Raw genomic sequence first — 54158 nt, forward strand, 5'->3', positions numbered from 1 at the left:
TAAATCAGGTTAAAGCTCTACAAAAGACACAGACAACTTGTTTTTGAAACATATTTTAATTATTACTATTATTGATAGACCATTGTTGAACAGAGGTACAGGTATTGGTATTGCAACAGATTGTAATATTGTGGTGCAGCTGTGAGAACACTTTGGTAAACCACATGTGCCCCATGTGCTGGAGAATGTGAATTTCAACAGCACAACAAATTCATACCGATTTTGGTCAATATGGCGGCACATTACTGTATATGTGTGATGATGGGAATAAATACAGAAACGTACAGACACGTGTGACGACTGCAGGGAGATCATCTGCTAAAAAAAAAAAAGAAAATCTGAAATCGCTCTGCATATTTCTCGCCCTCCCCTGGTTTCTCCCTTTACTGGTTGCTTTTACAGAGGAAGTGACATCATTCCCAGTTTCTGACAAGAAGCCAAGATGGAGGTCTCATTTTCTTCTTGTCTGTGCAGATTCATCTAAGTGCCACAACGCCAAGTTGAAACAGTCTTCTTCAAATCAACTGTAGTTTCACCTCGACCTGATGATCTCCTCTAGATTATTTTTTCTTTGCTGACACACATGTATGATTGATTGTTTTTTTTGTTGTTTTTTTTTACAGTTCTCGTAGACTTACTACTAGTAAAGAAATATACTGTATTGTGAACTATCAAAATAAATAAAATTATGTTATTTACATAACATATAAACGATACTTCATCACTAAACTGTTTTTTTTTATATAAGAATAGGCTACTGTATGTCTGTCATGCTTTCATCTGAATAAATGAAGCCATGAATGAGGTTGTACAGAGCTGAAATAAATCCTTTTAACTGTACTGCTTTCCAAGAGTGCTGCTGGTTCTCCGGCATCCGTGCTGACTTTTCTCTCAGACCTGTTTGACTGCACCTAAACCGCAGTACTTTTGTGCAAATAGGCAGTCCTCATAAACTGTTAAATGTATACATTTACTACCTAAAACATTTCTCCAGACCCCGTACAAATGGTACAACAATTACACTTTTCTTTACTGCTGGGATATGTGGATGAAATATGCCTTTAGTGTTGGGAAAAAAAAATGTAAACAAGGCTTCAAATGTGTACATGAGCATCAGGAAATAACAAGGTTAATATGACATGAAAATGTGTGGACTGAGGAAATAATTAGTTTGAGTTTGCTACACGAGCACCCGGATGCTGCTGAATTTTGCGTATCGAGATGTGATGAATGAAGCAGGTAACAGAATTACAAGGAGCAATCCACTGCACCGTTGTCTTAATAGCAGTCTGTGTAAAATGTAAACTGTAACACTGCAATCCAACATTACAGGAAGGCAACGCCAATACTGTTTAGCACAGAATAATCTTTGATCTGTTTCTGTCACGTATCATTTTCAGTGAACACTGTTTTTTTTTTTTAAAACACATTTTTGTAAGAAAAAAGTCCTTTCTCTACGTTCCTCACCTCTCGTTTCCCATCATGACACTGCTTGTCAAAGTCTACGGTCGCCTACTTCACAATTTCTGCGCTCTACTTCTACACACTTTTCCATTATTTTTTATTCCACCAAGCTCTTAGGACAAGTCAACCACTTATCCTTTATGAAAAAAAAGGGAAATACATATCAAAAAATGCAGTGAATAAAGAATGGATAAATAAGGTTCAATAAAACATGAACATTGGTCCATATTCTCATATTGCCTTGTAGAGCTGCTCCACCAAAAGGAAGTTTCCATGTTGAGCCCGGATCATCACTGAAGGGTGAACAATGCGCTGTCGCCCTTTCTCGCTCCTTGAGCCCTGTAACATGTGCTCAGATGAGAGAATGTTAAAAAATAAATAAACAAAAGTCTTTCACCTCGTTCTGCCTTTTCCCTCTTCCTCATGATCCCCGTTTTTTTTGTTGCCTCTTTAGTCTTTCTCTGCCATCTTTTTTTGCCTCTGTCTACCCTTTGATCAATCTCTCCTCCAGGTTTTGGAAAGATGGATTCAGGGGAGATAAAAGTTCGCTCCATTTTTTTATTTTTATTTTTTTTTTGTTTTTCCCTCCACAGTTTTCCCCTAGTCACCCCCAGCCTTAGATGAGAGAGTGTGGGGAAGCTGACATCTCCTCCTCCTCCTCCTCCTCCTCCGTGTATAAAGGGAGGAGCTGGATGAGGATTTTCTTCTCCTCGCATTCCTCCTCTTCCTCCTCTGCACACCTCCTCCTCCTTCCCCCCTCCGCCTCCTCTCTAGAAGGGCGAGCTGGGGGAGCAGACGATGCTGGCCGAGCTGATGGAGATGTCATCAGAGTCAGATGGGAGGCTGGGGTTCGGGGAAGGGTCAGAGCAAGTGTCAGGGGTCAGAGAGGGAGGGGCCATGGGCAGGCCAGGGAGGCAACTGGGAGGCTCCGCCCGTAGAGTTTTAGTTGTCGATGTTGTTACTGTTGTCACCGTCGGCATCATCTGCAAAGGCAGCGGCTTCACATCCGGGTGGCGTCCTCGTCTGAAAACCTGCCCCTCCTTATCAAGAGGGGTGGCCTGAGTGAGGGAGGAACAGGAGAACACTGTGATTAGATCCTCTGCTGCAGCGATCCAGCAGCACAGTGCATGATCCAGTATGGAGGACCAGGAGAGCCTTGCATGGATCCATTCAGTTATTATCTGATATTTAATCAGACAGTTAGGAGAGGGATTTAAAAACGCAAAAAGAGTAAATTAATAAAGGGGTTTATTAGGTTTCTAATTCTCTTCTGTTGTTACTGCATTCACATTTCCGTTTCCATTGTCATTTTCATGGCAATGGGGGGTGTTTTTTATTTGTTTGTTTGTTTGTTTGGTTGATTGGTCAAAAGAAGAAATAGGCTGAAAGATTGTGTCTCTGTCCAAATTAAAGCCCCTTATTTAAGTATTAATCATCTATTTAATTTATATCAATTGCTTCATTTTGTTATTTATAATCTCTCTATAATGCTCGACTAATGCATGAAATTGTTGCATGCATTCATCTGTTATTAATTCTTTCAAGTCAATTATTAATTCCTCTTACCAAAGTCCAGTTACTGTAAATATCAACTGATCAATTTCTTTATAACGCGAAACCTTTATAACCATGCGTCTCTATAGGTCCTCCATAAATCAGTGGATAAAGTCAAACATCAGGGGGCAGTAGGAGCTGAGCAGCAAGTCCTGGTGTTAGTAGAGGCAGCCAGGTGGGGAACATCACATCAAGCAAAACAAAATAAAATCAGTGAAATTCATTGTGACAAGCAAAGGAACAGGGAACAGCGTTATTTCTTTGGAAAGGCAGCATTCACAAAGATATAGCGTAAACAAAAAGTGAGTGTTACTCAGTGAAAACCTCAGCAACATCAGTTTGTTTACTTTGTTTTATAGCACATGTGCAACGGAGACATTTAGGAGAAACATTCACAATGTTATTCACAGAAATCCAGGAGACACTGATATGCAGCGACACAACACAGACGGCGAGGCTTGAGCAATAGACAGACGACAGCGATGTAGGTACTGTATGAAATCTGCTTTGCGGCGAGCAAAGGGATGAAAGGAGAAAAGCGAAAGGCCGGGCACAAAGATCACAAGGCAGGGACAACAACATGAAGCTGTCAAAGCAGCACAGCAGCAGCCAGTCAGCAGGGCAGCACGCAGGGAGGGGGAGGGGGGGGCATCAATTTCAGAGACACTATTTTGGTTTGTTTTGATTTCTCGCTGGTTTGTGACCGTCTACCCAGTTGTGTCTCTATGGAAACCCGGCGTACCTTATCCAATACATGGCCGGGTGCTGGTAGAAATCCAACGACCCAGATCTCTGCATAGAAAAGCTGTCATCCAACTGAACACAAAGAGAAACCAGCACAATCAATCTAAACACCAGTTCAACAGAAATACCAAAAACACCAATACTTCACTCAGAGAGTTGTATCCGTCTTAAGAAGCAGAGGAAATGCACTGAAAACCAACTTGCAGAAAACTACACACCTCTGTAGAAACCATTTCAGCCTAGTGTAACAGCTTTAGATGAACCAAACAATCTGTAGGACAAGTTGGCTTATGGGTACAGTAGTTTCCAGTGGTAGTGACTTACAGAAATGACTGATACTCCTGCAGTGGTGTCGTTGACCTTCGGACTGGTGTTGAAGTGCTTCTTTATCTTCCCTGCTACTGACAACTGATGATCGTTCTCACATAGACCCTCGTCCTGTGTCGAGCAAGTGAGGAGGGGAAAAAGATTCAGCGTTTGTGGGAAAAATATTGCAACTGAGTAGATGTGAGGGTGTGCTCAATTTACACAAAACTTACAGTGACCCAAGGGTGCTCTAGCACCTGGAGGGCAGAGTATCTCTGATCCACCTCCACCTCCAGCATAGATCGAATCAGCTCCTGCAGCAGCAAGCAAACAATAGTGAGTTTTTACTCCCTCTATATAAAGTGACTTTCCTCCACTAGTGGCTCCATTCACGACACACACAAACAGATGATGTCCACAGAGGACGCAGATATTCACCTTGGCCGTCTCTGACACATTGTCCCAGTACGGTAGAGGAAATTCTAGTTGTCCCATTAGTATTTGATCAAAAAGCACTTCTTGATCGTCACTGCTCCTGCAAGCAAAGACACCACTCTGATTGACAGTGTTCACAGGGGTAAAGATGCAGTATTATTACCAACCTTTAGGGGGGGCTCATACACAAATCCCTGGGTGCCATATTATTTCAAGAATGACTTTAAAAGCAGCTAAAGTGAGAGTAGAATTTCACTTAGTGGACTCTTACCCTCGAAAGGGGGGGAAACCACACAGTAAGATATAGGTGATGACTCCAGCTGCCCAGATGTCCACCTTAAGGCCATACCTGCACAAAGACAGAGAAATGGATGAGATTTTTTAGCAATAATACAAAAGGTCATTGGGCATAAAAATGAATCATCACAATAAAGGAGTAGCTGGTGTCTATACAATCTGCAAACTCTGCAGCATGACGCTCTTACCCTGTTTCTGCGATGATTTCAGGTGCTACATATGTCGGGGTCCCGCAGACAGTGTAGAGAGGACCGTCCACCACGGTCGCCAAACCAAAGTCTCCCAGTTTGAGGCTTTTGCTGCCGTCTGCATGCTCATACACCTGAGCACATGGAAAATACACATGACAGATGCTGTTAAATGCGGGACCTTTGACGGCTGCAATGAGATGAGTATGATCCGGGCTGTGAGACCACCAACTCCTCTCTCTGCAGCTGCATAAACAGTACTTGTAAAACTTCATTCAAAGCTCTTCATTTTCAGTTTCTCCAGGCTGAATTTGTGGGGGGGGGTTGTTACTGTGTGAATGCTAATGTTTCTCTGTGTCTCCTGGATGTTCACTATATTAACGTGACACAGTGATAATATGTCAGTGTTTACAGCTTGTGCAAAAAAAAAAATCTACTAATATAGGTTTAAAAATTGACCATGAAGTTCAATAAACTGTAAACAACACAGTTTACAGAAGTAATACTTATTGTAAGACTTTCAATGACTGTGCCAGGTGTTCTAGTTATTTTGTCCACTTGTTATATGCTTCATGCTAAATCAGGACCTTTAACAATAAAGCCTCAACACTTCTTATTTCATTGGACCAGCTGGAATGCAGGGAAGGGGAGGCAGAGTAGCGGAAACACAAGAAAAGAAGCTGGGGCACCATCTCAGGTCAGTTAGGGGTGAATGTGGCAACAGAGGCCACTGAATTAGCTTTGGAGTGAAACGTCTCTAAAGCTACTGCAGGTGAGAAAGTCTCACAATCATTTTTTTTTTTAAGGTGTGAAGAAAAGCAGTTGGAGGATGAGAAGACAATGAGGAGGTCGAACAGAAGGGAGAAGGAGGGAGGGAACGCACAAATGCGGGAGGCTGGAGAAGGAGTGTGCTGGAGGTGTGAGGGCAGCAGGGATGAGTCATCTTTTTGCTCTGCTAATCAGAGTCCAGAGTGAGTGATATTACTTCACTGCTCATTCAGAAAGAAGATTACACTGCAGCAAGTTATATGACCCGCATGTACAGTGCAGACGCGTGCAGACCCACTCACCAGCAGGTTCTCTGGTTTGATGTCTCTGTGCACAATGTTGAGGCTGTGGAGGTATTTGATGGCGTTGGCCAGATTGTAGAGCATGCCACTGGCGTCTCTCTCTGTGTATCTGTTGGCAGAGGTGATGGCATCGAACAGATCTCCCCCCTGTGGACAAAATCATGATGGACGGATGGGCTGTCAGTAACAGGAACAATGTCACAATTGTGAGTTTCTCTGGCGCTGTCACACTGAGAACTTCCAACTGTTCACAGCTGCTTTTCTGCTGAAAAAAGAGTTTTCGGCTTAAAAGTTAGAAGACTTAGTTTTCGTCTGCTCAGCAGCTGGAAGGGTAAACCGGGTATCCTCATTCCTCACCTTAGTTGAAACATCTCCTCCCCTTGTCTTTAATATTTCACTTTCATTTGAATATTTTTCCCTTTAATTCAACCTTTCCTCCTTTCTCCCAGGCTTTTTCTTTTGTCTCAGTTTCATATTTTTCATTCTGTCTGATTCTTGCCCTCCTCTTGCCTCTCCCTCTCTCTCTCTCTCCGATCCTCTCGGTGTCTCTTTCCCTGAGTGGACTAACTGGAACAGAGGCTTAAAATAGGGATGAATATTTTCTCTCCCTGCACAGTCTCACAGACACACTGTCAAGCGTCCGACCTGCACAGCAACAGTTATTTAAATGTGAGACCTGACAAATCCCACCGGCTCAGCCACTAAGCAATGCATTTGCAGTTCTCTGCCTCCTCTCATGTGGCCAAAAGTATGCGGACACTCAGATATTACACCTAAATGTTGATTGTTGAACATCTGTCATCATTTCAAAAGCATGGTTATTAATGTTGGGTTCATACTTAGATTAAGGGGGGAAAAAAATATTTTAAAAGAAGGAAGAGAGGCGGGAACGGACGATCCGGAATTAAGGTTCATTTTCAGTTTTTTTCCCGACGGAGTGTTAAATCGGCGCACCGCTGTGTTCATGGGGAAAACAAATCACAGAAAGGTAAAACACCTGTGTGGGCTATTAGCATCTTGGCAGAGAAAGACGTCAACGTTCAGCTCGACTTAAAGACGCCACTGGTATGGATTAAATGAACATTATCAACCATTTAGTTTAGGTGTAGACGTGTTACATAATTTTGATAAATATTAAATGATTGATGTGTTATGTTGAGCAGCATGAATGGCATTGTTTGATATGATTGATTTATGACGACGCTGAAGTTAGCTTCCGATTCACCGCCTCAGTTTCTCAAACCAGACCGTGTTTTAAAGAGTCTGTAGACTCTCTGGAATAATATAGACCACATTTCTGACTGGAGTGGTTTTACATCTGGACTTGGTCTAATGTGGTCTAGATGTAGAACAAAAACAATGAAATGTCCTTTTTTTTTTTTTTTTACATTTTCACAAATAGAATAAAGATTTCACTAATTAGAAACTGTGTTTTAACCAGTCTTTAGCATCTCTGGAATAGCCTACTGTTTTAATGTTACTCTTACCTGATTATGACTCATGAGTTATGGGGAGGAAACAATTATTTCAGATTATTTAAGCATAACGCTGCAAACAAAAAACGTGAGTGTATGGTTTATTGTTAATGAAATCTAAACTTAGTGAATGTACTGTAAAAAAAAAAAAAAAAAAAATTTGTTAAGAGGTGAATATCAAATTTAAAGAGTGGATGTATTTTATTTTGAGAATAATGTATTTTGTGTACAATTTTTTCTTTAAAGGTATCAAAACAAACTGGACTGAGAATAAAAGGAAGACAAGTAAGGTGCGTTATCCTGTGCATCCTCTAAAGGTAAGCCATTTTCAAGTTTGTTTAGTGAGCCAATCCGAAGTGATGCTCAGAGCCTGTCTTCTGATTGGCTGACTGTTTTCTCAGTGATCAAATGAAAATATAGCAGATTTCAGGTAAACACGGTTGGCGGGGACTTGGGGCATGGCTGAGGGCAGTGACTGCTTTGATGTGACATCACAAAGTTACAGAAGTCCTGACAGCTCGTTTTAAGGCTCAGTTTCTGAATACAGGCTGTGTGCATTTCTCTGTGGACTGAGTGCTTTGATACTTTCACAGTATTAATAAAGAACCTAGACCTCACATAGAAATATCACTTTACACAATATGGGACCTTTAAAATGTAAACATTTCTTTATGGGTGTTGTTTTTTGAAAGAGGAAAGAGCCTTCCCAAAACTGTTGCCTTAAAGTTGGACACACACTATTGTCTGAAATATCATTGTGTGTTGTAGCATTTAGTTTTGCCTTAGTTGAAATTGAGTGACAAAGCCAAAAATAGTACCAGGCAAAAGAAGACAAAACTATGTGGACAACATACTTTTAGCTATATTTTGCACTATCTCCTTCTTGCGCGATGCACCCATCTCTCTCTCTCTCTCGCTCTCTCTCTCAGTCCTAGTCATTCTTGCAGTGACTCTTTCCACCTCATTCATGCAGAGCCTCCTCTCGATCCTCCTACTTTGGACACGCTCACACGTACACACATTTCTCCCACAGATTGCCTCTCATCTATATTCTGTAGTACTCCACACCACAACACGAACAGATGGATCACATTCCTGGCTCCTGAATTATGCACAAATATTTCTTGACTCAGAGAGCAAGAGAGAATGAAGAATGTGAACACATGAGCGCTCCGGGCCATAGACGGATTCTCTCGGATATCACAGTGTGTGACTGGTTGGAATTCATCGTTAGCTTCAACCGGCTGAAATGTTGCTGCTCTGTCTCTGTCGCGGATTCTGCCTCAATGCTCCTGTCTGTTGCTCTCAAACTGGAGATAATGATCACTGTCATATATATACAGAATAGTAGTAACCATTATCTGAGTTGGGCAAAACATCTCAGCCTGCCACTAACCAGAGCAGATGACTCACGACCAGATAAAAATAAAGAGTAAACAAACAACGACCACACACCTTGACTAGCTCCATGACCAGGTAGAGTTCATTGTAAGTGTCCACCTCCTCTATGAGCAGGACGATATTTGGATGTTTGACCCTACGGAGGATGGCCACCTCGTTCTGGATCATGTGCTCCTGGAACAGAAAATGAAAATGAATTTTACAGCCAAGAAAAACAAAATTAAAAGAATACCGTCTTAAAGAGCAACTTAATGAAGGTGAAGAGCAGTGTCTTTTTTTGCCCTCTCAGGTTGAAAGTTTCAAATCTGTCCAACCTCCGTCGGTGTAATGGGTGTGTCAGAAGTGTGTTGCATCTGTAACCACACCCAAATGTGATGTCACAGTGTACACACACACCCTGTAGTACACTTCTACATCACTGCAGGGGTGCTAAGTTACACTGCTGGAGGTTAAATATTCTCTTATGTCTTGATCCAGTAAAACTGGATTCAATTATTTAAGATATTGATCGGACTGAGCTTTAATGTTTTTCTTAGGTCTTAGTTTTTCTTTGCTGTTTGCTAGTTTTATTGACAGCATCTTTGTGTTCATATACTTCAGCAGTTTTTAACACAACTAATTTATGTGCACTTACTTACTTTTTACATGAGTAACATTTAGGTAAAGCAACTTGTGTGTTGTATCCCTGTACAGCACCCTCTTGCTTTAGGAGTCATAGTTTGTAGAGGTTCATTTACCTTGCCTCTGCATTTGCCCTTGTTGATGATCTTCAGCGCGTACTCCCGTCCTGTGGAGTGCTCCACACATTCTCGGACCACTGCAAAGTTGCCATCGCCCAACATGCGTCCCACCTTGTAGCGGTCCGATATGTAGGACGGCACAGCTGGAACCTCGTCGACTAGAACCTCAGCTGCAAGGAGGGAGCACGAGGTTTAGAGCAGCCGAAGGATCATTTACACTTGTTCAGCTCAGTGTTTCCAGACTGTTGAGACTTCATAGTATACACACAGGTAAGTACAGAGGACATTAAGCGTCTAGTTAATGGCTATAGCATAGGTTGTGGTAACTGTAATGGCTAATAGTTAGTGGATGCCTATGGGACAACACAGTAAAGTGGCTTTTAACAATGTTTTATGTTCATTTTGTATCATGCTATACAAATAAAGTTTATTATTATATTATTACAGTAGTTAGCACTGTGGCCTCACAGCAAGATGGAATAAGTGGCATAGCTGATGGATGGATGGATGGATGGATAGGTAGTTGATGTGTAATTGAATCTAAATGTGGGATTAATAATATTACAAATAGGTAAAGCTGTTGTAAAGGAACTTGTATAAGGGAATGATGAAAAACATAAAGATAGCAGAAGTTGTTAAAAAATATAGTTTATTAAAAGTAAATGTAAACTTATTGGCACAATCGGCTATAAATCATTTAGTTTCAAAGCCAGTGAGCTCTTGTTACACCCCACAGTTGACATTATGTCACACTGAGGCCCTGCAGAGTGCTCTGCAAAGGGTAATCAAACTGGCAAATGGAAAAGTAAATGCGGAACCAATTGGTAAATCAGAATGCGAATATATGCAATGAATGATGAGTTAAATATTAATTCATGCATCGATTTATAAGACTTGAGGAGGTCCCCTGGGTCCTCCAGTAGGTGAATAAAATAAAAAAGATAAAATGTCACCTGATTAACAACATTCTTGGTGTTTGTTTAGTTCAGTGGATTGAGTGACTGCTTTGTCTCTTGTCAACAACACATCTGACAAGACTGACCAGCATTGCATTGTTTGTAGTGTTAGAGATTCATGGAGTGAATCGGAGGGGTGAAGAAAGACACCAGAGAAGGGGAGAGGTGTGAGACGACGGCGTGCTGAGAACAGGATGTACAAATTAGAAGAACACAGAAATGCAATGAGAGAGAGAGAGAGAGAGCGAGCCGCCTCAAAGGTCATGAACACGATTCAGACATGCATGATATTTGCAAGTACATCGCCTTTGCCCGCTGATGGACCGATGGGATGTTTTTGTCATATAACGCTCCCTCACCTTCAGTTATGAGTCCATCCCCGTCCTCCACTGAGCTGGAAACTTTAGCGGAAGACAGAGAGGTGGAAGAACCCTGCGACCCCTGCAGAGAGGGACAGGAGGAGACAGAGCAGGACGTCAAGAGGAAGGTAATTATTTAAATTTTTGTTTCCCAAAATAGTTTGTAATCCACCTACACTCAACAAAATACAATTAAACAGTCCCTTCTGCTACAGTCCCAGCTGAAACAAATACTTACATCCAAAATTAGAATAAAGGGACATTGTGCAGCTCATCCTGAGAACATCCTCATGTCTGTCTTTGTGTTTGCATGTCCGTCTGTTGTATTGTGCTGCCTGTGGTGTGTGTACACTGTTCCCATGAAAACAGCTAAAACAGATTTACTTAAGCTACTCAGCTGAATATAAACCGGTTTCTTATCCAGCAAACCACCTCTAGTGTGTGTGTGTGTGTTGCAGACAGAGTGCATCTCAATCAGCTCCTCTCCATTCACAGAACTTGAAGTAATTCTCGTCTAATTGCACCTTCCTTTCACTCCTCACTACTATCTTTAATAAAACATAAAAATGCAGGTTTGGGTGACACTAATAAAGGCGGATGAATACTACCTTTCATCTGGTCGGTAAGTAGGAGGTCATTAGGAGGAAAGAGAGCGGCTGAGATGCGGCGTCTGCATCTATCTAAAGACAAAAACTCATTACGCCCTCCACCTCGTAACCCTCTGTCTGGTTGTCATGGAAGCAACAAGGATGGGGAGCAAAGATCTAGTCGGGACTGTAAATGAGAATCTACCCTTTTCTCCACTCCTTTCCTTTCCTCCGAAACCTGTTGATGGTTTCACATTCTTTTACTACATTTGGACAATTTGATGATGCTTCGTTTCTCTCTTTATTTGCGTAAGATTTTTCAGTCCCCCCCCCCCCAACCCCCCACCCCACCCCTCTGGCAAAATCCTCCTCTCCTGCCTCACAGTCTGCCCCGGAGACAAGGTAGTGAAGGACCTTTGGGGTTGCGAGGTTTCCAGTACTCCAATAAATCCCGCAGGTGCAACTGGCACATGTAGCCTGGCCGTCACAGGTTTTTCTAAAATAAAAGCACAGCCCCTTGGCAGATGTGAATTATTAACCAGTGCAGTTTGCTCTGTAAATGGTCTGCACTGTGTATGTGTGTGATGCATGAGCCGCTCTCTGTGTGCAACTTGAGAGAGCAAGTGCAGCAGCAGCTTATTAGCGACCAGCTCTAAACTAGCAGACGATACATTTTCCTTTCACCTCTCATCATTTAAGCACAGGTGGAGACCAGATATGTTTTTTTTTAAGGCTCTCGCATGATGACATAATCTCACACATCGATCAGTCCTGACTCCTTAGAGGAGATGCTGCTGATGAAACAGATGCTGGCTATTGTTATTAACCCACCAAGCTATGGTGTAATGTACTTTTTAGCAGTACATTATTACAGTATGGTTAAAGTTTACAAAACAAAACTTCTTAAACTTCTTCTCCTCTTCTTCTGATTTAACAAAGTTTTCAGCAACATATGAAAATATATCAACATCTATACAATGTGAAAATATTATCTGGGAACAAATCTGGGTCATAGAATGAAGGAAATTATGTGTGATTACAATTTGTGTGTGTTCCAGAAAATTAAAGTATTTTTCATGTTTGATTTCAGCTCTTCCACCCAGGCCTCATGTGAAGCTCTCTGTTCTCTGGTGTCCAGTGGGACTGCGGTGCAAGCCTGGAGAGTTGGCTGTCAGAGAGGAAAAGGCCACCCATCATGATGACTTAGATGTGAAAACTATTTACAGAGCTGAGCTGCCCTATATCTCTGCCCAAGTAGCTGTCAGCTCTTTTTTACTCATCTCTGCTGCTGTGACCTGAAAGCCACCCAGGTGAGTGGAGCTGTGAGTCAGGCTGAATTCGGTTTATGTAATGTTGTTTTTGATTGGGCAGCACATCCCGGAACAAGCAAACCGACTTAATTCCCATAAAGCCGATGACCCTCCTGTGCTCAGTCGCCAAAACATCCTTCTTGTGCACTTTTATGTTCCCATCCTGACTCATATATTTACTTCTCTTGTGCCCTTATCTCACATCCAGCCCCATCGTCTACTCGCTTTTCTCATTTTGAACTCCCTATCTCTCCCTTCCTGCCACCGAGGGAAACAAAATACTGTTGCTATGGAAACTGCTCACAGAGAGCAGAGAGAAGCAGCTTATGAGACTTTCAGTGTGGAGACAGAAGCCTATATATGGCCATTTCCTGTCTGCGGGCTGGGAGGTGGGTTCAACCTTCTATGAACATTGTGTCTCTTTTTCCTGTGTGAAAAACTATATGAGACAGATGGAGTGACGAGAAAGAAGGAGAAAGAGACAGACAGAACGGGAGACGGAGAGATGGTAAGAAAGATGTATGGAGTCTGGTGTGGTTGATATTGATCATTGGATTTGGCAGGAACTATGTTGTTATTGTTAGACCATCCCGCTTTCTCCCTGTTGCACAATACGAAACACACTATTTCTAGCTCCACATCTCTACACTTTTGCTCTGGCTATGACTCACACCGCTAAAAAACACAATTGACAAACCTTTTACATCATGGCTGGAGCCACTGCTCTTCAAACCCGCAAGGGCAGCACTCAGCGGCTGAATACTGATCAGCGCATAAATAGGAATTAAACAGGATGTTCATGATTGACCTTAAACATGGAGCATCATCTCCAGAAGCAGATGTGTGGCAGCAGAAATGATGATTTATGCTGCGCTTGAAAAGGAAGTCCGTCAACTGTGGAATTCAGCATTAAAAATGCACCACACATTTACATAAGCAACTTAAGAGTAATGCTAGCCTTGTCCTCAATGCCCCTGGTTGAATCTGATTACGACACACACATCCTAAAGCCTTCTTTCTGTCCGTCCCTTAAGCTGGGGGGAGCCAAACCTCTTCCTCCTCCAGCGGTATTTCTTGTCACTTTCACTGTCATGCAATATCCAGCAAAAGCAGGATTTATTAGTTGTTTGCTTCAGTGGGGAAAAATCTAATAAGATTTGATAGAAATGGGCTACTTTGTTTTGTCCCATGTCCCTACTCCATCTGTCTCTCATAAGAACACAAGGTACAGGAGGTAATATTTCTTGGCTCTTATTTTGGTGTCTAGACAGACAGGAAAAATAATCAATTTGACTCTCGTCTGAAGAGATCAACGCTGTTTGGGCGATTCGGTTTTTATGGTCTGCCAGTTGGACACGGGGAAGTTTTCTAATCACGGTCCTTATGGACTGCAATCCTGGGAAATCACAGGAACGTGATTAAATGCTTTAGGGAAAATTAAAAAGGGGAAGGAGACTTGAGCTGCTGCCTCATCCAAATACAAAAAAATAAAAAAAACAATCCAGGGCAGAAGCAGTGGGACAGGGCCAATGAAAGCGCCTCTGGGACTGTGTTTGTGTTGTAATCTCTGCTCTGCTCTGCTGAATACACAAGTTTAACAAAGGGGAACCAACAGATAAATGTGTACAAAAAGACATCATCATCATCATCATCATCATCATCACATCATCATCATCATCATCATCATCATCATCACCACCACAATCATCCACCATCTACTGTGAATGATCTGTGTGTTTGTTTTTGTATGTGATGAACAACTGTTAATGAACACAAATGAAGAGCATGAGAATAATAATAATAACAATAATAATAAATAAAAAAGCACAAAATGAAAATGAAATGACAATGAATTTAATGACATCAACAAATGGAAATTAATACATTAATGAAAGAAAAATACAAACAGAAACAAATGAGCCGTGAAGAGCTGGCAGCCTCACATCAGGAAATCATAACGTGTAGATGACGGACCGGATTATCAAATACACAAATATTTGCCACAGACAATTTTCATATTTACATGTCTTTCATTGTTATCAATATGTAAAGACATGTAAACATGAGCCGGGTTGGAATAATTTCTTTCTTCAATTTTAAGGAACAAAATGTTCAAGAAACACTGTTTAGACTTTAAAGTGACAGCCATTGTTGCACCATTTCCTCGTGTGCTGCAGCCAGTCTTTGTGGCAGTCACAGGAACAAACAAACAAAAAAGAATAAGGAACAAGCCATCTAATGACATCAACACAACATGAAATAGGAAATATAATACAGACAAATAACAAATACAACCCTTAGTAACAACACTCACATGGATGAGATGAGACGATAATTAACAAATTCATAATACACACACACACACACACACACACATTCTTCTTCAGTCTGCTCTCTTTCTTTCTTTCTCTCACACACACACTCACTCACTCACACACATAATGACTTAATTTAATTATGAATCACCCGACACGAAAATATGGACAGTAAGAATGAGAGATGGAGCATGCAATTCAATGGATTGTGCACACGAACAACTCAATGGTGAGAGGTGGATATAGGTGACACACTACGGTTAACAATTAGCACTTTCTTTCTCTCATACACTCACACCAACAGCCACCTGACTCTATCACAGTTGGTGTATTGGAATCATAGACCATCTGTTTGTCTTGCCTTCAGTCTGTCAGTCACTTCTCTCTGTATTGTCTTTTTCTCTTATAATTTTTTTTTTTTTTTTTTTTTGAATGATTTATTTCCCTGTCTGGTGTTTTTCACAGCTAATGGAGTAAACAGAGAGGGGAAGAGCTGCGACCTCGCCGGCCCATTCGATTAATCCGGTACGTGTTTTACACCAGGCATTGACAGAAAACAAAATGCATGTGTCTGTCGGTTTAATAATGAATATGAATATGGAAGGCTATGGTTCTCTTAGTGAGGAAAGCAGCCACAAGAAGTACAAAGGAGAGGGGTGTGGGGGGGGGGGGGGTGTGTGGATGACTTCATGAATGTAGACCATCTTTTCATGCTTCTGTTCATAATTCATAAAAATGGGTCATACTAGTGTGAACCAACTGTGTAAAACTGCACAAATGGCAATTTCATGTATTAATGTGTTTCTTTTCTGAAGCCTACATGGATGTATCAGTGATTCTCTGTACGCGTGAAGCTATGTATGTGTCAAAGCGAGGGGGGGGGGGAGCTATGCTATGTCTGTATATTCTGCTCGGGGAAATGGGTTATGATGGTCTGAAGCGTGCGAGCAGCCTACTTCAGGCAGCAAAGTGCCTCTAAGTGTTTAAATGCAGGGTCCGGAGAGGTGAGCTGTTTAAATGCAACATTCATAGTAGGTCACTGAGGCTTGTCGCTGCTTAGGAAATGGATTTGTGGAGGCTTTCTGTGCTTTATTGGCTGAAATATCAAAGAGGATTTTGGCTATTTTTGAGCCCCAGATGTTCTTTGAAGAACACAGATGTTAAAATTCACGCTTCCGTTTTAAGGAGAAGGGTCATTTCTGACTGATGGCTTGGTAAGATTAAGTTAAATTTTCCATTGTAAGCATAACAATAACAGGATTTGAGTTTGTGTACTCTGTGATTATTCATGCATGTTTACACAGAGGTAACGCAGAAGGAGAGAAAATGTGAAAATATAATGCCAGGAACTTCTCAAAGAAGCTTAGAATTAATCTACATGGGAAATGATGGAATATAATTTCTCCCTGTGAAGTTAATACTCTTTCATATGGGGAAGTGAGAGGAAGGGGAGGGGTGGGTTGGGGGTAAGTGAGAATGGATGGGAGCTGGAGTGAGAGAGAAATTAGAAACTGTCAGGGAGGGAAGGAACAGAGGGGGAGAGTCACTAACAGGGCGGATGGAAAAAGTAAGAAGTGCAGGAGAGAATTACATCGTAATGTGGCTGAAGAGTGTGAAGCTGCCGAGTGGAGACGAGAGATAATGGGCTGCGAGGCCTCCTCCCTCCCTTCCTTCCAGCCAAGCCATTGCAGGCTTAGTATGGCGTGTCAACGAGCACAAAGCCGGGAATAATCTCCGGTTCAGAAATACACACTCAACTTGTTGTTGTGTAAAACTCGTATTTAACTGCTGTACCGCTGAGGTCAGGGACTGCACTACAAAGATAATTTGTGAGGGCTAATGTTTGATGAGGAAAGTGGGTGGATGAGTGTGGAGAGGATGGGGCAAGAATTAGTTTTTCCTTTTTTCTCTTTACATCCATTCAGCGCTCCTTCACCTCTCAAACCCAGACTGTTCAGGATCGCACTCTGAACTAAGAGGGAAGAACAGAGCAGCAGAAACTGACTACTTAAAATATCTACATTAATCGCCCCACATTTATTCATTCAGCGGGAAGCAGAGAGTTTATAAACCTCCTTCCCTTCCAACACGGAAATCTATGGTGACCTGCTTCCATTATACTGATGACTCTGGAAGCTCCAGCGCACCTTGTCCTGTTCTCAGCAGCCATACAACCCAAATCTGATCTGCTCCTGTTGTCTCCGGCTGACCTTCACATCACATCCATACAACCCCATCACTGATGGATTCACAGGCCTGAGGGCCACACTCTCTCCACCATCCATTAATCCCTGGCAAATCAAATGTACAGTAGCACCAGACTGAAGCTGCTGAGCGCGATAAATGGATTCTGTATGCTATGCTGGTTTTAGTGTATAGTCACTTACACGCACACACACGCTCATTTGTGTGCATAAGTAATTCACAGCCACTGTTTTCTTTGTGTCCTATTAAAAAGCAGCCACATTCTTGACTTCCCTTCCCTAACAAACAATCGGGCTGCACCTGCACCCCTGCTGTTGGGTTTTCAGTCGGTATGCTGGAGAGGAGCACAAGACACATGCAGGTGGTGGAGCTCATATGGATGCATTCCGGGTTCACATGCTGCATACTGCCGTGTGTCTGTGTGCGGGCAGAGGTGAAGTGAGCGTGTGAGATGTTTGTTTATGATGGAGAAGGAACTAAATCAGCAACAGGCTTAGGAGCTCCTGCAAATTACAGAGTTACTGCTGCTGCTGCTGCATGTGAGGGGGAGAAAAAAAAAACTGGGGAAGTGATTAGGATTGAGGCCGACGTTAAAAGCTGCCCATCGTCGCCGTCAAGAACTGGATTAGTACATACTTTGATGTTGAACACACACACACAACAGCCTTTCCATGAACTCAGCCTCTCGACTATGGAATTCAAGGTTTTCCGGTTGAGTTGCATGCTCCTGCTCTGCACAGTGGAACTACAAGCTTCACAGAGAACATAGTGAGTTTGTATCTCAGATCCTTTCTCCTGTTATCTACAGAACAACAGATGTAAATTTAGATTTCTTTTTTTTTTTTTTTTTTTTTTTTTTTTTTTTCCAGGTTTTTTTTTTTTTTTTAAACCCAGGCCAATAACTGAATACCTGGGGGGAAATGGCTGAAATAATCAAATTTACTAGTATAAAATGTATTTCTAAATCTTTTACACAATAGGACATGTACAAAATGACACGACTTGATAAAAAAAAAATCAATCAGATCAGTATTGTCTGGGTCTTTTCTTATGCCAACATGCAGCAAAGCACTGCCTGGTAGCTAACAAAGGATGCAAACCAATTTTTGCAGAATAAAAACAGGCTCGAGGATCAGAGCAGGCCAATTGACAGTCTCATCTTTAGATCAGATATTGCACAAATTACTGACTTGACAGATCGGGTCATCTCTCTTAAAGTCAGTGAAAGCATCATTCATTGTTGGGCTACCAAAGGCAGGTGGAGTTCTCTGTGAGGAACAAAGAGCTATAGGTCAGCATGTAGGGGGGATGTGACAGAAAAATCTGCATGAAAAGGGGGAATTTTGCCCTTGAAATCTATTAACACTGGATGAAAGTTGTAACATTAGAGGATCCTAACATGAGCCTGCCATTCTCGGAATCCCCAGAGCAGCACTGCGTGAGGTCAGAGGTCAACGACCCGCCCCTTTCTGGGACAATAAAGATGTTGGGACGCTGTGGTTCCTTCGTGTTCTAGCAACTCTAAGATGTGGTCGGCCTATGCTCAGTCACAGCTTTGTCCTTTTCCTGAGAACATAGAAGGAATGTGTTATAGATTTAGTGTCACTAAATGCTAAGGGGTGACTGTGTGTGTGTGTGTGTGTGACTGTGTGTGACTGTGTGTGACTGTGTGTGACTGTGTGTGCCTGTGCATTCTTGTCTTACCCGGCGTTGGTTGAGGCTGCCCGGGCTGGTCGGGGAGGGGCTGGGAGATTTTCCCGAGTGAGGAGTGGACAGCTGACTGGCCGGCGTCCCGTTCACTGGAGGGAGAAAACGAGGGCGGGGAAATGGAGCAGGGTGGGAGACGGGTGGAGACCGAGAGAGAAATATTGAAATAGATGATCCTTTTCGATGTGAATACGCGTTTTCTAGAACAGTTATATTTCTGAGTGTCTAGCAGCAGCCCACACTCCCGCCCTCAGCATCCATCCATTCACATGAATGAGGCAGAGGAGGACAAGAGGGGGAGGAAGAGAGAAAGCAAACGAGCACTGAAGTCCACACTGCTTTTTTTTTTTTTTTTTTTTTTTTTTTTTTTATAAGTAAGCTCCAACTAAATAGAAACCCTGTTGCTCCAAATCTCCCTGTGAAACAAGCCAGTTATACTTGAGCCTCATGTGTGCATCTAATAATCACATCATGTTCTAGGCTTCGAGTGCATGGCTGGAAGTCAACATTACAACACCAGGCTGTCCTCATTTCCATCCCGTTTAATGTACTTGTGACCTCAGCGTGGTCTACTTCTCCAGCTGCAGCACAGCACAAAAAAACCCAGTGGCATCACCTCATTAAACAAGAACATTAGATTAATCAACGCTCCGCCCGAATCCTGTGTGTGGTCAAGCAAAAAACTAGATTGGGGGGAAAAAAAATCCTAACAGCATCATTAACCTGCACACATTCCAACATGAGCCCGCTTTTCGTTGGACTGAAAACATGGGTGATTGTCTCTTGGCAACAAGGCACAGTTTCAACTCAAGTCAACTCTATGAAGCAGCAGTGATTGGAGATACAAATGGTAAATGAAACCCAATCCTAACAGAGATGGAATCTAAAAATCTAGATAAAATAGATCCAGTGTAGATTTAAAAAAAAAAATGAAATAAAATTCCCCACATTTCCTGCCACTCCCCGGCCGTTTAAAAAAAATTGTAAGCTTTAATGTATTAGCCTATAATCAATTAAGTATTGCTGCTTGTAAACAATATTTAATTTGCAGTAACATTTTCCGATCCCGTTATTCGCGATGCAGCAGAGAAGTGAAACCTGTGGGGGAGATATAAGTGGTCCAACCTTGACTGTTTAATGTTTATTCCCCTGCGGAGATCAAAGAACTTTGTGAATTATTCAAGGCAAAGAAGATGAAGCCCACGGCGGACTAAAATAGCACCGGCTGCCACGGCATGGAGCGACTCGTATTTTACCACAAAAAAAAACGAAGAAAGAAAGAAGCTCAAGTGCTATTGTCTGAGCAATAAATTCCTGGACATCTTCATTGATGAAACTCAGCATCAGCGTTACGCACACAGACAGACACTCCTCCCGGTTACACAACGGGTAACGTTTAAAGACATCTCCCCTACTACAAAAATCACAACCTCACAAAGTCAATGATATTCAAAGTCACATCAACGGTGAAGCACAAACAACCAGTGTAACCTACTTTCCAGGAAAGGAACAAATATAGGCTAAAGTTTGAGCTGCCGGGAGGGAAAATGACAAACGCTGTTTCACACATAAGCCGAATAAAACGTCGCGTTGTTTTGAGGTTCCTACCTTCCACTTCCAGCATGACGAAAAACACAGTGATAATCCAAAGCGGGGTAAAGAGAAGAAGAAGAAGAAGAGGAAGAGGGAGGAGAGGAAGAACAGCACCTCTGAACGCGCTCCGCCCGAGTGTGATAGTAAACTGTGGTGAATGGGAGAGATGGAGCAGAGCTGTACTACACGGAGGGGCGGGGAGGATGCTTGCGCAAACTCTGACGCGCACCGGGGACAGAGAGAGGCAGAAAGAGAGAGCGAGAGACAGACAGACAGCAGGGTAGAAGCAAGAAAAATAAAATACATCTATAATTTGATATGTTCCATTCCAGGAAAACTGTGCAGAGATTTAAAACTTGAACTATAGGAGTGAAACTGGGAGAATTCGAGAGCGATTAGTGCTAAATCAGATGAATATACATAATGGAAGAAAAAAAAAAAAAAAAGCAATGCTGCAGCATGCTCTGCCTTCAGGGCTTTTTCTTATTCCTGCATTCAGAAGATGTGAGGTCATGTAGAGGTAGAATAAAGCCTGAAAACAAGGAGATGTTTAATAATCTGAAACATCAGAAGTTCATGTTTTGGAAGAGATGAATCAAGTCTGGAGCAGGGGTGCAGTGGTAGAGCCAGTCGGCCATTAGTCTTGATGTTGGTGGTTAGAGTCTAGTGCAGCAAGCCACACTTAAAGTTGCTTTGGACAAAAGCCATTGCCAAATGAATGGTTTTCTTTTTAGATTTGTCATGCATGGATATTCACAAGACCTCACAAGTGAGCTGTGCAGGCAGTGAATATGGAAAAGCACCTTGTGTTTCTGCCCGTTTCCAGCTGTGTGATGTGCTTGATGATACATAGGCTGCATATTAAATTTCACATGGCTTCATGGTGAGATAAGCAGCTAAAATTAGGCTGCTAGCGGTTACCTAACAGGATTTTTTTTTTTTTATGTTTACTTGGACTTAACATAGTAACACCTACGAGTCAGTCCAAGCATTTTCAATGCCAAAGTACAAAGTAGGAGACAACGAGCATCTACAGCCATGCTAGCAGCTCTCTCAGGCTGTATCAGGCACTAATGCCAAACACAAAATACATCTGAGGCTGATGGGATTGTCAGTAGTTCTGCAGTATCTGGTCATAAACCAAAGTACTGGATGCAAAGTTAAGGGACGAGCTCTTACAATTCATCCTGAGGGGAACATGAATGTTTGTTTCAAATTTCATGGTTATACAGCCAGTAGTTGTTGACATTTTACTCAAAACTACAAAAGCCAACTTCATGGTGGTGCTAGAGGAAAAGTCCTGTGATTGCCAAAGTGGCTAGTATTCATCCTCTGGGGACCATGAATGTCTGAACAAAGTTTCATAGCAATCCATCCAATAGTTAGTTAGTTGGACTAAAGTTGTGGATTTACTGACAGACCAGCATTGCCATCCCTATAGAGCCATGATGCTAGCGTGGCTAAAATACTAGCATGCTAAAACCATGCATAAACAGAACCGACACAATTCATGAATGTGGCAGCAACTGGTGGCGGGCAACACTTTCAACACATGAGCTGTGAACAAAAATAAAAGCTACAACTACAGCAAGCCATATGGGTCAAAGGAGTTTCTATTTAATATTGGCAGATTGACAAATGAAATCTGGCATCCTCTTGGGAATCTAAAAGCCTCTTTTTTTTTTTTTTTTTCCTTCTCCATCCTGGGAACGACAAAACAGCCTTAATGGATTAATGAGACTTAATGACTAGCTACTCACATCCTTCTGTGTACATCTCTTACCATGTGTTCCATGTCACACTTGTGTATTATCACACCTTTATTTTAAACACCACACCCTACCATACACATATTGTATCGTAAAAATGGAATGTGTAATAACACATATGGTTCTTAATATAAACATATGGTAACATGTGGAAGTTCCTGCATGTTTCATAAAGGCTGTCGAAAGGCATTCGTGGAATTTCAGCACATGAAATCCGTGAGTTTAGCAGCACTACGCCCCATGACACACGTTTTGGGACAACTGCTCCTATATAACAGGCAAAGCCCAGTCAAAGATCACACATTTTGAAAGTAGATAAGAGTGGAAACACAATGCTGTTTCATAAACACAAAGCTGCCTAGAGGCATGCCATTATCTTGTCTTTTGTCCAAATACCAATACTGCCTTGGACATGAATGTGTTTTTCCTCACACCCTCTGTTATCTGTTACCCTCCATGTGCTTATCTGGTTTCAGAGAGTACACGTGTACCCTTCATGAGTGGGTTTTACGGGGCAAGAAAAGTGGCGACGGCTGCAGACATCATGTGATCACAGTTCAGGAAGTGTCACAGCTGATTCTCCTGGAGATATGCGAGGATTTATTTGTGGGTCAGCCGCCCCGCTCACACTTCGACGTAAAGTCTCTCCCGTCACACGGAGTTGCTCATGACAGAAAGAGAAAGACGAGACCCCCGAAGTATCAGCGTGATGCTTGTTGACACCATCTGTAGTTCTCTGTTAATTTTAGCTGACATGAGGCATCAGAGGAGAGCAGAGAAACAGATGGCGAGACAGGGAGAAAAACTATGTATGAGTGCAAATTGTTTTCTCACATTATTTTGGGTGTGTGTGTGTGTGTGTGTGTGTGTGTGTATAGACACTGAGCCGGGGGTTGTGAGATCATCGCAGAATGAGGCTTCGAGTGATGACAGTGTATGGCTGACACGCAAGAACCTGCCCACACACACAAACACATACACACACACACATATGCATACACAAAACCGACAGAACACAGTGCCACATCAGACTCTCAACAATGTGAGTGTTGTTTCAACGAGGCCACATCTTTGTTGCCTTGAAATTGCGAAGTGACTGAAATTTTACTGAACAGCTGCAAGTTGAATCGGCTGTTGTGATCATTGACGGCCGTTCAGAAAAAAGTCAAGATGTAATTTGTATCTTCAGATTTCATCAGTTGAAATTCATAAACACAAGTTTAATGCTTTTGGTTCATATCACTAATATTATTTGATCACTGCGTCATGAAGACTTGTGATTCACTGACTATTGAGACCCACAGTATGATTCACCTGCCAAACATACAACACATAAGTCTCTATGCTTTGAGGTTTTCAATAAGAAGAACATTTTGTGCAGAGAAGCAGCCTGATAAGTTGTTTTTTATTATTATTACAGTGCTTCTGAATTGATTCAGCAGATTTCTCAGAAGGCTCGTGTTCTCGAAACAGACGAGACAAGACAATGTTTGTCGAGTCTGATGAAGCTATAACATTGACTAAAAAGTTTCACAATCCTTTTCATTCCATCATCTAAATGTTTTAAGTTTTATTCAAAATGTTTGCAAATGTTTGACTTTATTTGATATCATTTCCTCACAATTTTGTAAATGTATGTAATGCTTTAGGTGGAAAGTTTTTACACATTTGTCAGTGTCATACAGAAAATGGGCACAATAAAGTGATAAGTTTATAGTTTTATAAGCAAATATCTTTCATGTCTGTAAGATAATGCATATATTGAAAAATTTGGGAGTTTTTAGGGGAAATATTTCAATAATTTTACACATGGATCCAGTTAAAGATGGGTTTCTGTTTTCACTTTGACATTAACGCATCTTTTTTGTTGATCAGTCAAAAATTTCCTTTGATTCAATGTAAAACAAAAACATAAAAACTTGCATGTGAGGTGAATATCTTTTCTATCTGTTGTAATTCTATATTTATTTTCCCCAATATAACTCCTGATTGTCCTATTTGTGTTTTTGTGTGACTGTCTGTCTCACCAGTCTGTTTGTCTGTTACACACACACACACACACACGAGGAGCAGCCAGACACACAAAAGGACACCAGGTGGTGTTTGGCGGCACGTGTGTTGTGTTACATGCTCGCTCACTTTCACCATCTCTTTCACTATCTCAGGCGGCATCTACACTTCACATCTCCTCTGTGCGGCTCCTTCGGTCCAGATTATTAGATGTGATAAAGAATTTTTATTAACGCCTGTGTTGGCTGGAGGAAAAATGAATGTGGGACTTCGAGGCCATGTTCAGAACACCTGAAGACCTGCAGTAAGGTTTAAAACTACTGAAGTTCTTTGTCTTTATCTCTCCAAGTGTGGATGAGCAATAATAAAATCCTACAGGCGCTGGTTTCTAAATATCAAAAACTGGACAGAACTTTCTTATCTGGTGTCCACACCAGTTATTTCATTGGCAATATCTTATATCTAATTAATTGAATAATGAATCAACTTTCATCTAAATGCATTATTCTGCAGTCACTTGACTTAAAACCCAACATCAGATTTTTATATTTATAACTAACACTGATGTGATACTGATGGATATATTGATCTTTCTTTTTTGCTGACTGTCATTTCAGCCTTGATGTCAGGAATCTGTGCAGACTCCACAAGGTTTAACACCAGAGGACATCAGCAAAAATATCATGAGTGCTTGATAAACATCAGCAGTCCCACATGTTCCAGATGAGGCGGGGAACTGGGGAACAGCAGGTGACCAACCATCCTAGATTCACTTGTTGAATCTACACTTCAAGGTAAATATGTCAGTGACGTGAGAGTCACGTTTGTTTTTGTTATATTTTTAGGTCTTTACTTTGATGTAAGACTGCAATAAAAAGTTATTTCATTATTGGTTAATCTGTTAATTACCTTTTTATGATTAACTGACTAAATGTTTAAGCAGTAAACATTCGGAAAACAGTGAAAACACTACAAAATTTCCAAGATCCAAAGGCGACAAATTGCTTGTTTTGTCCATCAAACAGTCCAAACCCAACACATGATCATGAGCTAGTAGATCAGATTAAGAGATTACTCATTTCAGCAATAGTTGTTGTGATGATACTGTTCAGAAAACACTTTAAGTTGTCCAGTTAAAATGATGTTATGATGTTATCACATTGTTTCTCAAATATTAAACATTTATGTGATGACAAATTGCAAATAAATCATGAGTAAATGTAAGGCATGCTCTGTTTGTAACATCATACCACTGTAACACAGTGATCTATGACTTTTGTCAATTGCTACACTCGTCTGTATCAACAAAAATTTGTAATTTCCTTCCCACATAATGAGAGGAAGAGAGATTCTGCTCTATTTGACATCTATTTTATTTTAATGTTTGTTATCCGTAGTGAGACAGGACCTCAGTGAGGCCTTCTTGTGAACATGTTGAATAACAACAGAACAGGCACCTCAATAAGCCATGTGCTACAGCAGCCAGTATCAGCTGTTGTTGACTATCACCATAATCGTTGGACAAATTGTCCAGGAAGGGAAAGAGGGCACGGTGGCAGTAACAAAGCAGCAGAAACACAAACAACAGATCCATCAGTTATCTTTCATTTCCTCCTGTCGCTCCACCGACATCTCTCCTGGTACAAACGGATGATGTCTTAGGGAATGAATTCAGTGCAGTGCTAAACAGTCAACAACAACCTGGGAGCATTTGATGATATTAAGCGGCGGAAGCAGCGAGGGAAGGGGGAACGTTTCTGAGAAGTGAGAACGCCGCGATGGTCTGACTCAGGGTTCCAGCGAGGGCCGAGCGTCAGTCAGCTCTGCTGCTCCACTGCAGGGCCATTTCGCCGGAAGTCACCGCCATATATGGCTGTCACCGACTATTGTGTCTGTGGCAACATGCTCCTACTGTGCTATGTTTCCATGGCAACCAAGACGAGTCAGTCTCATTTTCCCCCTCTGTCTCAGTCTCTTGTTTTCTCTCTGTCTCTCTCTCACTCACTCACTCACTCACTCACTCACTCACACACTCACTCACACACTCACACACACACACACACACACACACACACACACAGTAGTATACACACCTTCCTCCCAGACTAGCTTCAGTGACGTGATCACATCAGCCTATGACTCACTCTCATAACCTTTTCCCCAAAGTTTTCAAGCCATCAGCATCCAGAACTTTCTCTTCTCACCCCAGCTGTTTCTCTGCACCTTGCTTTTTCTTTCACTTCGCAGCTCAGTACAAAACACATTAACAACTACTGGTTTTCACTCCGCAACATCACATTGCTGTTTTGAGGCATCACAAAAAAAAAGAAAAAAAAGAAAGTGTGTCAGTGGATGCTCGAGATGCTTCAACAGCAGGTGGAATGATTTCTTTCTGGGGAGTTTCTGTATGTTGCATCACCTGTCGCCGCGTCAACCCCAACCCAACACGTCCCCATTCGCTCTCAAATCACCAAAAATAATAACAGTGAGAATGAAAAGTCAAGTGCTCTGTTGCATAACTGGGCGTTTTACGCAGCCAAAGCTCAAGCTGTGCAATCAGAAAAAAGAACAACCTGATATTTTGTTAAAGCTCAAAACTCAAAAGCTCTCACCAGCTTCGAGCCAGCGTGAATGTTTGCCACACACAGAGCTGCATTCAGCTTTTATAATTATTGCTCTGTTGTGTTTCAGAGCTTTTTTTTTTTTTTTGCTTTGCTGTTGCATCTAAAAGGAGTTTTTTGGCTTTTTTCTGGCGTCATTATCAGTCGTAAACAACACAGTAGATACTGTAGCAAGCCCTCACCATTTCATTACATTTTATTAGTATGTCAGGTGAAGATCGGCTTGCAGGGAGCTGCAGGATTGAGTCACCAACCCCCCTTCTCTCTTCTTTCCCTCTCATCTTCACTCTCGCTCCCCTTCTTTTTTTTCACCTCTCTCATCCCTGTTTGCCTTTTTCTCCACTCCCTTGTGAAATCATTCTCATTTGAATTCATATTCTGCATGCAATGAGACACAGCTCACAATGCACGCACATACACACACAGTTAACATCGCCAGGCACACCACAGAGCTCTGATTTCATTGCAGTGTTTATTCATACTGTTTTCATTTGCAGCGACTCTGCAACACTGATTAAGTAATGAGCTAGAAAACACTAAGCAATCACATGGGGAAGTATTAGGACGCAAGTAACTCCCAACTGTGTCCATCAGGTCTGAGACGCTGCACACACTCCTCATGCACAAAACACACAGATGCAAGTACACACACTCAAACATCATTCAGGGCAATGACACTGTTCCAAATTTCATTAACAGATTGAGTCATTGCTAGGAAGAGGAGACAAGAAGAAGAAGAAGAAGAAGGAAAGAAAGAAACTTATTTCACTGTCTTACCAGAAGCAGGGGACTTGCTGCGCCGTGATTGGATGACGGTCCTCGGGGAGCCTCGGCTCAGAGAGCCAGACATCTTCCCATAGTTCACCGACTTCATCGTACGACACTCTGCGAGCACAAAGACAAAACAGACAGGTGTGTTGAGAAACCATTCGAAAAACACAAATTCCTTTGCATTTATTAATTCATCCACCCAAAAAAATATGTTTAAGTTTTAGAAAAAGACTCTACATATGAGATAAATCCAGGAACTACAGTGTTTAAATGCACTTGTAGCAAATGAACAGCTGGAAATAAAGGACGAAAAAGCTGCTGCACTCTTGCTGCTGGCACACACACACACACACACACAAAAGGATGCACCGGAGGAGTGAATATTAAGTGTGTGCTACTGTGGCATGACCTTGTGTTTTGTGACACACACACTTAAATAAAAAAGCTTTAACACAATATCAAGTGAGTAAGCATTTAGAAGCACAGTTCTGCTCTAGCCAATTGTTGTTTTACTGTTTTGATTGATTTTGACCTTCAGTCATGCAAGAAAACAGAAAAGCACTAATGTATCAACACAGCTGTAATTGGTCTTACCTTCAGGTCCCCCTGCAAAAATGAGTTCTGACCTTCACTGGGCTGGCTTTCCAAACGTAATTATTGTGGTGGTTCAGGAGTGACAGCTATGACTCACGGAGGTCTGATATTTCACAGACACACACAGTCCTGATAAATGAGCTATGTGATGGTACTCACACACCCTCCCTGCTTCCTTCATCCCCAAAACTTTGCTCCTCTCCTGTTCATTAACCCAGCCCCATTATAGCTCATTATCATTTTAGACCAGCGGGAAGGCAAAATTATACACAGTCTGGCATGTGGCATGTCTTTGTCTGCACGTGTATGTGTGAGTGTGAGTGCGTATAACCGTCTGTGTGTGTGTGTGTGTGTGTGTGTGTGTGTTACGTGCATGTCAGTCGTTGTGGCCCAGTGAGTAATGTACAATGCAGAGTGTTAACATGATGACAGTGTGCCAGAGCTGAGGCAGAGGCGATAATTATAGTGATGCTGAGAGGAGGTGAAGCTGTCTGCAGCTCTGACTCCGACCGTCTCTCTGACTGTTTCCTTTGTCGCTTTGCTTTCCTGTCTGTCTGCTTCTGCCTCAGGGCTCCTGCCCCGCGCCTCTTGCTCTCTGTGTTCCAGGACATGAGGAGGTGTCAAAATGTGCTCTCGTCCTCTGGGACACAGAAAAAAGATATAGAGTGTGTGTATGTTTTGTATTAACCACTTTTTGTGAGGACAAAACTGGATGTTTGGGGACTAGTCCCCACAAAGGTGAAGCATTTACATTAGGATTAAGGTAAACTTCCAGTAAATTCTCTTTAACTGAGTTAGCGAGGAGCCCTTGACTGCACCATCAGCAACTCACCAGCATGTAATGGATTACAAGGGCTTATAAGAAACTAAGGCCAACAAAGGTAAACAGGTCGCCTCCTGTGGATTGACAAAAAGAAATGGAAATCTGGAGGAGCCTTTGAGATCGGACAGGCCTCGTTGGTCAGCTGTGACCTCTGCCGTGAAATGCAGACAGAAAAAAGTCCTAATACACTCCAAACCAGACAGGAATGCAAAAAGTAGAAAGCGGTGGACATAAACACCGGGTGTTCGGTCTGCACACACAGTCCTCACAGACATAAGCAGATAATTAAATTTGTCAAACAAGTCACTGTGGCTACATGGACGAGGAAAGGAGCTTAAGTTGCATAAAGATGAGATTCATTTCTTTCCTATGGGTGGTTCCTATGACAAATCATTTATGGGGGCAATCATCAGTAACTAATGAAAATGCAGATACACTGGGAACTCCTTGTTGCATGTAGGAGGTTGTTTTGTGGATGTTCTCAAAAGAGAGGAAGATTACCAAAGGGAAACTAAGGAAGGCTAAAGGAAGCAGCTATTGTGCAAATGAAAGGAGAGTAAAGGGGGAAGAGGGGGAGGAAAAAAGAGAAAGAGATAAAATGGGGTTGGAAGGGGGTGGGTGTGGGGGGAGGTGGACGTTGGTGACCCAGGTGGGCTGGATTATGGTGGGGAACAAATGAATTGAATAAACCTTTGAACAAAAGCCAGAGCACACTCATTCATGTAGGAGACAGGAAGCAAGATGAGAGGATGAGAATACAGATGAGCATTAAATGGCAGGAGTCTTCTGCGACAGCGATGCAGAAGAACAGAGAGAGACAGACAGAAACACACACACACAGACAGGTGAAGTGAGGACAGAACGTATCCTCAGTCGACCACGGTGGAGAGACAGGCAGAGAGGAGGAAGAGGAACAATGATACAATAGGTTAGACGGTGGCTTAAGTGCAGCGTACCCGCTCCTTCCAAGAAAAGAGAGGAGCGGAGAGGGAAAAGAGAGGAGAGGAGGGGTGGTGAGAGACAACGGAGCGTAATGAAGTGGACAGCCTACACAGTCCTCTGCCACCTGAACCAGGGAGATGTGTCATATATAGGGAAGATAAGGAGGAGTGCTGTGCATCTGAAAAGACAAGATGAGCTTTTTTTTTTTTTTTTACAAGTCAACAAGGAGAGAATATTCTGACTAATAAGCAGAGAGTAAGGCTGGATGGTATGGACAAAATGAACATCCTCTCAAAAAACGAACTGGATCTTGATACAAAATATCTTTTTAAGATTAGCAGACTACATTCACTATAAGATTTTTTTTAAAGAAATTCTCCCTACTTGTCCATGGGCATGAGACAAATTCATCAATGCCGTTTTGTGTTTTTATGCTCACAGTCTGAAGATATATTGAATGATATGAAGAGACAGTTCATTTTATTTTATGAATGTCTGTGGGTCAAATTGCAGCTTCCCTCAAAAAAATCAAAGGGAAAAAAAAATTTCCTCAATGATGTAATGGCACTCCAGCCATTACATAATAGTCAGAACCAGACAAACAGGAAGTGGGAAAGTATTTATTTCTTCATTTCTTAGTAAACAGTTATTTTATAGTATATTTTATAGTATATTTTTTTCAATTTATTTTATAATTATGTTAGATTAATCTTTGGAGAAGTCTGTGTATTTGTCTCTTTTTGCTCTGGTTAGACAACATTTGAACAGTCAGATTTTTCACTGTACTGAACCGCATGGTAATGTAAAACTAGCAATTTGAAACTAATAATTCCCTCATTTTTAAAATGAGTGAAACAACAGAATAACGACAACTCCCGTTTTACCACAGTGTGATTACACTAAATGATAAATTGCTTAAAGGTCTCTTATTGTGTAAAGGTCGATTTCCCTGTCTTGTTTGATTATAAATCAGGTCTAGGTTCTATATTAATACTGTCAAAGTCAAGCAAAGTGCTCAGTCCACAGAGAAATGCAAACAGCCTGTATTCAGAAACTGCACCTTAAAACGAGCCGTCGGGACTTCTGTAACTTTGTGATGTCACAACAAAGCAGTCACCACCCTAAGCCACGCCCCACGCCCAGCCCATCTGGCCCCACCATCCAGCCTCGCAGGATTTGGTTTCTCTGAGTGTTTACCTGAAATCTGCTATATTTTCATTAAATCACTCAGAAATCATTAAGCCAATCAATAGAGAGGCTCAGAGCCTCTCTTCTGATTGGCTCACCGACCTGTTGTTACTAGAGCTACAGAGAAGCCTGAGAGAGGAGACCACAAATATATCTTCTTATGGATCAGCACTTCAAATAAAACCCAGGGAAAGTGTTTGAAAAAAATATGGGACCTTTAACCCTAGAAAATATAGCCAAAAAATAAATAAAATATTTATTATAAATAATGCAGAACACAGCTGTGGGTTGGAAGGAAATGAAGGAGGGGAAGGAAGAACATTAGAGGGCCAACTGGAGAGTCAGCTGTGAAACGTCAGAGGAACTAACAGTCTCCTCACCACTCTCGTCCAGCATCAAGTCGTCTTGGTAGCGGAACTTCTCTGGTCCACATGCAACAAAAATGTCCTCATCGCCAAAGAAGTCCTGCAGACATGAGACCTGGAAAGACATGCAGAAGACTTCAGTTATTATATTTCCCTGTCATTTAATTATCCAAGTTGGTGTGATTTGTGCCTCACACTTACACAGATAACACACATTCAATGGCAGCTTTCTACTGTTACAAGGCTGAATGCTTTGCTCAAGGGCACATGTAACCCACATTAAATGGCATAAATAAATAATTATAAATAATTAATTAAATTGCATGAATAAATTAGTTAAGAATGTGTGCATTTCATTAAATAAGAGCAATTTAAAAATAGCTGATAGTAATTTAATGGGCACAATTAAAGGTTTGCTTATAAAACATTGTAATGATGTGTCCCCTTTAAGAGACAAGATGGCGAGCCAAACTCGCGGACTACGTTCCCAAAGATAAGGATCCAACATGGCGCCAGTGAGAGGACACACTGCCTGCGTTTAGGACTATGGTTGAACTTGCTGCCACAGCGGTGAGAGTGTTGGAACTATTGTCTTCTAACTGAACTTAATTGGAATTCATAATTAACTGAACTTGAACTGTCACATTCATCAGTCATCCTGTATTTGCATTCATAATTTTCAAGAGTTATGATTTTGGCTACAGTAATGTTTATTCAGTTTTGATTTGAAAACTGTGAAGTCTTATTTCACCTGTGAAGGGAAGAAAAAGAGTTAACTCAAGAACATAACAGAACCAATATAGGTACAGCTTACAGTAGTTACCTAAAAGCAAGAAAACCACTTACAGACCGGTCTAATAATAGAAACTAAATCTCAAATTCTAAAATAAAGAACTTAAACAAATCATCCAGCCTGGGTGGATCACCTGAACTGAACTATTTCTAACCTAGGTAAAAGAACTCAAAGGAGGAAAGGAGTTTGATTTGCATTTTCATTACCTGTGGGACTATACATTGGATTGAGTAAATTGTTATATTTGTATGTTTTGTCTCTAAGTTTAGTGAAGTGCCAGCTTTTGTATTCAAAGTAGCTTTATTAGTGTAATGTGGTTGAAACAAGTGCTACACACAGATTCTCACAACAGCGATTTCCCAGCTGATTTTGCAGATTTTGAATGACAACTCTCCAGTCAGATGTCTAGTGTCCTTGCTTTGATGCTAGTGATACAGTGAATACAACACAGCACACAAGATGCAATGTGTAGAAGACACTCGCTCAGTGTCCTCTACTTTGCACATGGTCACAAATTTAACATTCCCTTCCTGTGCTCAGGTGAAAAGGCACATCCACTGGAGCCCCAGGAGACGCATAATGAACATCAGAGCTTTCTATTTGTGTGTGTGTGCGTGTTCCTGTTTGCATGCACGCTCATGGGTGTCTGTGAATTTCTTTTACGCATGCCCAACAAGTCCCCGAGCTGCAGGGCTGCGTTGTTTCTGCACTTTTATCAGTCTATCAGCGGCTATAATGAGACCTTGCTGACTCACTCATTTTGCTGATGCTCTGCAGCACGTGCTCCCAACATCCAGAGAAGTGGGGGCTCTGTTCCCTGAAAACTTGTATCTCATAAATGGTAATGAATAACAAAGAAGAGGAATTAAGATGAGAGAGAGAGAGGGAGAGTGCATAAGGTACATGAGCTGCACAGAGATATAAGCAGAGAGAGAGAGAGAGAGAGAGAGAGCGAGATAGCCTGAGAGGCAGAGAGAAGTAAAAAATTAGAACTGTCGAACTCTGTAAGCTATCTGACTCACAGATAAAAAGCCGTCCTAATGAGTCACTGTCATTCTTTGCCAGACTCCATACTGTGAAGCTAATTCCACACCTACAGCGACACGCTGACAGACACTGATTTAAAAACATGAGGTCACTAAATGCATCACAACAGGAACTGGTTCATTAGAGAAGAAAGGTTTTTTGATAAGAGGGTCTGCAGAATCTTCAATATTTTGCCTCAAGGTGTCTCATTTATGCATTACTCTGAACCTAAACTCTTCACCTGTTCCATTCTGTCAGCGCAAGACCGATGTTATTCATTTTCTTGTAAGCTCTCCTAGGAAGCAGTCTCAGCAACAGGGTGTTTATTATGACAAATAGACAAAGAAACATGCTGCTCTTCATTATTTTCTATTTGATTTAGTCGACAGCTGATTCCATATCTGATTTAAACTCAGCATGATTTACTCAAATAACTTTAATTACACCCCCAAAGGCCCCTACCATCACATTTCCACCCCGAGCCATCAATACTCCAAATTATATTTCACGATAGGCAGAAGAGGATTTACAGGAAGACGAGAGTTCATTCATCCGCTATGACAAATCTCCCACCGAAAAACCTATTAAGAGCTATTACAATTGAGGCTGCATGCATGTCTAGCACCGCCTGGAGTTAGTACATAAACACAAAGCTGCCGTTATTGCATTTTCATGGCAATTAACATCCAAGAATCCATTTAAATTCCTATTAGCCACCGATCAACGCCCCAAAAGAAAGTCACAGCTGATGTAACAGCATTATCAACAAAATACCCAGTAAACAGTGAAGAGGCCATTCTCTGTTGTGTGTGTGTGTGTGTGTGTGTGTGTGTGTGTGTGTGTGTGTGTGTGTGTGTGTGTGTGTGTGTGTGTGTGTGTGTGTGTGTGAGAGAGAGAGAATACGTGTGAGCAAGTGGGGAGGTGAGAAGTTTTTATATCAGACGCAGACTCTCTGTGGACTCTGGATCGTTTTCATTTTAAATTTTCAAATCATGGCTCAGCGTCTTCTGCCTGATTCCTGCGCACACTTGGCCACACATCACATGAAGGCACACGTTTCTGCACAGGCACACATACACATGGATACCTGTGCATGCGTGTGTGTGCATGTGTATGTATGAGGAAGAGATATTATTCTAGTTTCATAACAGGGTGCATATTGCTTTGTTCCCTGATATCCCCCGACATTGTGTTAGTGATTATTTCAGGCGCGAGCGGCTCAATGTCCTAACAAGACGGCAGTGATACAGATGCTGCTGCTGTTAACATCTCCCCAGTGTGTCATGGCCACTTCTACCTGTAATTGGACTATTTTTTATTTCATTGTATTTTCACATTATTTTCCTCTTTATCATCAGTTTCATATTGCCTGCTGTTGCATACAGTACTTATAGTATCTGCTGTCCACTGTGTCCACTGAGCACAGTCATTTTACTTTCACAGTATTCAGAGATTCTCGTTTATATTGTTGGCTCAGCTTGTATCTGTTGTCACATATTCATAGTCAGGCTCTCTTGCAGTACAATGTGAAGATGCTGGCTTGGTTCTCGGGGGAATAGTGAGGACATTTCTCATTTTCAGGCAGTTTAGAGACAATTCATTTATTAACCCTAACCCTAACCTGCATATTTATAATTAGAATAATTATAAGTAGCAGACCCAGTGCAAGGCAGAGTCATGCTATCACTGCCCAATGAGTTGTGATGATTTTCGGTGGGTCAATCAACAGGGAAATATCTGGTTAATCGAGTCATTTTTCAAGTATTCTCTGGCTTCAGCTTCTCAAAGGTTTTTTGCTTTTCTTTGTATCATACAGTATATCTGTGTGACTGTTTGTCAGACAGAACAGGTGACCTTCAGCTCTGGTAAACTGAGATTAATATTTTTCACAATTTTCTGACATTTTATGGAAAGAACATTTAATACGTTTTATCAAAAACTAATCCGCAGATTATTTAATAATGAAAATAATTGTTAGTTGCAGCCCTAACATGCTGTTTTGCCATGAGGACTTGTGTTTGATACAAGAACAGGCATGCAGAAATGGCACTTTTTAAAAAATGCTAACAATGATAAAGATGCCACTTACACAGCCTGGATGACCTACAGAGAATGGACAAAATAAAAGCTATATCAAACAATATATGTGTAAAGCCGTCCATCTTCAGTTGGAAGCTACAACTGGAAGATATTTCGGTATTTTTGCCTAAAATTGACTTTCAGCTCCCATATTATATAAAGAGAGATTTCCATGTCTTTTTTTTTTTATATAAAGCAGGTCTAGGTTCTATATTAATACTGTGAAAGTGTCAAAGTGCTCAGCCTACACAGAAATGCACACTGCATTCAGAAACTGAGCCTTAAAATTAGGACTTTTGTAACTTTGTGATGTCACAACAAAGCAGTCACCACTCTCAGCCATGGCCCAAGCCCCGTCCACCTGGACCCACTGTCCAGCCTCGCTGGATTTGGATTCTCCGAGTGTTTACCTGAAGTCTGCTATATTTTTAATCAGTCACTCAGAAAACAGTCAGCCAATCAATAGAGAGGCTCAGAGCCTCTCTTCTGATTGGCTCACTGACCTGTTGTTACTAGAGCCCCAGAGAAGCCTGAGAGAGGAGATGTAAACTACATTGAGGTGGTTTTTGGTTCTTAAAACCACAAATACATCTTCCTATGGATATGAAAAGTTCAAATAAAACGCTTGACTGGTAAAGTGTAAAATCGGTTAATCAGTTTACAAATTTATGCCAATTGTTTTATTTCATCAGACAATGTATTAATGTATTAGTTATTTCAGTTCTAAAGTAATGATAATGACTAATATGCATCAGTTTTATACTTGTATTCTTTTGAAGGCCCCATGATGTTTATTTACAAGACACTCATCCCAGTGAAAACTGTGTGTTTGCTGTTTAGAGTCGGACTGACCATATCCTCAGGCCTGGACTGCTGCTGCTGCTGCTGGACTCAACCAATAGGATGTTGCTGGATTGAGGCTCTTTGAGGCTGCTCATCCCAAGATAGAAACTATAGCACACCAGAAATGTCGGGTACACAGGGAGGGGAGAGGACACACGCAGAGTGTAATCAGAGTGATGAGTTTGGAGAGGAGAAGTGAGGGGATAGAGGGAGGGGTAGTCTCCATGTAGGACAGTCTCTGAGGGCAGCATTAAGCTGAGGGTAAACTAATATGGAGCAGCACAGCAACACATACTGTGCTGTATACCGAGAAGGGCGTGAAAAAGTATGGTTGCCATGGTGATAATGCCTTCTAGGCTTTGGTGCATGGCTGGTGCATGCCACTGACTCCACGATGTGCACACTGTGATAGAGAGCTCCATCATTCATATTTTATCTACTATGGGCACAGTACTCATGGTACAGAACTGTGTCATTCACACAAATCCACACACAAACACATACAAGAGGGAAATGGCCTGGTTAATGTTGAAATACTCACAATATCATCTCTTAAAAAAAAATAAATAAAGATGATGCTGAGAAGAAGAAGCTGCAATGCTAGTAAAGACAGATGGGCCAATGAATGATGAAGGGCAGAGAGGAGCTGGTATGGGTGAAAACTGATGAAAAAAACAAAACAAAAACAGAGACAGTCAGAGATGAAACCAAATCCTCCGAGTCAGAGAGGAAGCAAACAGACAGAGGGAAAAGAGTAACAGAGGAGGAGATCTATTCCTGACTGCTGCTCTGAGCCCAATGACAAAACAAGCTGCTTTGATGTCTCTGGTGCTGCGTTCTCACAGAGAACCGGCTCGGTTACACAACATCTACCGCTGCTAAAACAAGGACAGGAAGAAACAAACAGAGAAACAGAGAAACAGAGGAAAAGAGCAGCTAAATTAAGACAACGGGAAAAGAGCAGGGGAGTGTGGAAATTGGCAAATTCACAAGCCTGCCATCAGCTTTTTTTCCTGCATCTTTATTAAACTGACTCAAAGGCTGGGGCACAATCATCAAACCACTTGCCCACATTAAATATGATCTTTACATTTCCATAATGTTATTCTAACATCAAACTGCAGGAGTGAGGCACAGGGGTTGACAGGTTAGCTGATTGTGTATCACATCTCACGTGACTGAGAAACTCAAATTCCCTTCACTTACTGTCCGCTGCCACCACGACCGACAGGATGGTTTATTATCTGTCATGGTGCTAACAAAAGGGGGAAAGGACATCTGTTTGATATGTATCTATATCCAGAACACAAGAATTACATAGAAAGGCTTGCATAAAAAGATGACAAGAGAGGCGTGACCTCTATAAATGTGACCATCATCCCAACAATAGAGTAGCTCTCAGACAACACATTTATACTCTCACTACGCCACCTAGTGTAGAATCAAACACCAAACACCCTCTAGAGTGTCTGTGTCTCTCTATCTCTCCTTCTTGATTTGTTCTTCTTCTCTTTCTTTGTTTCGTTGAGATTAAATACTAATCACATTTAGAAATCTGCTGCAACTCATGATTTTCACAACATCACTGCAAAGGTAGACCACAAAGTGAGACAAGACAAAATTGGTTACACCACATGGTGGCACTGTTTAATAACCACATGATGTAGAGAGACTCATAAGCTGTTCTATACAAATTCACAAATTCAAAGATCCTTGTTTTTATAACTGCACCACCACAAAAACAGGGTGATATACAGTCTAGGCGCCAAGAATAGACAGTAAATTAAATGAGACACACTAACTACCTGGATTTTAAGTGGAGGATCAAAGAGAGAAGGATAGAGAGACAGACCACAGCAGCAGACACATTAAGACGTTTCAAATCTGGGTCTCTGTGGATTAATACTTTTAGTCATTCTGTTTGGTGTGTGTCAGGAGGGATGAGTGTGGAGCTGCTGTGCAGATTTTTAGTTTGGGTGCTCAGGGACACCTGGGGATATGTGTGGAGAGAGACCAACAGTAACAGTAAAAAAAAAAAAAAATTAAAAAGCCTAGACAATAAAAATATATACTCTACACTATCTTATCCCACCTTTTATGAGATTATACACAAATGACCAGATAGCTACACACACATATACACTGGTGTCTGAGCGTGCTGGTGGTGCAAATTCTTAGCACTTTATGTTTAAACAGTCTGTCTGGTTCTCTTCTGATTTCAGGTCTGCCTGAGGACTCATCTGTCAGGACCTGGCTCTTTAGTGGGACTTTCTCACAGCCACTCAGAGGTAACCTGAGCATAAATGTGTGAGAGCATATCTATAAGCAATAGAGAGTTTAATTCTAATCGTCTTAATCAAAAGGGAAATGTGGAAAATGTGAGGATTTGCTGCTTTTTTCTACTTTATAGCATGTTGGATTGAATATCTTTGGGTTTTGAAGATGGCAATGCCAAAAAACAAAATGTTAGCTGCAGCCCTAGTTACAGTACCACAGCTCAATTCAGCAGTTTTTTTGTGTTTGGTCTTTCTCTGGTAAGAAACAGAGGCATTTCTCTGAGACTGGAACAAACAGACAGCTACAGCACAAAGCCAGGAAAATAAATTAATAAATAAAAAAGGAAAACCACTAATCTACTGCGCCACAGTAGACTCGCAGCGGTTACACAGAGGACATGGTGAGGTCAACATAATCCTGCCCACAGAAAGACCACATTTTGGAGGGACGAGCTGTCGCTGCACTCTGCCAGGGGAGCTTAGCTCAGTGGAGCTGTCCACGGTGCTGAATCAACTGCAGCTGGCCGACAGGGCCCGCCCTGCTGCTCAGATACACTCACCACAGAGAGATAGGCGGATGGATGGATGGATGGATGGATGGATACTAAATGGACAGGCAGACTGACAGAGTAACAGATGAATATATTGGTACAAGATAAAGAGAGACAGAAACAAAGAAGGCAAACATGCAGGTGAAAGGAAAAAAAAAAAAAGGAATGAAAAATACGACACTGATTGAAAAAGCTTTAACATTTACACAGCAGCATGGTAAGACTGACACAGACACTTTCAGTATTTCTTAACTATGCATGTGGACCATAATTAATATAATTACATAAAACCTATCATTTAATAACCTATGAGTCTTTAACTGACAGTAATGTTACAGAAATTAGCGAGGAAATTCTGTAGGGTTACAACCCCTGAAAAAACAAACATCCCTTGTCACTGTGAGGAATATACAGCATATTCAAATATCTGCACAAAAGTTCTCAGTCTCACTCTCAAAATGAAACAGGCAAAATGCATTTCCTTACACTCCAGGGGAATTTAAATGATCTCCTCAGACCAAAGGAGACACAGAAATGGGCAGGCAAAGAGTCACGCTGGCTGACAGGAGGAAAGGTAGACGGAAATCGATCTGAAAGAGGCAAGAGGGAGGGATGAAACCCACTGCACCCCGAGGGAGAGTTCACACACACATACACACACCGCATGACCTCACTCAGCACCCTGCGCACTGTTCCCATCTCATCAGACAACTGACAGGGGTTGGGAAATGACAGAGGGGAGCGAGAAAGGATGGAGGTCAGGAGGGGCTAAAAAATACAGGAAAATAGAGCAGCGGCGGCGACGTGAGGCCAATTAGCGGTGCAGTGGCTGAGTTAGTGCTGGTGTTACTGCGTTCACCTCAAACCAGCACAGCAGACTGCCTGCCTGCCCGGCTGGCTGGCTGGCTGCTCTGTTGCATAACAACTTATGTAACAGCTTCTGCTCTCCACAGGGGGAAAGCAAACTTTCTTTTGGAGCTGTGTCTGTGTTTCTCTCAAAGAGTGAGTGCATCCCGCCTGTCCTTCATGTGTCTGAAGGGAGCCAACTTTTTTTGCAGCCATGAAATAAATAAAAAATAAGGAATTATGCAGCGCCATTCCCACTGGGACACAAATCAGACACAACATGGCATCATGGGCCTCAACTTGCCTTTCCTCTTTCAACCCTTTTCTCTCTTGTGTTTTTGAAGGTTCCCCCTGATTTTCATCAGATTTGTCAAGTTATCTCATACCGTCTTGTTTTTCATCTGCCTCCCTCCCTCTCCCTCCTCTACCCCAGACTGCTCATTCAACCACTGGTTTCTTTCATCTCCCCCTCTATTGATCTCTCTGCCCCTTTCAATCTGTTGTCTAACATCTGTTTTTCAGGGATGAGTGTGCGTCGCCTGTGTGTGTGTGTGTGTGTGTGTGTGTGTGTGTGTGTGTGTGTGTGTGTGTGTGTGTGTGTGTGCGCAACTGATTGTGAGTGCGTTAAATTAAGGAGCTGAACGTGTAAGTACACATGTTACTAGAGCAAGCATTGACAGAAGATGTCCATGATAGTTAGTGAGTGAGTGAGTGAGTGAGTGAGTGAGTGATTATCACAACAGCCGTTGATTCATTTTCTGATGATGGACTAATTGATTAATCGTCTTATTGTTTCAGTGTCAGTAAGAATACAACAAAAGCTAGCTCTGGTGAGAGCTCCATGTACTAAGGGCAGGATAGGAAATATCTGAAAAGAAAATATCACTCCCACTCCAGTTTAACTGCAGTAACAGCGAGGAGGGAAACATGCATATAAATTGAACTGCATGTAAAACTGTTTTGATTATGCAGTATGCTGCTATACACAGTTTATATTTGATATAAGTGACAAAATGAAGTGAAGTACAATATGAGGTACATTTAGATATGCCAACATGCAGATTAAATCAGTCGAGGTTGATGTTGACAGACAGAAATACGGGAGCTACTCATAAAAATAAATAAATAAAATCAAACAATAAAGAAATTATTGGAAAAACTACCTACTAGGGATTGTTTATCATTGTTTATCATTGTTTATCATTGAGGCAGTGTTAATAGAAGTTGCAACTGTACAGATGCAGGAATATTTTCTATTAGTTAAAAATGGTGCAGTGCAAGAATTTTATGATATACTCAAAAAACATAGTTTACTGTACATTAAATTTTAATCTTAAGGTGCGCTTTTTTATAAAGACTTGCTTTCTAACTGGAGTGGAGAAGCATTGTAGCTTCTAATGTTTACAACCTAGTTTCTTGGTGGCTCCCTCACTGAGTCATGATTAGACAAAACCCCTGAGATATGTCGCGGTCCCGCTCTTTAAGTGAATGAAAACAATTTTTCAAATGCAGATTTACTTGAGAGAGATTAGAGAGTGAGTGAGTCAGGAAGTGCATGAGCCAGACAGTGCATGTGTGTGTACGCGCGCGTGCCCGCGAATGCGTGATGAAGTTGTGGTGTGACTCGGTTCTCAACAGTCTGCCAGTGCCCGAAATGTCTGCCATCGATCCTAATTTGGCAGCAGATCCTCTGACTACAGACAGCTCCCCAATCTGCCACTCTCTGCTGGTAGACAGAGACACACACAAGCAAACTAACAGAGACAGGCAGACAGACAGGCAGACAGAAAAACAACACATCGTAAACAACCTGTTTACACACAGAAACAGAGCTTGAAATGTAAGATTTCTACAGAGGAATTCATCATCAAATATAGGCTACTGTATGGTGGCAAATACACTATATACTAGGTCCATGACACACATTCACACACTCAACACATACCCCCCCACCCACCCCGCACACACACGCACACACACACACACACGATGCTGTGCTGACTAACTGTGACTCAGCAGATCAGCAGCAGCAGATGGACTTTGCTTCCCACAATCCTCCTATGCAGAACAAAAAGTGACATCATCAACATACAATCTATCAAATAGGGATTAAAAAAACGTTAAATGCTTTGTTTTTGAGTAGAGCATAATCCCAGCCTTTCATAGTACACAATATATTTAAGTGATATAGTCCCTGCAGAGCTGAATATCGCCGAAAGAGGACAAGCAAGGAGACAGGGAGGGAACAAAACTAAAGAAAAGTAAGAGACAAAGTGAGAAAACAGGAGAGAGGATGAGAAAAATGAAGGTGGGGTGATGGGGAGGGACAGACAGAGAGAGGGAAAGAGGATAGAGAGGGGGGGGTGGAGAGAGAGTGGGGGAGAGCGAGCCATGCCATATGTTGCAGCTCTTGGATTTGGGGATGCATGCCGAGTGTGCTAATTAAATGAGGACTAAATAGCCATAAAAACAATGGCGCATGTTGACAGCAAGAGACAGACAGACTGAGAAAAATGAAATAAAGGGAAGTGAGAGAAATAGGATCAGAGGGGCCATGAGCAGCTATGGACACGAGGAAAGCAAATTTGTTGATAGGAAGAAAACTGAACATTATATAAGAGGATAAAATATGATGCAGATAGAGAGAGAATCAGAAACAGTAATGGGTGGAGAGAAATTGAAAAGAAGATGCGAGACAGAGAGAGATGAAGAAGGAGGCTGCAGAGGAAACAGGAAGATAAAAGGATATTAAAAGCTCTTCAGCCTTGCCAGCAAGGAGAAGAACAGGCCAACAATGCGGTTTGAAAAGTGAGAGCTGCACTGCAGATAGTGGTTCAGACTCACTCTTCTCCTGTAGACATATAACTTCTGTGTAGCATGCGCCATTTAATTAGCACAGAAACATACCAACAGTATTATCAGTGATAAATACATAAGGGTTGGGGGAAAAAAGCGCATGTAATTATGACGCTTCACAGAAAAGGACACAAACTCTGAAGAAACCTTTTTGCAAATAGGGATGTTACTGTAAGTTGAATGGCAAGTAGCACCGTGGGGCTACGTAATAACAATAAGCACTTCGTTATGTGAGTTTTTCAGGCAGCATGAGACAGTGAGCAACTCTAAAAAGGTCAGTTCATCTGTACCAGTCCAAAAAAAAAACAAAACAAAGCAAAAAAAACAAAAAACAAAGCTAAACTATTTGATAGGTCGAGAGAAGAATCGGTGCAAGGCAAGCGGTTAGAATACATCCTCTGATCTGTGCTACCTCTTCATCGTCTCATGCCAAACTGAGGGCAGACTGGATGCAATTCTACAGTGACTCACTATCACAGAGTAGTATTACATGATGGGATGTGCTGTGGCTAGCTGGTTAGCATGCTACATTCAGTAGAAAAGCAGTGACAGAAATAGAAGCAAAACAAGACAGTTCTTAGTGAGTAAAGTAATGAAGTCTGATTCTAAACTAACAGCATTTCTTCCAGACTGGTAAGAAAACAGCTGCTAATGTTAATGTTAGCTGGGTAGCAATATTAAACACTTACATAGCACCTTTAAATGTAATTTCTAACGAAAACATGGACAGATGCCATTAAAGAGGTAAATGAGAAAATATTTTTTGACATTTAAATGAACTGACCCTTTAAACCCTCTTTAGAAGTGCTTATGCTTTATTTATCTAAGCCTTGTATTTTTAGTACAGGCAGCCTACGTGGGAATCATACCTCTTGCCCATGCTCAACTCACTGAGACACATACTGAAGGATTTCATTAGTGAGAAACTCAAAATCAGAATGCAACCAACCTTAGAAATGACTAATTGGCATCACTTCATGCACTGGTTGATAACTGCCTACAGTTAATGGCTACTGATGCATGAGCAGAAATCTTGATGAGTCTTTTAAAAAAGAGTGTGTGTCAATATCTGTGCCTAAGTATGCATAAGCCTCGCAAGGCTCAAGGCTGGCAGCTGGGGTCCAACATATAGTGTCTGTGTGTGTGTGTGTGCGTGTCTGTGTCTGTGTGTGTGTGTGTGTAAACAGAGCTTAGATGTATTAATAGACCAGCCATGTCCGTGTCCTAAGCCACTTACAGGTCGTCTACCTTCTTGATCAGACCAATCCAGCTATACACCATCCCACCACCACGCTAATGTATGATATCACAGCAGGTTGGCCGGTTCCTAGGCAACTAGATCGAATCATCATAAAAACCGGCCAAGGTGAAGAGCCTGCCGAGAAATAGGAGGTTGTGGTAACCCCAAAGGAGAGGGGGACAGAGCTAAAAATACCACCTACCAGATACAGTCAGACCTGAGACAGTGGGAGAATCAATATCGCAGTGGGGGTGGAACTTGATATATTCTTTCTCACACTCGGTTGCTCGTATTACCGACAGAAATATGATATCCAAAACGATCGCAGCAGAGTGAGCTCCCAGTGGGAAAACTGAGTATATAGCACATATCAGATGCTCACAGCCTGTCATACGTTGTCTGCTCTCTTTCAACATCTCATTGTTATCATCAGTTATCCCCCAAGTAGTGCCAAACTGAAAATCTTTAACAGTGATAGAGAGGACATTGAAAAAAACAACCACCAAAGCCAAAGTTTTATAGCACAAATCCTGTGGATATGTATCAAACACCTCAATATGTTTTTGGTGCTGACTTGGTCCCTGGTAAGAGCAAGAGTCCAAATTTGATTTATAATTTTGCCAGTTATATTCTGTATTTTAAGTTCTTGTACAGCTGCCTGTGTTCATTTAGTTGCCTTTGTAAATAAAAAAAAAGGGGTTTGGGAGAAATATACTCCTCAGAGCAAGGTATCACAAACAGGACTGTTTCAGTATTAAAAACCGAAACTCAGTTGTCATATTGGCAATAATACTGAAAAGCCTCAGCACACAGTCCATCAAAAATGTATAGTATACACATAAACACACTTACATACATGAAGAGGCATAAAAACAGGACTGACAGTAGACTGTGGCTAAAACAGACTTTTCAGATACCAAAAACGTAATCCATTATTCATCTTAGCAGACTTCAGCTGCAGTGTTTGTAACTGAATTGAACTTCTGAGAAAAAACTTTTGAAAATAGAATGAAATGAATAAAAAAAAAGTGATCATGTATGTAGGGAGAAAAAAATAATGAGTCTTCATAGGCTGCTGCAATCCTTGAGAACGATTAGAGACAAAGAGAACGAGAGAGACTAGGGCTGTGGGGATGTACGTATACATCCTGCCCCACTGTCTCTGGCCTCATTAAGGGGGTTAATGAAGGCAAGAAGCCTGAGCTCTGGCTCTCAGATGCTCTCTCTCTAGGCTGTGCTGCTCTGCTGGGATTCAACATTACTGGCAGCCAGGCCCAGAAACCTACTTCTGCCGTAGGCTCGGTGACGGACATGGCTCAGCTGACGGCAGCAGCCCACACAAACACTCAAGTAGGCGCACATGCACGCACCTGCACCCACACAGACACACATACTCTGCTTAACCCTTAAAGTAACCTTATCCCAGTGCGTACTCGGGTAATTACCTTTAGCACACTCCTGATATTCAATAATGCATATTTAAGTGTCATTAACGTACAGTTTTTTTCACTAGTCACCCCATCCCATTATTGTTATTATAATTCAGATGTATATTTAGACAGTTTATGCAACTGTTAGTTTGTTATTATTTCATTTAACATGTTTGATTTTGTGAGATCTCATGGTATTTTTGTATTTTCTGTTATGCTAAGACTGATTCTCTCCCCCTCTCTTTCTATAATGGTTACGTTGACATGGATTAACCACATTTCATAGGGGGTTTAAGTTTGCTACATGATTATCCAGTGTTTTCTGAGACCTTTCACCCATTCAGAAACAGGAGGCTGTTCAGGTCTTACCCAGGAATTCCTCTCATGCATAAAACACACATGGACACTCTCGATCCTACGCAAAGGTGCTCTGATCCAGTCTCTTTTCTAACCGTTTTTTTCATCATCGATCCCCATCTTGCTTTAGAATCCCTCTTTTTTCCCCTTTCAGTTCTCTTAATATTCTCTTAATAACATAACCACAAACGCAAACTCTCCCACATGCATTAACCCACGCACGCACACACAGTCACACATAAAAACAAGAAGGAGTTGGTTCAGCACTCAGCCCAGCCCAGGCCAATTTGGCAGCGAGCATGTTACCATGCCTACAGGCCCAATCAATACCACGTCTAAAAATAGCATAACCATAATAGTCTTACTTCCAATCGCAGAGTGGTGAACCGGGCGAGAGCAGCATTTATTGTGTAATCTCCAAGATAACTGTAACCAGTGGCGACCGCAGAGTTAGCGAGCATTGTGCAAAAGCGTGAGTTAAATCCCCAACAGGAGGTTTCTCAAGGAAAACCTGATCCTGGGATTTTATTGGCTGGTGCTGGGATCTCGCAGCAGGGTCAGATCAGGAAATCTGGAATGACTTCCTGCTGGTTTAACATTGGATCAAATGGACAGCATGGTTTCAGAAACAGGTGCCGGTGCCAGCACATGAAGAGTAATCTTTAGAACTTGGATAAATGGTAGCACAGAGTACTAAAATGGCAATTAAGAACCAAAAGCCCACGGGGCAAAGAGCATATTCTCGAGAATGAGTCACAAATTGGCCATTTAGGAGATGATTACTGCTGTACAGCACAAAATGGCAGGATGCCCTTGACGTCAGACACAATCTGTTTCAAAGTAATGGTGTCATTCTAATGCTACCACCAGAGGAAGCGCGGTTCTGTGTCGCTACATTCAATAACTTGGAGCTACAGCATGACCTAGAGAGAGGCAGAGCTGGGGGGGTGGGGGGCAAACAGAGACAAAAATGATGGAGGGGTTGATGTGAGAGATGGAGAGGTGACATAAAATCAAACAGGAAGAGACTGGAGAGCTGAGGCAGGTTAAAAATATAAGCTGAAGCCCTAAGATGCAGGAAGAGATGCCTGCCTGACAAATACAACCTTGAACATGTGCCACCTCGAGAGAAAGTGTGTTTGACCTTATTTAACGCCAGTGCGGACCAAGTTCAATGCCATCACCACGTACTGTACATGGGACCGCCTCATTTTAGTGCTGTGGTGGAGAATATGTGCAAAGGCTCTGTGCATACTTACAAGTGTGTACAATACTGTCTTAAAGGTTGTTCTTTTTATACCGTCTCCTTCCACAGCTGAGAGAGGAAGCTGGATAGGTGGGTGGACCATCGGGGGGGGGCCCGAGACTGATTTATTTTTGTGTTCGGAGGCAAAGCTCTGACACACATCGCTGGAGCGTGGGTTGAGAACCCAGGCTCCATTCATAGACTTCTTTCATCTTTACCTTCCCTCGACCTCTTTCGGTCTCTGTGTCACACGTCGTCTCCACAGCTCTGGCTGTGAACGGGGACACAAACGCTCTTCATTCATAAAAGGCTCATGAAAGAAAAATGAGAGCGTGGTCATTAAATATTTAGCATTTTTGATCCTATCAGCCTGTTGATCTTTATTTCTCCTCTTCCATTCAAAACCACAGTTGTTAGTTATGATTTTCAATCTTTCTGTCGCACATAAAACCACATCCAAAAGAGCAATACCAAACTCCCTCTTATCTCTGTCTCTATTTCTCTCAATGGAACCACTCATCATGTGTAACAACAAAACATCAGCTTTCACTGACTGCATTGCAAGAGTTTGCCTCCAGACTGAAAGCTTTTACAGAGCGCTGCAAGGATGATGTGCTTTTGAAGGGCCACCCCGGAAGTTAGCATCACCCTGGTTGCCTCAATAAAAAGCCGATGGGATTTTTTCCGTTGACTCCATTGACTTTGGGATGAGGGAACAGGAAGTGAAAAAACGCTAACTGATTTCTGGCTTTGGGGCTCATTCCTGCAGCACTCTACAGAAACATAACGCTACCTTGAATGCAGGCCACCAATCAGCAATGCCATCCATGATATAAAAAAAAAACCCAGTCACAGCCATGTCTAATGTCCTTTGATACCATTCAAACACTTCTTCTGATTTGTCTGCATGACACATTCAGCCCACTGACCAATGCAAAGATTTCTCACCAGTTTGCCCTCCAGCGTGTAGATCTTCTTCACCACTCCAGAGTCAAGCTTGATGGCGTCAGTGATGTCGGTCAGGACTTGCTCGTAGGAATGGGCCGTTTTCTTGTTCAGCAGGATCCTCACGGCTTTGCGGGGCTTCACTCCGCTCCGCACCACTGTCACGAGCTTCGGACGTATGAAGTCCTTGTTTTCGCGGCTCTCGGGACCCCCGGCCTTGGCGCTGCCCAGGGAGGGAGGGCCGCGGGAGGAAGCAGCTGAGGCCTTGACGTTCACCGACCAGTTGGGGTTGACATTTTTTGTGTAATCCAACTTTTTGTACGCTTCAATGGAGCTGCAGACATAGCTTTCACCTGTTGGGGGTTAGGTGGGAGGAGGAGGAGTAGGAGGAGGAAAGGAAAGCAAGAGACATGAGATTTAAAAATGACAAAAGAGATGAGAACCTCTTTTAAATCGGTTGAGCAAAATTGGTGAAGAATGTGAAAGAATACAGAGAAAGTAAACAGATGCAGTAGCATAGGCTGGCTACTTTGTTCTGTGCAACATCTCCAAACCAGGCAACAGCATTATTATTCTAACAGCAAATACTTTAATAAATAGATTAAAACTTTAAAATATATACTTCATCATCTTTAGTTGATGTCAACAACTTACAAGTCTTCCAAAGTCACTTCTCATGATGTAATGATACTGGCATGTACAGATCATGAGAGAGGTAATCTGTGCTGATCACCATATGGCCATCAAATGAGTGATATAATCTTTGAAAAAAATCTACAGTGTCCTTAATTGGATTTGCCATCTTTGTAGATAAAATACCATATTGAGCCTGATTTTAAAATGTAAATAGTCTCAATGTGGGACTGCTCAATTAACATTATCCATAGCCTGAAGGGGGATTAGCCAGGAAAGATCACATAATATGGCAGATACAGGTCAGGAAGTGTTTGTTCTTTAAGAGGGAGGGGGAGATGCAACTAGATTATAGATTTTACATTATAGATCCTGAATTCAGGTGGATGAGAGAAACTTTCATGGCAAGTGTGGCCACCCTCCAGGTGTGCTGTATAGTTCTATATACTCACCTTCTACCAAGTGGTCAATATTGATGATCTTCTTGGAGCCATCCAGGGTGTAGATGGTCCGGACTCCCTGGGGCAGGTTGACGTTGTCAGACAGGGAGCGGGTCAGGTCGGCCAACAGGGCGTCAAAGGTCCGGAACCTGTCCGTAGAGATGGCGTACACTATCCCGTTGAAGTACCTGTCTCCGTTGCGGTAGAAGCGAACCTTCTTGGCTCTCTTCTCCGCGCTCAGAGTCTTCAGGGTCCGGGTCCGGTACAGGCTGCAGTGGGCGCTGTGTGTGGGACTCGGCACCCCGTTCATCTTCGCGCTGGAGCGGCCGTGCCTCTGACCTTTGTCCCGCTCGTCGAAATGCTCCATCTCCATCCCGCTGCCGAGACTCACAACTACGGCTGTACTGTCTGTAGGACAAAAGGAGGAAGATGAGGAGGTAGAGGAGGAGGAGGAGGAGGAGAAGGAAGGGGAAGAGATGAGGCTGCGGTGAAAAAGTTTTCAGCGGCGGATAAGTAAACAAAAACAAGAAAAATGGGGGAAAGAAGCGCGAGGAGAGGTCTGGACGGCTGATAGAGGAGAAGCCAGCCGGTGTCGGTCTCTGGTGCACGGTCTGAAAATAACTCCCTAATGACAGATTAAGTGCTCTTAAGCCGAGCGGTGACGACCACACTGTCTGACAGAGTGCGCCCGAGTTGTCCTGACGCGCAGATGGACGGAGAGAGGGCGACAGTCACGAATCGATGATAGTCTATTAATTTTCCTCTTTATAAATATTCAGAAGCTCCGCGCACATACAGAACCAACTGCATCCTGCGTGGAGAGTTGCCTAACACTAAACTGCGACCCCCACAATAAACATCACGCCTTAAACAATGGTTAAAAATATGGAGGATATATTTGTACTTTCTCGTTTTAAGATCAAGAAATACAAAAAAAAAAAAAATGAAAAAATTGATTTTCTAATTGATCACTTTTGATTAAGAGGACAATGACGCGCTTACCTACACGAGCGATTAACGCTTCTGTGACGGTCACCTCCAGCCTGCCTGATGTTTGATTCCCCGGTAGATGTGAAGAAAGAGTTCAGTGAGCTGGTCGCTGACACTGGACGGTGGTGAAGTGGGATCCCGTCCTGGCTGCAGTGACTGAGCCCCCTCTGTGTCCCTTTGTTGTCCGGTTGATGTGCTCCACCACCACCACCACCAACCACCGCTGCTTGTGTGTGTGTGCGTGTGTGTGTGTGTGTGTGTGCGTGTGTGCATGTGTGTGTGTATGTGTGTGCGTAGTGAGCAAGAAGCAGAGGCTGGACTGGAAATGAACTAGGTAGCAGCTGCTTCCCCTCCCATTCTCTTTTCACCCACCTCCTCTCTCCTCCTCCACGTCACTCTGTCGTGATTTTCATTCAGCGCCCCCACCCCTCATTAGGATGCAAACCCACGCTGCCCTCCCCACCACCCGTGCTGGGGATGCTGCCGGTCCAACAACAACCCCCTCCCAGCCCTGAAGACACGCGTGGAGTCGGGGTACGGGGGGCGGATAGGTAGGGGGGGAGGGGGTGGTTGGGGGGTCGATCTTTCCTCCTTGATGTCAATTTGAGAGCTTTTCGTTTTAAACTTCATCAGTTTAAATCCCAATTATGAGGCTTATTTTTCTTCCATTTTCTGAACCTTTCAATGACAAAAAAAAACACATTTCCGGTAAATTCCCTGGTCACAGAAGTTACCTTAATCATCACTCATACTGTATTCATTTCATTTTCATTCCACATATGGGCTACATGCTTGTGAATGTGAATTAATTTGATCAAAGCAAGAAATATAAGCTTTAGTCTATATGTAGTTTGGTGTCTAAAAGGGAGAACCACATCTCATTAAAACCTTGAGACTATAAGCACAGAGCAGCATTATGTTTAACCCACTAGAATCTTTGCATGTGAGATGTTATGTAACACTCTTACTCCATTGTATACACTAGGGGTCTCAAGGCAGCTAAAACCTAAACCATAAGACTCAGGCTATACAGAGCAGCTTTCACAGTGATCCGAATGCAGTGTATGATTTTTCATTTCTTGTATGAAGACTCAGTTGGGATCACACGTCTCACACGTCAGGTCGACTTACAAATGACCCCATAAAGCAACATGAAGGGCAAGAGGATGCTGCTGTCTTTTTTTTCTTCCTATAAGCTCTGAAGTTTGTTTGCATGTGGCAACAGGAAATAGTCTCTCCGAGCGATGGAGGAGATAAAGACCACTGACCTACATCCTGGCCTCTGGAGACCACCTAATTCCACTCTATCACCACTCCCTGATGAACCATCGGAGGGAGTGCGTGTTACCCAGCATTTATCTGTGCCAGTGGTGGTGAAAGTTTCAGCTCCAGTCTGGTGGAATACAGTCCTTCTCTCACTGTATTTGCAGTGGTTTAACACGTGAAAGACACTGCTTTACATGCTGAACACATCACAGCTTTTCGTTTCACTTTATTTGCAGTTATGTAATGTTTGTGATGTGTGTTTGATGCTTGTTTTTAAAAGGTCACATATCATCTAATTCGTCTAATCCAAAAACCAAACTATACCAGACATTTTTAATGGACAAACACAGTATGTGATTGCATCTTTTATTACTGCTTGCGTGAACATGCATACGAATGCATCCAAGTGTGTGACAGTGACAGAAAAAGACTTTGCTTTTCCCCACACGCACAGACACACACAGATTTTTCTATTTTGAGGAGACACACACACACACACACACACACACACACACACACACACAGGGACCCAGTGTGCATCACAAACTGGGGGCTGAGAAAGTGTCCCTGTCTAAATTAATCCTGGGGAATCAGGGCACATGTGGGGGAGACTGTCTTTAGACCAGTGCAAGAAAGATGGAGGACAAGGACAGGACACAGTCAAGGCCGTGGTCTCATTTCCAAAGGAATTTGCAAGTCGACGCTGATATCTGTGTCCACATGTATTCAAGTAACAAGCGAACACATAAAAATGAGAAATGGATTTTAGCAATGCTGTGAAGTCATACATTTGTTGCATTTTAAAAGCCAGACTTTCAGTTTATATATTCTCAGAAGCTATCACACCTTTCAAACTAATCAAACATACAGAATATAGCGACCTATTTGCATCCTCATTTTTGCAGCTGATCAATGACTGACTCGCCAAAATAAAATCATAAGGATATCGGCTTGGTAATATTGCATCCTCACAAGTAATAAAATGGGTGCAATTCTTCATAGGGGCCATCTTTGCTCCTGAAGCATGACAGGGCAATTTCCTGAGATTCAATTGACTTGTATATAAAAAGATGCAGGATTTTGGCAATTGTGAGTAAGGCTATCAGAGTCTCTTTGGAGACTACACAGAGCACATTTAATGTGGATCAGACAATTTTATGATCTGATATCCATCATGAAAAAAAGGGAGAGATGATTACTTTTTTATGCCAAGACCTTCTCTCAGTGACTCATGACTTCCACTTTTTTGATTTTAATAGTTGTTTCAGTGACAAAAAAAAAACAGCGGTTTTGCACATTTCTGCAAATGCATTTATGTGAGGTCATGGTTCAATGATGATCGAATCCCATTTGGAATAATTATGAAAATTAAATCTGTCTTAATTTCACAGCCCATGAAGAGAAACTTGAAAGCCCACCCCCTCAGACTGCTGACAGATGCTACAAAGATACTCTTTCCACTCTCTTACTAATCATTGCATCTTTATGCTACAATAATTTCTTGACAATTTTGCACAACACAGTTTGGCGTGTGAGCATGGGGATGGTTGTAAAAGTCAGAGTCTAAATCAAGTCAATCCCCATGCATATATTTGTTCACGTGTATGTCTGTCAATGTACACATGCACACTTGCAAATGAGTCTTTTATGAGCACACACATGCACTTGCACGCATGCTGAGTAAAGAGAGAATAGCTAACTGAATTAGCATGGCAGCAGAGGTGTGATTCATGGTGTTTTGACACATACTGTAGTGATTTGTCACCATGTTTCACCTGTCGGCAGAAGGGGGGGTCAGGATGCAGCGAGTTGTACGAGAGTGAGCCTGAGCATGAAACAGAGAGAAAAGGAGAAGAGAGGAGAGGATAAAGACGGAGAGAGAGATGGCGCGCTGCAAATGTGCTCACTCTTTCATAAGGGCAACATGGACCAGCTATCTTTAAATTAAGTCATTAATCTAAGACAAACAACCTGTCACTGCAGCACATTTAGGATTATACACCAGCTCAGCCAGCCACACGGTTTCAGAAATAGAAGTGGACCTGTAAAGGAAAAAAAACACCCTCAAACAGAACTCACACTGTGCTGTTATAGTGATTTTAGGCGGGACAGTCAATACCAGCAAATACAGCGCTGGAAATGAGAGCGTTAGGTTGGGACTGATGATGTCATGTTTTATTGAATGAATGAGCTGATATATTATTCTTTAATTGTACCATATTTTAGGTACTACATCCAAATGAGTTGCAATATGCCAACATCTGTATATAGAGCTTTTCCTTTAAGTAGTATCAAGTACTTTCAAACTCAGATTTGTCACTAAAAATATGAGATTTTATTCATTCATGTGAGGGAAGTGTTGAAGGTGGGGCTTTCAGGGTCACGCTGAAGGACAGTTGAGCTGGTCTGATGCTTGGGACTTGATCTTTGCCCCTCTAACTAAAGGTCAGTTTCCTTGCTCCCGCCATCCCAGTCTTGGATATGAAGTTGTAGAATAGATAATACATAAATCATCATTATGAATTCATATTTGCCTGTGACCCCTTTTGTCT

At 42.1% G+C, this 54158-nt stretch overlaps 1 protein-coding gene across 2 annotated transcripts; it reads right to left on the minus strand.

Annotated features, from left to right (window-relative positions):
- Positions 1 to 2073: 2073 nt before the first annotated feature.
- Positions 2074 to 49848, minus strand: dclk1 (doublecortin like kinase 1). Of its 2 annotated transcripts, XM_022738756.1 has the most exons (16): positions 49363 to 49848; positions 48281 to 48630; positions 31805 to 31904; positions 27884 to 27991; positions 19111 to 19205; positions 10990 to 11071; positions 9672 to 9844; positions 8989 to 9108; positions 6059 to 6205; positions 4989 to 5122; positions 4775 to 4852; positions 4507 to 4603; positions 4302 to 4382; positions 4087 to 4200; positions 3761 to 3834; positions 2074 to 2522 (listed from the first exon to the last, which is right to left on the minus strand). In XM_022738756.1, exons 1-16 carry the CDS (start codon positions 49721 to 49723, stop codon positions 2465 to 2467), a joined length of 2172 nt encoding a protein of 723 aa, XP_022594477.1. In that variant the 5' UTR covers positions 49724 to 49848; the 3' UTR covers positions 2074 to 2464. The 2 variants fall into 2 exon arrangements, 1 of the variants encoding a protein (XP_022594477.1); XR_002664945.1 differs by lacking the exons at positions 2074 to 2522; positions 3761 to 3834; positions 4087 to 4200; ... (10 more) ...; positions 48281 to 48630; positions 49363 to 49848 and adding exons at positions 18304 to 18972; positions 20722 to 20841.
- Between the last annotated feature and the right edge of the window lie 4310 nt (positions 49849 to 54158).

This window comes from Seriola dumerili, unplaced genomic scaffold (genome assembly GCF_002260705.1).
Source record: "Seriola dumerili isolate Sdu_G_001 unplaced genomic scaffold, Sdu_1.0 BDQW01000040.1, whole genome shotgun sequence".
Classification (NCBI taxonomy): Eukaryota; Metazoa; Chordata; class Actinopteri; order Carangiformes; family Carangidae; genus Seriola; species Seriola dumerili.

Bases quoted from the DNA above. Each gene is read 5' to 3' on its own strand.
- dclk1 (XM_022738756.1), bottom strand. From the start codon at position 49,723: ATGGAGATGGAGCATTTCGACGAGCGGGACAAAGGTCAGAGGCACGGC. The intron at 4,604-4,774 runs GTAAGAGTCCAC...CTTTGCTTGCAG, and splicing joins GGTTTCCCCCCCTTTCGAGG to GAGCAGTGACGATCAAGAAG. The intron at 4,201-4,301 runs GTAAGTTTTGTG...TGCTCGACACAG, and splicing joins TAGAGCACCCTTGGGTCACT to GACGAGGGTCTATGTGAGAA.